A 72,089-nucleotide genomic window follows, 5' to 3' on the forward strand; every position below is an offset into this window, starting at 1 on the left:
AAATACAAACTAAATATTTTCACTATGTTGCTAAACAATTCATTAAAATCATTATCAATACTTCATTTGTTTAGTTCAAAGCAATTTGAACATTTAAAACAATGCAAATGACCTCTTTTCGTGCTGTCGTTGAAAATTCGACGACATGACATATGGTGCGATTAGCAATAAAGAGGGATCAGCAAAAAAAAAAAAAAAAAAGCATAATAACTACGCGCTTAACGATCTCATAGTTGTTGTTCAAAGAGTGTAATGATTTTCTTCAATTTCGCTTCAGCAATACAAAATTCTAAGCGTTCAATAAAAAAAAAACCATAATAATGTACATAAAATAAATAATAACGATAAAAGCAATAAAAGGTGAAACGCGAAGTATAATAACTGGTGAAATTGATTCAGCTTCGTTTGACGGTAAGACAAAAAATAAACATCTTTTCCTTTAACATGAACTTGCTTAAAGTTTGTAGTAAATTGGTCAATAATCGTTATGAAAGTAATTTATGAGGCCGTTACTTGAAAATGAGGTTCATAATTTAAGTTTTAAGATGGAATGGTTTAGTAGAATATCTTAAATCTTTATTCTTGGTACTAGGAATACTAAAAACCACAGCAGCTCAAAGAATTAGTAGTCAGCTGAAAGACAAAGTACGTAAAATGTTAAAAAGAGTTTTAGTTGAGGAGGGTTGGGTTAAAAATTCAAAGGCAAAAATTAAGAGTTGTTGGCAGACAACTTCACAGGAGTTATTTTCCAATTATAGAAAACTAATACATAGGAAAAGAGAAAATGGTCAGCTTTGCGCGAATTTCATTTAGTCTGCTTAACATGCCGATTGGTAGAAAAAATTGCAACCCGAGAAATATTGGGCCAACGTCCGTCTTGAAGCACAGTTTCATGAGTAAGCAATGTAAAGAAATTCCAAAAGTTTGCATTTGGACACTTGATGTATTTCATAGGAAGATTTTTTCGTAATTTAGATCGTAATAAAACCAATGTAGCTTCTTTTATTTTCAATTACTCAGTGAGTAAAACATGATTGGAATAAGGAAATGGCCATTCTGATTCAAAAAAGTGTGTAAATGTAATCAATAAAATAATAACTCTAAATAATTGCTTACCACTCTAATCTTTATTGTACTTGTCGTACACTCTGCTAGGCATTTTGTCAGATGCTTTATTTTCTTTTCTTTTTTTTTCTACTTTTGTATAACAAGGTCACCATGTACCAGGTTATACCACTCTTTTTCCTTTGATTTTTAAGCACCGCATCATTATTTATCTATCGACAGTATTCTGTATCATATTGTACGTATATGCTACCGTGAAAGACCAAAATTAGAGAATAGAGACAATCACCTGTTATTTTCATATATATTAAGTCTTTCTCCGATGTCTTTCCTATGGGAATGTTGATATTCACCGGCGAATGTCGATATTAACCATGTTTCGGTCTTTTACTGTAACATATTGTCACTTCAGAGCTTCCATAAGATATCCTACTGTTGCTCTGAGTCGACGATTGATAAACATTTTTCGAATAACAAATATTAATAGTAAAAAAGGCGATTCCGCACCCTGTTTGTTTCGCTCGCCAACCCCAGTTCGCCTTCGGTGGCGGTTCCGTCCCTTGCTGCCAGTTACTTGGCGATATTTCGCAAAATTTGGTGACCAAATCGCATAAATGTGGCCAAGTTTGAAGCCACCGGTATGATATTTCAGGATTTTAATGGTATAGTTTTCCATTTGTATATTCTGCTCGTTAAGGTTTAAAGGAGTGAGAAAGGGTGGAATGGCTTCTTCCGAATATCCAGTATGCAACGTTACAAGTATTCGCCTGGGAGACATTGAGAGTGCGGTGGAGACCGAGTTACAGGCACACACAGACAGACGCGTACATATTTTAATTATATAGATAGCTTAGTAACAGAAATAAATGAAAGAATACATTTTTTATATTAAAAAACAATATTTTTTAAATATGCTCTTGGCCATCGCTTTAACTTTTAAATAATATTGACAAGATTCAGTTGTTACGTGGCGAAAAAAAGTTTAAAAAATGCCACGAAACGAGTTTAGTATTGTGTGAAATGTAAACATAAATAAGCTCAGTTTCTTTGCAGTTATAACAATATGAAGTAGGACATCTCATTTCCATTTCAACGATAAAACGGTCAATGCGGGCTGTTTGAAGATGAAGAATGATTAGGTTAATTAATCATTAAGTCGCAACGGAGAAATATTGCGGAAACAAAAGGTTACTAAGCACAATTAAATGACTTAAACATGAACTCTTTTACAGTTAAAATTACTGTAACCGCGTAAAAAGTAGCTATAGATTATGAGCGCTGAATAATTTCACTGCAAACTATTTTGTTAAATTCGAAATTTTTAGAACATCTTTACTAATTATAAAGCTGAAAGTCTGTCTGGATCTCTATCTGTCTGTCTCTGGATGTCTGAATCTCTGTGGAGTCGCATAGAGCCTAGACCGATCGGCCGATTTTCATGAAATTTGGCACAAAGTTACTTTGTAGCATGGAGGTGTGCAACCTTGAAGCGATTTCTCGAAAATTCGATTTTGTTCTTTTTCTATTCCAATTTTAAGAAAATTTTACCGAGCAAATTATCACAACGTAGAAGATTAAATTACGAAATTATCATAACGTGAATCCGTAACATTGGTGAGTAAATTAACGTAGCAAATTGGAGAGAAATTCGTCATCCATTATTTGTAAATATACAGGCGAACCAAATGACCTTTTAATCTTCAACTATGGGCAAAGCCGTGCGGGTACCACTAGTTAAAAATAAAATATATTCTTGAGGCTACATAGGCAGCTTTTCTGGGTTAAAAGCTGACAATGAAAATTAAGAGAAAGAAAAATAAATTTTAAATGTTCCTTTCTGTCATTCTCGAATAGTCATTGATGGGCATTGTCGATTAGTCATCATATATTGATACTTTCAGTATGTGCTACAGTCATAAATGTGACATCATTATCGATAAAACGTCCATCAATGATTAATCGATAGAAGTTCACAGGATTTTCTTCCCCAGATTTGATCTAAAATCATTGGTTTTGGCGTACAGTAATTATTTATCAAAGAAAACAAGCATGTGATAAAATTTCATTAAGTGACGTGGTGTCGATGAAATGTCGCTAGCAAAAAATTCTAGTTTTCACTATTAAATTTATCCATTTTACTATTATTGAATAAGTACTCAACTCTAAACTATAAGCTCAACATATTAAATTTATCCTGTCAAATATTCACAAAAATATGGTTTTGAGAACATTTTCTGTAAAAATGTAATGTTGAGGTATGTTAGGATAAAGAACGGCAATGGTAGAACGCAAAACATTTGCTTTGGATTCGATTTGAATAATACGAAATTGTAAACAGAGAGACGCCATTGTACATGATTGAAAATTCAAGTGGCAAATTTCCAAGAAGACAATTGCGGCTTGAAGATAATGAGTTTTTATTCATGAATGGGGGGGGGGGTTATATTGTAATAACGAATAAAGTGCTGAATTTGAATTATTATCGAATTCACTCATATTTTAAGCTTAGAAAAGAAGTCGCCAAATTAGTTCACACAGTATAATACTCGTATTATGATTTATGGTATCTCACCACGTTTGGACAAGATTTTTAAAAAAATATAACAAAACACTTTTTCTTTGGTGGTTTTATGAAAAGGGACATAAAATTAGGTAGAAAAAATAATATATATAGCAAACTACAATATACTTTATAGCAATGGGACACTTTTAGGCTATTTTAGCCCGAAAATTGATAAATATGAAATAGGCTGGCATAACCACAATTATGCATATAGAAACTGACAATTTTTTTTTTTGTAGATTCATAATTATACACTCTAGGGCCAGAGCTAGAATTTTAGTTATAGTCATTACTATTTTTTAGATATGCATATAAATGCACTCTACATATGAAAATACTGGTGATTTTGTGAGTGTTACAGCAGTTAAATCAATACAAAACTGGTATTTTAGTTACTACAGTTGGAAGTAACAATAAGGCAGAATGCCTTTGTTATTCCTCAAGTCCTAAGATTTTTCTTTTTCTTTCTGTTTTTTTTTTTTTTTTGATAATTTCAAAAAAATTTTTAAATTCACTGAAAATCCAAAAGAAAAAAGTAGGGCTCGACCAATGGCATTTTTTGGCCGATGGGCCGATGCCGATTGTTGGCCGATTGTTCAAAGATGGCCGATGGCCGATTGTTTTCCTACAAATGGCCGATTGCCGATGGCCGATGTCCGATGCCGTTGGCCGATGGCAAAAAAAGAAAAAAATCAAACAGAAATAAATTAATAAGATTATCAGGGATTTAAAGGATCGTTTATTCATTTCACTTTACTTCCTTTCTACGAATAAGAAATGGTATAATCGCAAAAAAAAAAAAAAAAAAAAAAAAAAAAAAAAACCAGATTTCATTTTCGAAACATAAATGCTAAAATATTTGTTCTATTAACTTTCAAATGATTCCTTTAAGCAAATTTTTCATTTGTCTTTAAAATTAATCATATGCTTTGTAATTTTATTTCGTGCATAAGTTGTAAATATTCATGAAATTAGTCAAAATTCGACCTTTTGGCCTTTTTTGATATGGGTAATTTTTTTATGCTCCCAGTTTTAAATTTTTTGCCAATAGTGTACTTTGTACAGATTTTTACTGGGAATGCGTTTATAGCTTATTATATTAACAGCCCAGAATTCACCGTGAATTCCACCCCTTCCTTATAATCGGAGAGCTAGTGGCACATTTTGAGAAGGTACTTTAGGCAAGTTAAAAATAAGAAAATTGTTACTGGGAATGCGTTTATAGCTTATTATATTAACAGCCCAGAATTCACCGTGAATTCCACCCCTTCCTTATAATCGGACAGCTGGTGGCACATTTTGAGAAGGTACTTTAGGCAAGTTAAAAATAAGAAAATTGTTACTGAATAAAAATATAATAAGAAAATTGTCATAATAGGAATATTTTTGTACTTATTTAAAATTTATGAATAGAAAAGTTTGCATTTTTCATAAAAGCTATAATAGTGAAATACATTTTGCTGAAAAAAGAAATAGCCATGAAAAGAGCGAGGTTCTTGAAACGCAGCTACAATAAAAAAAAACTCAATATTTACACCAAGTTAATAACCGAAATAAATATACTACTTGATCTGATGTTTGCTAACATAATATTGAACAATTTGATTGTTTAATCTTTTATGAAGCTTTACAAACAAATTCAAATTAAATTTTTAAATTTAGCAATAATTTTGTGAAATTTTAAAAAAAATGCATAATAGAAAATCCTTGAAACTTTTCTATAAAAAACGAAAATAACTTATTCATTGATTTTAAATAAATACATAAAAATCGTTACTTACAACAGAAAAAAAATCGATCGCTATTATTGATGCAAAAAATAAGGCGCATTGCGAAATATAGGTGAAACAAGTATGAGAAATACGCAAATGACATTTCTTGACCAAAATAAATAATCGCAATAAATATTTAAGAAATGCTTGAAACGACGAGGGAGGGTTTGGGAGGGGGGGTCACCCTCTGATTTTGGAGTACCTCACACTTCGGCCCTAACTTCGGCCTCATTTTTTTAGTACAGAACCACTACCACCAACGCCTCGGAAGAGTTTCTGAATCTACTTCAGCACTTGCGAAGAAAAAATTCAAAAGTCCCTTTGATTTTCTAATTATGTCACCATTCAAAAAGGCATTAATCAATTTCTTTCATTAATGCTCTAAATTCTTTCTAAACAATAGATAAAGTTTGAAAAGAAAATCTAATTTTATGAATGGTGTTAATTTAAGGAACTCAGAAGTACAACTAGAGTTTAATTTCAGAAATTGAGGTAGTGGGAGGAGGGGCACGCAAGTAGTCTCGGAAATTCAAAAAATAGTCGTAAAAAATCGAGTTCAAAATAATCATAAAAATAGAGCAGAAAAAATCTTTTTAAACTTGCACCCGAGTTTGTTTTGACGTGCAGTGGCGGATTTAAAATATGGCAAATGTTGCAATTGCACGAGAGGTCCCATAACTATAGGGACACCGTAGGAGTTACAAAAATGCTTATGATAAATGTTTTACAACTTTTGTGATAGAGAAATGGGGCCCCAAAATGTATTTCGACGGGCCCCAAACTTGTAACTCCGCCGAAGCGATACAGAAAAGAATGCATTACTGTGATTCATATTACAAATATTGAAAAATTAAAAATTACCGTCGGTTCAACGGAATCTAACAAAATGACACAAAAACCAAATCGCCATCTCATATTTATTTCAATGGTTTCCAATGCGGCAATGTATCACCAAATGATCGTCAGTCTGAGACACTATATTAGTTTTACATTGAAATAAGTAATTAGTAGTTACAAAAAATGACTAAACCGGCTTTTCAGAACACCCGATCGAAAACAAAAAGGGAAGTGCACAACTGGAACGTACGCACACCCCACATGCGAAAACTTTACCTTCTACAGCTTACCATCTTTGAGTTATGACTTATGAGAGCTACAGTCGAACCCGCTTAATGGAATATCGTATAATAGAATACCCCGCTTAATGTAATAAATTTACAATGTACTACACCGTTGAGATGTGTTATTTTTATCCCGGATAATGGAATATACCGCTTATTATAATAATTTTTCCTGGCAAATTGCCTATTCTATTAAGTGGACTCGACTGTATATACGTACATCAAACTTCAAGAAACAACGCAATAATTAACTTGTTTGGTACCTGAATGTAGTATTAAAAACTCTTTCAGGGGTAACTAAAATAGAAATTCATACTGAAATTTAAGTAAACAATTTTAAACTCCCAAAAACTCCCAAAAATCAAAAACTCCCTTTACTTTGTATTAAAAAGTAAAATAGCAAAGGTCCTTTTTAAAAAAAAAAAAACATCGGCCTATTCCATCGGCTTTTTGATGTATTTTAAGGCCGATGGGCCGATGTTTCCTGCAAGTTAGCATCGGCCGCCGATGCCGATGGCTAAATTGTTGAACCATCGGCGCCGATGCATCGGCCAGGCCGATGCATCGGTCGAGTCCTAGAAAAAAGTTTAATAACCAAGTGCTTTTAAAGCTGTTATGATACTATATAACCTGAATAAACTACGCATGAATAATTAGGAGTACTCTGTTAAATCACGGATGTTATGCATACAACATGTTTAATCAATCAAATTGAAAGATTTCCTTCCTTAGATTTTGAGAGCGGAATACATATTTTATTCGGCTAACATTTTAGCGATTTACAACAAATTGTTTACTTATACGTTGAATATAACTCATCATACTTTTATCCCTAAAAAGAAAGCACTAGCATAAATCACAATAGATGTTGTGATTCTCGTTCGAAAATTATTTATTTTAGTTATTTCCGTCGGGAATCACGAGGTTAGATAGCTTTAATGAGGATTTTCTTATTTTATAATTTCAAAAGTGCTTTTGAATGCACTGAAAATCGAGAAAAGAAAACACTTATAATCAAGTCATTTTTACTTCATAATGAAGATCTATAATCTGAATAATCCACACGTGAATAATCTGGAGTGCACTGTTAAATCACCGAAATATTACGTATACCCTAGTTTACTTAATCAAATTGAAAATTTTCCTTTCAATTCTTCCTTAGATTTTGCGAGCATTATAAATATTTTAAATGGCTAACATTTTTGAGGTTCACTACAAATTGCTTTACGCATGTTTCTGACAGAAGATACGTTTTCTCAAACTTTCAAATAAATTTGTGAGTGAACGCTAAAAATTCACATAAAGCACTTATAATCAAGTGAGTTTAAAGCTATGATGAAAATCTATAATCTGAATAATCCACTCATGCATGGATGATTTAGGAGTGCACTGTCAAAGCCCTTTACTCCACCAAATTGAAAAATTTATTTTCAGTTCTTCCATAGATTTCGCGAGCAGAATAAATACTTTAAATGGCTAACATTTTTGAGGTTTACAACAAATTGTTTTATGTATGTTTCTGATAGAAGATATGTTTTATCAAACTTCCAAACTAGTTTCTGGTTTGGAAAATTTATTCGCCGCAGGCTGTTTCCGTTCTTCACAGTGAAGGACATTAAATAACAGAGAATCGTGTAGGAAAAGAAATTTGTATCTTTCACCTTTTCAATATCATGTCATTGCAGCATGTGCTACGAACGATTCTTGAAATGCCATGGATTTCTGAGGCGTGTGTTTTCTTTATAAAGAACACATATCTAGGTTTCTCACGATGGCATAAGATAACACTTGGTTGTTTTTTATACATTACTAGGTTATGCATAATCGTAAAGAAAAGGGTACTTTTTCGTTATAGGTTCTTCACGGCGCATTTTTAATATTGGCGATTATTTTTCATTTTATTTATTACTGTCACCTCGATTGGTCAAAGTTGCATAGAAATTACTTATTTGATAAAAACCATACATTATGTTTTATTTTTAATGGGTTTTAAAACGAAACATCGCAAAATAATCAGCCAAATAAAAACAAGCTCTTAAATAACATGAAAAATCCCATTAAAGTAATTCGCCAAATCATCTTCAAACGCTTCATTAACGTTTAAACTAATCAGCTATATAAATATATCAAGTCACTGAAAGTTCTGTTGAAAAATTTAAAACAAGGGGAGAAAACACGATGACTATGCAAACGTAATTTTTTAATTTTCGTCAATTTGTGGAATAAAAGACAAGTCACCAAGCCAAGAGACGTATCTAAAACGGAAAAGCACCACGAAATGGTTTTACAGTTTATTTTTTATCTCGCAATATAATGGGAAATAAAATTGTGCAATTGAATTAATCAAATAAATAAAAATATGAAATTAAATTCAAAATAGTTCATAAAAATATTCGTCATGATGTTCTTAAAGTGCTTTCATGGTGATACAAATAAATCGAAATTGTAAAAGGTTTTCTAAGTGAAAATTAAAAAATCCAACATTAACGTGAATTTGTAAAGAAACTTTCATACACTGACCAGAAGTTATAGTATACCTCTTTTCCCTTTTATTTAGAGTAAGTTAGCTATAATCTTTATACCATTATCAATATGTAAACCAAAAAATAAAAACTCTATTGCAGAATGCTGTAAAGGAATTTTCATAATTTCTCCAAACTTATTAAATGAGGAAAAAATGTTTATTTCAAATTTAATCGTCACTCTACATTGGCTTATGCGTCGCAAGGGACGTTTTAAAGTCATAAAACATCCCATAAAGTTATTCTTAAATACGTTATTGTTTTCGCATTTTTATAATTAAGCTTAATGTTTACTTGAGTTTGCCCAAAGTTAATTATAAGCACTCTAAAACTATAAAATGAATGCACAGCTAATGGAATATCGAAATTGGTGAATATTTTACTGTTTTTTTTTTCTCTTTAAAACAGGTATAGGTATTGTTTTAAGTCTAAAGTCTAAGACCGAGGTTAATAACTTATTAACCTCGGAGTATTTTATGTATTTATTTATCAATTATAATAATAATAATTATTATTATTATTATTATTTTGAAATTTTTTAAATGATAATTTGAAAAATCGTTACGAGTTATACATTTCATAGTTATTTTGAAAGAAAGTTCATATCATGTATTTTAACTTACCTAATAAATGAGTAAAACGCAATTTAAACGTACCTAATATACGTAAGGAATACACATTTCATAACATCGTGGGAGAATTATTAATGCAAGATTTCAACTTTGCTGGTTTGCCGTCTTATTTTTCCAGATGCATAGAATTTTAAGCATTGAAGCATTGAATAACAATTTTCTGTTTTGAATAGCATTGTGCAGAAAATGTAATAAAAAACTTTACGCAATTATATATATATATATATATATATATATATATATATATATATATATATATATATATATATATATATATATATATATATATATAATTTCTGTCGTAGTGAAAAGAGTTCCGAAGTTCTGAAAGAAAAGATTCAAATACTGCATGAAAGCATATCACCAACCAGCGGTGGAACCAGAGTTAACCCTCAGACTCTTGGTTAAGCTTGATTGCCAACTTTAGAACTCTAGTATGTTAATATATTTTTAAAGGCTACAATATACCCCCGAAGAAAAAAATTGTGGTTGCGTTCTTGTAATTAATAAATATATAATAATAGTAAACGCATTGCTTGCATTCATGTGCAAAAAAAAATTGTGTACAGTCCACGTTGCTCTACGTTTGACAACTACACGACCGTTTTTCTATCTTTAATTTTTACCTTTACCTTATAACTAGGGTTGCTCAGTATTCAAGGATGAAGAGTTGAAATATGTTTTTTCCTTTTATTTCTAATCTGAAGAAAGAATGTATCCCCTGCTCAAGTTAGCAAAGTGCCATCAGAATAGCATTTAAAATTTCCTTAAGCTAAATTTGAAATCAGTAAGCCGTTGTTCATCAATATAATTTAAAAAGTATAAGCAATTGATAAATGTTTCAATTTTGAAATTTGCATACAAAACAAAGCCATTTGGATTTTGTAAACGTATAGTAATTGTAAAGGTGTCCAATTGCACTGTTTATGATCAGTAACTTTGTCCAAATAAACTGCATTACGAGTTTGAAAATAAATTTAGTTCATAAAGCACCGGTTCAACACTGCTTTCACATATTTAAAGTTAAAAGAATGTTAAAATAAGGTTAAAGATATTGATGGGTAAAAAATAACTAATTTCATTAATATTTTAAAGAGTTTTAAATGGAAGACGATTTGAGAAAAAAATCCTGCTTTCGTATATTTAATGATTTTCAAATTTTGATGCTACTATGCAGGCTAAAGGGTGGGGGAGTGGAGACCATTCAAGTTTCTTATAAAACAAAATCAGATTCATAAGTTTATGTTAGGGAAATTCTTGACATCTTTTTTTCACATTTTATAAATGTATAGAGTCAACTATCAACAACTCGAAGTCGCAAGGGACCGCATACAGTCTTCGAGTATGGGCAGTTCTAGTAATGGGAAGACCCAACAGCCTTCTCAAAAGTTTGGAACCCAATGGAAACGAAATAAAAGCCTATTCGAGTTTTAAAACTTTGAATTATTGAGATTTGACTGTATATTTTGGATAAAGCAGAGTCATTTATTTTTTCTAGATTTTTTATTCTTAGTGATACATTCAAAAAAGCATGTTTTGATACCCCCACTTTATCTCATAGGGTGAAATGGTGAAGTTCAAAAATTAGTGTATGTTTCTACAAAATTATTTTAATATATTTTTTTTAATAATAATACAGTTCAATATATATATATCTTGATCATATTTAAATATCTAAATGCAAACAAAAAAATGTTTTTTAATCAATGAAATAATGTCAACGGTTATACTCAAAGCTGGGAATTTCACGATCAATACTCATGTATTAAGTAAGTTACGTCATCAAATGTCACCTAGCTTGGTGAAATTATTAGATTTGTTGCCACATTTGACACCAGAAATAAGTCAACTAATAATGATGCCAACTTACCAACAGCTCATCAATTTCTGGCCAAGCCCATAAGACTAAATATATTTTATAAACATTGATAAATATTTTAAATAAAATGAGAAGTACAAAAATTAAGTTACATTTCTGACATGTTTTAAGTTGTACTAAAATTTTCTTTCGCTAAAATAATCGCCGTAAGAGCATTTTGTCTAGTCGTTAGTTTTAAATGATCCCTTGAAGTGCGTATAAATTATGATCCACCGTATTTTCACTGAATTTTTCTTTGGTCAGTGTATTATTTTTGTTCTTCCTTTTCGTTTTTTGATTGTATTTTACTGATGTTATCCACACCAGTAGTGCAATATTAAATTTATACTTGGGCTAGAATTGATCTGATATTTTTAGACGATTAAAGTCGGGTGTTCAAAAAGTGAACATAACGTATTAAAATGTAGCATTTAAGTGTATATACATAAATTCATGTTCCTTCATTGGTTGCTGCCATATAAATAGTATATAAAAAGCGAAAAAAAAAAACCTTCTGGGGAGGGGAGAGGGTTGACCCTTTCGCTGCTTCCATGATTTGTACTAACTTAAAAAATAATTTGCATTCAGTGAAACATTTTATGCTCTTGTAAATTTGATCCAAATTATCCAACCGATCTTCGGACATTAAAATAACATAATTAGTTTCAATTATCTTAGACAGCCCAACATGTTATTTGAAAGAAAAAACTTAAGACGTAGGTTTGTGCCTGGTTTTCACTTGCTCACGTATCTTGAACTCTTACCCGAAAGATAATTGATTGTAAGTCGCTAACCATTTTTCGCAATTGTACTCTTTGACGAGATATGGCATGAGATGGATATTTCTTTGTGAAATATCGATAAACTTTCCCGTTTGAAATCGATGACCATTGATTTTCTGATGCGTATGGGTTTTGTTATAACAGGGATAATTCATGACCCAATAGTCTATCTCATTTAGTAATATTAATCCACAAAAATACTTTTCAATAGTTGAACGTTTTTGTTTGGGAAGAATCTAGTCAATTTTTATTTTAGGTGTTCTTGTTTTCTTTGGTATATAGAAGATTCATATCTAAGAAAAATGGCACAGTATATCGAAAATATTTTAACATTTGTTAGCTAAAACAGGGGTGCCCACCAAGCGTAGTCTTTGCGTAGTCATTGAAGTGCTTAGGTGGTTGTTTCGAGAGACTATTTTTTTTCTTGGAAGCTTCTCGTTCTTGGGAGACTTTGTTATATTTCGAGGATGAACCATCGCTTTTGGGGATATGGGATTCCCTGGCTGAAAAATGAATGAAATTTGCAAGACAGTAATGTATTACTGATTCTCCTTCACGGCATGAAAATTGTTCTAACATTATTTCTACAAAATCTTATGTAAAATAACTTTATAAGATAAAGAAGAAAAAAATTCTAAATTACAAGTGAAAGCACTGTATAGCTTATGCTCTCCACGTGCAAATAAATGTGATAATTATGAATTAAGCAAATATTTATATAAATTATAAAGCGAGTAGAATTATTTCATCAATCCTATTTTTAATGCTCTAATATTTTATACACAGACAAATTTGTACTGATCCGCGTCCTTACTGGTGCACTAAAATTTAACATGACATATCGTCGTCTCAGAGCAACAGTAAGATATTTTAGTGTTATATGTGGGATTAGATGTCTTAGTGCTGCTTTGAGGTGAAGATATATTTTAAGTGTAAACATGTTTGCGCTCTATTTATACATATCTGACAAAAACTGAATGATGTAGTTAGTTAATTTCAACTTAATAATTTAAACATTAATTTGATCTCACACTCTAGAAAACTTTTCGAAAATGCAAAAAAAAAAGCACTAAAATGCGAAGAATCAAGCATGCTCAGTGGCTCGATTAACGATAACTGGCCACTTGTCTTATGGACTGCTGAGTTTTATTTCACAGAGATCCAGTCACTTTTTTGGTGGTCTCGGACCAGCGAACCATACATGGATTTCAAAAATATATTTTTCCCCCATTCATTGTTTTCTGTTTTTTATACGTATTTTGCTCCACGCAGTTCAAGCGCACGATGCTTACTGCATTTTTTTTTTTTTTAAGTAGCGGAGAGTAGGGAGGGATGGGAGACATATATATAAGAATAGGCCTGAAATAAACATTGTTGGTGACTTCCGACACTTCCAAAAAAAATGGAGTAATCATAGCATCATACTTGCTGCAGTAAGTTGCTTTAGCAGCAGGGTTTCATTAATTTTTGAAAGTAAAAAAAAAATTTCACGTCACCAGACGTAAATAACTACTTTGTTTTCAATCTCAATTATTAACGTTAACATATTGCTTTCAGTGTTTATACATCTAATATAACTTTTTAAAAGTCTAAAATATAGCATGCTTCTAATAATGAGCCATTACAAGTAAAAATAAGGATGGGACAGCATGGCTCAGGAAGGATGGGTAAAGCTAAGTAATTATGCTCCATTATCCCTCCTTTTTTTCCGTTGATAAAACAGACATTATTGAAAAATTTCCCCTGCAAAAAAAAAAGAAGGTTGGTGTAGCTAATCAATTCAGAGTAATGTTTCTTATTTGATGGAGACATAATTAAAGTATAATGTTAGATAAAACAGATTTATCAATATTCAATAATCTTATTGTCGAAGCGATGCCCAGTCTTAGTTAGTTTACTTCATATTTTTGAAAATTATGAGCATATTTTAAATTTTCAATTACATGTCCCATCTCGCCCTTATATAAGGGCGGAATGGGATATTTTTATTCACATTGTTTTTCTAAAACTAATACTGTAATAATTACCATCAATTTCATATACTTTATGCATGTTAAAATGTCTTAACTTTTTGTTCTGAAATTTAAATTGTTGTAACGGTAGAAAGTATATCGTAAGAAATATTGTTTCAGTTGTCCGATTCTTCTTTAATCTCTCCTTACCATATACTCATGTACACGTCTGAATTATTTTATGTTTATATCAAAATAGGTTCATATTTATCATACATAAAAATGGGTCATTTATTCTTCATTCCTAACCAGAAAACCACACGACAGTGTAATAATTATGACAATAATAATAAAAAGTCGAAATGAGTAGCAATCGAAAAAGCATAGTATAACTTAATTTTGAATCCATTAATTATTTGCCCGCTTGTCCCCGTTATCGAAATATAAAGTCATAAAATTCTCCAAAATTTTAAGAAAAGTCGCCAAATTTAGCGAGTTTCCGTGAGTAAAGGAAGACATCATTCACACGCCTTGCAGATGGATTTTCTGCCACATGCAGAAGGTGAAATCGGATGGTACTTTTAGTTTATCACAAGCCTTGTAATTTGGCTCTTTTCTTAAAATTTCGACACATTTTTAGACCTTATATCATGAAAACAGGGAAGGGGAAATAATTTTTACATCTAATAAAAAAAAAGTCTCATATTCTATTTTGATTGTCACACATTTAATTTTGTTTCTTTATTTCACTATTCGTGTGGTTCCATTGTAAGCAAGAAAGACAAATTTTTTAGTTATTTTTAACAATTATTATCAAATCATTATTTTGTATTTCGTAAATAATTACTTCTTCATCCTGGCAACTACTATATATTTCTGTTATTCTTTCTTATTTAGTTAAGTATAATATTTTTATTAACATATCATACGTTTTGTAAATGATTTGAAAAGTATGTCTGTTGTCATATCAAGATTACGATGTATTTAGAAAGAGGCTGTATTACTGATTGTAATTACCAAAAATTGTAACGATATTGTAATTTTCAGTAACATTTACTTTAAATATAACATATCTTTAAAGTAAATACTTTGAAGGAAAAACTATCAAATCATTTAAAAATCACCCTGCAGTTATTGTTATTATTACGGTCGAACTCGTTTGTAACGAGCCCTGATTTAACGAGAACCTGTATTTAACGAGGAAAACAGAAATACTTGATTGGTATAATGTTAAATCTATGGGAGCATAACTCGCATTTAGCAAGCAAACCCCGATTAAAGCGAGCAATATTTTTACGATTCATAAAATTTCTAATGACTTCCAGCTCAGCTATTATCCTTTTTTGGTAAGTTCTCTTTAACTATCCAAAGTCAACCACAGTTAGTAATGAATCATAAATCCTGAGAACAAGCTTTTTTGAAAAAATTTTTGGAGTAAATTAACATTAAATATATATATAAACTTCTGCCTTAGCCCTGGCTACAGGGCGGTAACTTACTGAAATCAGTAAATATTGGTTTGATGAATTTAAATCAACAATTATTTTTTTCCATGGACTTATGTTATGTGAAGCTTGTTAAATTTCTTAAAATCTATTTTCAAAGCAATGATCATACTTGGAAAACAAATAAAATGTAATTAGTTAGAATGAAATTATCAAGCTACTTTGTAATTTTATCGCTACTAATTGTATCATACCAGTATAAAAATAGTAATTCTAAATATAATAACGTTTTTTTTATTCAGCTTTATTTGTGATTGTAATTAATTTGATCAAGATTTATTTATTAATAACGAAAAAGAAAACAAAAGAAATATCAAGAAAAAACTGTCTAGAAATTCCTTTTAAGTTTGTGTTTGATTTTTATGTGTACCTTTTCATTATTCATAGTTGTTTATTTTTTAATTAATATAGTTCTGATGTGAAATGGCATAAATTTTAATCCAAAAAAGTTTAATGCTAAGCTCGCGTTTCAGTTCTTTGCAAATGGATGCATGGGGTGCCTTTGTGCAAAACGTAGGCAACAAACCTGTGAAAAAAATCATATGCATTTAAGACACAATTGAGAGAAAAAAAATACGTGTAATAAGTAATGTTTTGGCACATTGATGCATTATTTTTATTTATGTTTCCTTGTGCATTCGTAATTCTTTTTGTAATTCAGCATTTTATTTTTATTTATTTTTTTTAAATTAAATTTTTTCTTTTTTCATTAACATTGATTTGTGCTTGTTAGTCGTAAAAATATGAGCAATATTGTTTCCCACAAAATACCATTACATCGTACGCTTTACAACTTGTTTTTGCAACTAAAAAATGAATTCATCTACTAATTCGTAGAGCATTTAATTTGTTGTCACTGGAAAGTAATGATAAATTTACATTAAATTTATCATAAATTCATCGATAATGAATTTGTTTTAGGTCCAGCAGCCGTGAGCTCAAATTAAAATCTATTTTCCTGAAGGCATTAAAAAATGTCTACAATAAAAGTGTACTGCATTCTTTCGTTAGTATCTGGAAAAGAATTCGATAAAACTTGAAAAAAAATCTGATATTTTTCGATTTTATTATACTTAATTTTGTGAAGTTTTAGTGTTTGAACAGATCTAACTTCTGTAACAAATTTTTAAAATTCAATTTTCTCATAAAATTAATCTATTTGAAAGTAATTACAGCAAAACTGTTTTACATTTATAAACTTAACACTTAAAAAAAATATAATTACTTTCCCTTAATCAGCAATAAATAAATAATAAAAAATAAAGAAATAATAATAATAAATAAATACAACATATTTACACAATTTATATGTTTTGACTAACTGAAAAATATAAGTTTTGATTGTATTCCAGCGTTTTGATTTTTGTTACGAAAACAGATTCTCTGTCGTCATATCCGGTATATTATGCTTCAAAAAAAGTCACGCACATACAGGGTGTTCCGTTTTAACCTGCAAAAAGCTTTATTTTCGCAACCGTTAGTCCTAGATTTATGCTTCCAGTTGCAAAAATGTTCAAAATCAGATGCAGAGTTAAGATATTGAAAGTTTGAAGTGAAAATAAAAATAAGTCAAAAAATACAACATTTAACTTTTTATACGGGCCTGAGTTCCCCTAACTAATATTTAGAGAAATGATCTCCATTTAAAACTATTACTGATACAAAAAACTTGACTTGTTAACCGCTATATTTTCCCCCAAAAGGTGTTATTGACGGAGGGTGAAAAGTGGTCTAAGTTCCAAAACGCTGTGTTTCATATCTCGGTGAATATTGATCGTACTAATTTCAAACTTTTTTTGTTGTAATTATTTTTCAATGGAGATTATTTCCCTAAACATAAGTGAGGGGACCTGGGGCCAGTAAAAAAGTAAATTTTGTATTTTTTGATTTTTTATTTTCATTTCACCTGCATCTGATTTTGAACATTCTTACAATTGGAAGTATACATCTAAGACTAACAGTTGCAAAAATAAAGGTCTTGCAGTTTAAAACGGAACACCCTGTGTATAAATAGTTGTACGAACTGCTAATTATCAAAAACTGTAATATTATTTTCCCAATTATTTTAAATAGTTACTCCAAAGATAAAATACATTTATCAAAGAATATATTATAGGTTAATAAAATTTCTTAACCACCTTGCGGTTTCAAATATTATCCTTTTTTGTTTCTTTCGATATGTATTTGTTAAATTTCAAACATAAAAATATCTCGTCTATTTAACGAGTACACCCAGGAACAATCTAACCGTAAAGTGATTAAAAATAGTTATCGTTAATAATTTTCCAAAACCCTGAAAATATTTAAACAGTTTTTACGTATAAGAAATTGTCTTCCTTTCAAACAGACTAATAATAATCAGAAGAAATTTGAGGGTGCACCAAAAAAGGCCACTATTATCTTCAACATTGGATTGCTTTTGTCATCGGATGTGAGTGAATTTAAAGTTACTAAGTAAATTAGTTTACAAAATAGAAAAAGCAACAGAAAACTTTTGATCGTTGTGTCTTCGGTAAACCCTCAAAATACGTGCTGGCATGTAGAAAAACAAAATACTTTAATAACATTTCTGTTAGTATGTCTTTCTTTCTTTCTTCTTTTGTTGAAAAAATATTTTGCGAACCAGTACAAAGGAGTTCCAATTATCCGAACTCCCAATATCCGAATCTTTTCCAGAATTTAAACAAAAAAAAAAAAAAAAAAGAAGAAGAAGACGGAAACGCGTATTGCGATTCGCAAATTAATGATTCTGTTTGCGTGCTATTCCCTCCGCGAAGCTAATCAGTTTATTTTGACCGCGTTATTCAGCAAGTAATGACTTTCATTAAAGTAGGCTCGTACGTACATGCTGCACTAATGTACAACACTTATAAATACGTTTAACATGTAAAAGTGTTGCCTTTCCATTTGGTTAATTAAGACTCATTTTTAGATTTTTCTTCCATTTTCAACCTTAAAACAGTATTTATTACAATAGAATTTTTTTTTTTTTTGGAAAGTCCAACTATCCGAATTTTGAATTATCCGAATGGGGTACGGTCACAATTGATACGGATAGTAGGAGTTCTATAGTATACGCAAATACAGTTTTAAACTATATATTACGAAGCTTCAAAATAATGTGTATAGCACTGGGAAGGAATTAAAAAAAAACATTCGGCTCAAATTTTATGCATTACATGAAAATTAAGAAATAATCCTTAAAAAATAGCCCTTTAGTAGTATTTGTGTTTATAATAAGGAACTAACAATACATAATGTCCCTGTTTATCAGAAAATCTACAATTTTAACATTTACTTTAAACAACCAGAAGACCTTAATCTTGGCTAGGCACTAAAATTCGGTTTTCCAATCCCGAAATCCCGATCCCGACTGCCGCATGATATTTAATGGGCTTAATCACGTGGGATTAAAAGCACAATCCCGCAAGTTTTTGCATGCAAACGTTTTCCAACCTTTGGCCCTCATAAAACAACTATTTTCACTAGCATCATCTGAAGTTTGAATCACCTTCCTCGTATTTCTGCAAGTAGAGCAAGAAAAGCTTTGTATCATATGATGAGCGGTGGATTTACCATTAAGGAACACTATAAAAATAGAGTATATTTTTCTGAGGGTGAATTGGTGTTCTCATTCGAGGTTTCAGATTTCATTCGTTCAGTCTTTGAGAAACTGCGTAAAAATTATAAAAAATTTCGAAAACAATCTGTAAAATTTGAAATTCAGAAAATTACGCTTTAGAAAAAATGAAGAAAATAACACAATAAAGAAATGAGTCACAACACGCGTTTTCATCAAGCGCATTAATTTTTGAGCAAAAATCTTTTTCCTTCCCATACGAGCGATGCTTTGTTAAAATGCATTTGACTTTTTTAAGAGCACGCTTTTGCGTACCAAACGATGATTGTTAATTGGGATCTGACTATGTAGTGCTCTACAACTGATGTTCGGAATTCGAGAAAACTACTAATTCAAGCAACAAAAGCAGTCCATCCCGAAAAAGCACAATCTTTTCTGTTTGACATTAAAATTTATTTTTTAGAAGAATAAAGCCAATCCCGCGGGATTGGCTCCTTGCAATCCCGAAATCACGTAGGACTGAATTCGGCGCGGAATCGGAAACCCTTGCTACAATGTTGAAAGTGCACTTACTCTTAAATTCTGACTCAATTCAATACACACACACGCATATATATATATATATATATATATATATATATATATATATATATATATATATATATATATATATATATATATATATATATATATATATATATATATATATATATATATATATATACATGTGTGTGTGTGTGTTGTATGTTTCTTCTAGTTCTAAAATTTTATAAAAACTTAAAATCAGTGTTTTAAATGAATTCGAATTTCACTCTTAGCTATTTTCTAATCATTTTAAAGAAAATAAAAATAAATCACAAAATAGTATTGATAAACACAGCACGGGAAAAAATATTGGAAAAAAAATATAATAAACCCGTATTGAGAACAGACAAATCCCCCCTCTCCCCCTTCTTTTTTTTAAACTAAAATGTACTTTCACAATCCGTTTTCTATTTTTTAAACGCTTGTTTTCGTTTTCTCTTTTGGTTTTTATCAGGCGTCCTTTTATTCGCAGTGTATTTTTTTCTTTGATTCTCCCTGGCCTTCTGCTATTCTTGTTGCTAAAGCTAACATTTTTTCCCTCTACATGTCACATAATAGTAAACATTTCCTTTATATTCGTTTCCATGCTTGTTTTTTCTAAGTTACACCTTTTAAATTGTTACAAAATACTGTCATTCCATTTTGATAAACATTATGCTACAAATCATTTTTATTACAATACTTTTAAATAAGCACAAGTTTGCTATCATAATTGTACATTATGTTAAATTCAAAGCGTCGGAATAAAAAATGTGCAGAAAATATTTCGAATCTTTATTCAACAAAATATTTTTCTTCTTCGTCTAAAAAAAAAAAAAAAAATCAAATTCCCTCCAATTTAAAATGCTGATTAAAAAGTATAAGAACATTCATTTTTTAACTATCGGCATCTTCAGCGTGCCAATTTGCAACAGAACAAGATTAATGATTTCCCCAAAGGCATGTCAAAAAATAACCAATCCAACAACGATTTTCTTCAACTTATACCAGTTATCTTCGCTCAGGGGAAAGTGCTATTTTTAAAGTGCTGATCTCAGTTAGTAAATGGAACATCAAAATCCGAAGCGAAAAGAAAATAATTGGCAGAGTAAAATAAAAGGGAAGAACAATTGTTTCTTTTTGCAAATGATTTATAATAAAGGTTAGTTTTTCACTTTAAAAAACCGCTTTTCTGTAAACTGGGTAATAAATATATATGACGTGTATCGTGAGGCTTAATTTCCTTCATTTTTGTAAACTCATTCAAAACGAATGAACCTATATAAAAGGAAAAAAAAAATATTGAGATTTAAAAAGAAAACGCAAAAAAAAAAAAAAAAAAATGTAATAATAATAATAACAATAATAATAAAAGAAGGAGAAAAAATCGTGTTTTCGTCCTTTAAGCATCATTATTGAACATTCATGTTGCCATAGTTTAAGCCATAAATTATATATTTTTCATATTATTGAGGGTATGTTCGAATAGATTAATCGGTTTCACCAGTTGGTTCATAGATGACGTCACGGTGAGATAGGATATTTTAGTCGACCTGTAGCTCTATTTGTCTGGTTAGTCAGCGATTAACCTGTTACTCCATTCGAACATACCCCGAGACTGTAGAATCTTTATACTGTCAAAAAATATTGTTTAAAAAAATATACTTAAATAAGAGAATAATAATATAAAAAAAACCTGATAAATGTATGCTCTACGTCAGAGCTTAAGGGGATAATTCAAGCTTAATACCTTTGTATAATGTCCATGTAATTTAAGTACCTGTTAGGTTAGTGAGGTATTAAGTACTCTTCAATGACCTTTTTAAGCGTAAAAATTTTCAACTTAATGAATTCAGTTAACTTATTGCGCAGCAAGTATGCGCTAAATTACTTTTTATAATTAAGTTAGAAAAATATAAGTTTTTTCTGTACTCTGTTATTCTTGGTTTGCTGACAGTTCTACAATCAATTCATTTTATTGGGACTACAGAATCTGAATACTAGCAAGAAAAAAGTTATTGTTTGAGAAATATGCTTCAAAAAAAAGTTTTTTTTTTTTTTAATTCATAAATTTATGTTCAACATCACAACTTAAGAGGTTAATTCAAGCTTAATACCTTCGTTTAATGTTCAGGTGATTTCAGTTCCCGTTAGGTTTGTGAAGCATTATATTTTCTTATTCAATTAAATTTTGAAGCGCACAAATTCCCAATTTAATGAATTCATTTTTTTTTTTTTTTTTTTTTGCGTATCAAGCATGAGTTAACTTACTTCTCATAATGGGATCGTTTCCAAAATTTCAAAAGTATTTTTTTCTGAAAGAGCATGCTTAAAAACATAGGATCTGACCATTTTTAAATAATTTGTTTAAGTTTAATATTTTTAAAAAATTACTTAAATCGGTGCGCTTTTATTTTTTAAGCTTCTCCCGATGACATCACAAATGATGAAATGATATTTCGTGTTGCCCATTCACACAGCAAAATATTTAATTCGCATCTTTACTCACGTGTATTGGCAACGATATGGTTGATAGCAAGCGTAGAGCGCAATTTTAATTCGCTTCTTGATTATCATAACGTGGAAACGCGATAGAAAGATGCGCCAAAGATCATCGTTTGTGACGTCATAAAGACCACACCTTGTTTGAAAAATCGGACATTTAAAAAAATTAATTAAAAAATAACTGTGGGGGAAAATGAAAGTATTTTCTGGGTCTATGTTTTTTTTTTTTTTTTGCTCATTCTATCCATTTCAATGACTAAAAGTAGTACTTTTGACTGAAGGAAACAACCCCATTGTGTTAGAAAATTAAAAATTTCTTCTATTCAGTCTTTTTCTTGTTTTGCTGGGAATCCTTTCAAGTTCTTCTTTAACTCTAAATTATCCATTAGGACAAAAATGAAAAATTAGATTTTATTTTTTTTAACCAGGATATAAAATCGATCCCGTCCTAGGAGAATGTAATTCATAACATTCAGAACAGTCAGCATTTTCATAACTTTTAACAAAGCATTTTTTTAATACGACTTTTGACAAGTTTCCAATAAAAATTAATCTAAAGAATCAAGCACTGAAACATTTTTCAAATTAATCTGCAACAAAACTTATTAACCTGCTATGTAAATATTCAGAATAATTTACAATCGGTGTTTTTTTTTTCTCGTTGATATTTTTTCTTTTTAAGTTAGTAAAAAACTTGCGCAGTTTTTTTCTGCGTTCAGTGTTGACAGTTTTTGGGCATTAGATGCAAAATAAGTAATTCGCAATCACTGTTCCGTGCAAAAACGACATTTTTTCCCTAGACATTCTTCCAACTTTAAACGCATTTCATGTATAAGATAAAACTTAGAGTTACACGCGTAATATTTTTATACATATGCTGTGTTCTTCAATCATAACTTTAACTGTATTACCAGGGGTGCCCAAGAGGGGGGGGGGAGGGGATTATGGCGCAAGTTGGCGCCATTAAAATTTTTGGTGGGGGGGATTTTTTAAATGTTTTTAATTTATTATTTATCTAAATTCATTTATTGATTTATTTTTAATTTAAATAATTTATTTTATTTTATTCTGTTTATATATTTTATTTCATTCATTTATTTAGTTTGCGTGTGTGTGTGTCATTGGCGTAGCACAGAACTTTTCAAATAAAATAATACTAATAATAATAAAAATAAATAACTAAAAATATTTTAATAACGTAAAATAAATAAATAAAAAAAATTTTTAAAGTAAATAAAAAAGAGAGCTAAAAATAAAAAAGGAAAAGAGTGTCGAGAAAAATTTTGGGGGGAATTTGCGCCATTGACCTTGAGGGAGGGTCCTATGTATTACAGTTTCAACAGTCGAAAAACAGAAGTAAGGTTAAAGTTCAACTGTTAAAACAAATAAAATGTGAAAGCTACTAGATGACAGGTGGAGTTGGCAATTAATACGCTAAAACAGGAAGACTCAGCTAGCGCCATAGTAAACTTTTGGGGGACAACTGATATCCTCAAAGGAATGATAATTGTAAGTCAATATGAAATGAAAATACAGTACACCTGTGTAAGTTGACCACTTGCGGTGCACTACTTTAATGGTCAACTTAAATAGGTGGTCAACTTACAGAGGTTGATTTATATGATAAGGGCTAATTCCGTGCCTGGAAAAAGCGGTCAACTTAGACAGGTGGTCAACTTACAAGGGTGGTCAACTTCACAGGTTTTACTGTACTTGGAAAAAGAAATTGCTAGTTCGAGAAAGTTCTCTTCTTTTTTTTTTTCAAGATAATCCACCAAATGTATAAAGCTAATTTTAAGGGAATAATTAGTGAAGCTCTACACCATGAAATGACGAAACAAGTGGCGCAAAGTGATGCTTGTCGGCTCAACGCCGAAAAAAGCGCGTCATCAGACAAGAAGCGGCTCAAAAACTATGCTTTTCGGTTCAGTTGCATATTCACTTAGTATTGACCTACTATTGCAAAGAAATCACGCAATATTCTTAACACTGTCGTAGACCAAAAAATGTAAGCTAAAGGTTAAATAAATTTTAGAAAACTGAAGTACTTAAGAAAACTGAAGTAAAGATTTGGAATTATTGAAACAAAAGAGCAGAACAACCCTTGCTACCCTGCATCACAAGTTCCTTTGTGACCCGCAATTATAGAAACCAGCACTCAAGGCAATGATAAAGACACATGATTTCTCAAACGCTTTTGCAATTAATAAATGCATATATATTTGTTTTAAAGATTGTACTACTAGTTGAGACAATTTATTCTCATGATACATTCCAAATTTTCAGTTCTTGTTGTTAAAACTCGGAAGTTAAGGGCTAAAATTCATCGTTTTTTAAACACATAAGTTGATCGACTATTCTCAACTTCATTAAACTCATCCTATACATATTTATTTTTCTGAATGCACTCAAAAAAAAAAAATGAATTGTTAAAAAACTGCTGAGAAAAAAAATAGAAGCATTCCAAAACTGAAACAAAAAGTTACACTTAGTTACTTTTTGTAAGTTCAGTTACTTCAAGTTAAGTTACATTTTGCAACTCTACCTCCTAGAAATTTAAAATAAAGTGAAGGGTCGAAAATGTTTCCAGAAGGTGTATAATGCTTACTAACTTACTTTTTATTAATAACAACACACTGTATTTCGATAGAATATATCTGTTATATCTTCCATGTAAAGAAAAGGAGTTAAGCCTGAAATTGAAATTTTCACAGTCTTAAAAGTAAATTTACTTCACGAAAAACTGATTAAGAAAAACAAATATTCAATTGGCATATAAAAATCTATTACATTTTGTCCAAATTGAATATTTAATAATTCGTGAATTTGGAATGAAAACTCAGCAATGAATTATCGGGAGCGAAATCAAAAGGATTTAAACTTAACAGAACATTATTATGACTATTACGCTAAGAACGGTGAAGAATAAAAAATTTAAAAAAATTAAAAAAAACTTTATAACTAAGCAGTGAGCACGGTCGCGAAAAAACATGACAAATCCTGAAAAGCGTAAAGGTGCAGCTTGCTTTACGGCGCTACCGTTAAGTGTGAATTAAATTGCAAGATTACGAGGATAGTACGTTTTGTTTTTACAATTTCCTCTTTCATTATTTATGAATTCAACAATACAGCATGAACTATTTTGTTTTTCAGTTTTACAATATAAATTTTGAAAGTATTAGACTCGTGATTTTAAAACTAACTTAAAGTTCTCAAAAGCAAATCTCATGTAAATTTTTAACTAAAATACCAATTAGTTCTTATCGCACATAAACGCGAAAAATCTTCTATCATTTAAACATATTTATTATAAAAATAAAGCATCCTATTCGATGCGACTCCAAGCGCAGGAGTATTCGTAAAAATATATTTCCTATTTTATTTACAGACTGTAAAACAAAAATTGTACATAACGCAAATAAAAAAAAAAGAAAAAATAAATAAATAAAATGAATTTAAAAAATAAAATGCTGTATGAAGATCATCCGAATAAAAAAACATGAATAGTTTCAGAACATAAACACATTAAAAGAAAGAAAAAAAGGCTTTAAAAAATGTTGGGGCATAGCATAAAATCGAATAATTCAGTGTTACCACACGCCAAAAAGAAATGTTGTTTGGGAGTTGAAATTACAGCAATTATTTTAAAATATTAAACTATTAAAATCTCTTAAGAAATGTAATTCTATTTCAACGATTAAAGGGTAATTTACTAAAATTACTGCTGTTTTAAAGCTGCAAAATTACTATCTTTTGACATACAGTATAACAGCATTAAGGAGACATTAATAAAATAACCATCAAAGAGTAATGCCCACAAAACTAAACAATTAAGATCCCCATTGAATAAACATAATTATAATCTTTTCTTTTAGTCAGGTTCCCAAATAAAACAAACATTAAATTAGTTTTTACGTTCATGTGTCCAAAGATTTTGTTTCCGGGTTCTTAAATTCAAAGAATCGGGGGGAGGAGGGAATGTCCGTCAACTGTATGGAGGGGTGAGGGAGAAAGAAAAGTGAAAATTTTTCTTTTTTCCCCAATAAGCAGTTATTACTTTGAAACATCAAAACTTTTTCAAACTTAATTTTAAAAAATGTTACGATGTATTTTTGAAAAACATATAAATATATAATAAATATACCACATTTTAATTTACTTCCAAAATTAATTCCTAATAAGTGAAAAAAAAAAATCGACTATTTTGGTAAGTCAAATAATAAACACTTCGGAAGCATTAAAATGATTACAAATTCCGAAATACCAAAATATAATATTCCGAATAACAGAGAATTCAAAAGGACTAAATTTAAACATGTACAATGTACATATTTACAAAAAAAAAAGTGATGTTTTCAATAAAACGCGATAAATTTGTCCAATAAATGTTACACAAATAAGAAAATGAGAAGTAAAACTTATATAAAGTTATGTGTAATAACTAACTGAAGTTAAATGTATAGACAAACATATAAACTTTTAAATGTCGTTTTCATATCTAATATTTTTTTAACAATATTAATGATGATTTATGAAATAACTCTCTAAAAAATCTTTGATTTTGAGAGAAAAATATTCAAAGTTTCAATATCTGCGCTGAAAAAGAAATTTCACTTACCTTTTGTAGAACCAGAAAAGGAAACTTATTCACCATTGACGCTAAATGGATCAAAATATATAAAATGCGAAAAACAATAAAAACACCAATAGATTTTTAAAGCTTGTTCTTTACTTCAAGCACATTTACCGCCTAGAAAAGCAAATTTACAGCGAACATATGAGCGCAATCCACCGAATAAGCGAACGAAAAAGTTATGAAACTAATCGATATGTTATCCTCGAAAATGATAAACAATGAACGAATACAAGCGCACGCCGAAAGAAGTTGTTCACGTTTTGAAAGGCAAGCGCCTTAAAAGTTTGTCATTTTCCCTCCGCAAAATATCATTTTCTTGAGACAACTTTTCAATCTCTTCCCTGAAGACTCGAATTTTTTCAAGTTCTGCCTCAACATTTAGACCATTTGGCCTGAGTTCACAATGATTTGGTTTGTTCATTCTTGCTTCCTGAAGCGATTTTTCCAAAGTTTCAACTTTATCTTCCATGTTCACCAACTCTTGAACCAACTCGATTTTTGACATATTGTTCAGATGTTCCGCATGAATGTCCTCGTATGTCTGTACAAATTGCTGTTGCAAAAACTCTTCTTCATCTTCAGGGGAACTATAGTAGTCATCAGATGAATCAAGACTGTTGCTGTTCTCTCTATGTCTGTGGCCATTCGAAATATGTTCATAGTCGGGCTCTTGAACATCATGGTCCTCCATCAAGAACTGGGTAGTGTTATAAGGGGCAAGAGTCAATCCATAAGAAGTCATCTCCTCCCGAATTCTGTAAGCCCTTTTGGAATCCCTCTCTTCTAATTCTCTTCTTTCATCCCAAGTAAGTTTGCTGTAGGGTTTCCACTTCCTTTTCCTTCGATTTTTGTTTTTTCGTTTCCGAACTTCAGAAGAATTGTCAGATTGACGAACTTCGTCTGAATTAAGTTTGGAAACATTATTCGAATTTCCCGCTTTTTTATTTTTTTCGCGCACAGAAATTTTGCGAGGAGTTTGAGGTTGACAAACAGAGCCCGCACTGTCAATTTTCGCTGAGCCGTTCGCTACAGCGCATTTCACAAGTTTCTCTGGGGGGAGAATTACGTCCACCCGACTCATCGCGGCAGCTAGGTCGAAACGCGACCACCGTAAAAATCCAGCTTACGATGTGCGTTTGAATATTTCGCACTCGAACCGCCTAGAACGACTACTGGAGAAAGGGGGAACTGGTCACTATGTATATCAACGAACACTTTCGGGGAAGAGTGCGCTACGAAATATAGTGCAGCATTTCATTAATTCATTTTACGGAAATCCTTCAATATTTCATCATAGAGGTTAAACTAGTCTTCTATAACGTACATATTGAACGAAAATCTTTGACATATATCACTCTTCAATTTTTTTAAAGAATATTTTTAACTGCGGAGTAATACACTTTTTTAGAAACCCGTACTTCTGAAAAAAATCATCAAGTTCGGAAGCATCTACACATGCTGCCATCTGCAGGGATTTTGATACACTGTGTACCACGTATGACAGTGTTTTTAAATGTAAACATCGAAAGATATAACAATTTAACGAGGGATTCCAAGGTATTTTTTAGCAGTCAGGAAACTTTTTCTAAACACAAAATGTTACACTGAAATGTTAAAGTAATCAATCTTCATGCTATCTTTGTGTTCAATTTAATTATACTGTTGAAGCATGTTTATTACTAAACTCATCATTATTTTTTGGAAAAAAAAAAAAAAAAAAAATCGAAAGAAAACAAAACCAAAGCAAAGTAAAGGTAAAAAAAGAACTATGAGTATAATCCGTATAAAGGAACCATGTGCGCCGGCCGAAGTGTATAAAGGGTTGCGCTTGCGGCCCCTGGTTTTAAAAATTAAATTTTATTCATTAATAGGAATAAATTATACTTTTATTTATTTTAATTATTATTTAATATTTTTAAATAATTATTAATATTGAACAAAAAAAGTTTAACGCATTTGAAACGAAGGACAAACTACAAAATACTTGAAAAACTGCGAGATAAATCCTAAAATAAATCAATCTCATATTTATGTCCTTGAATGCTGGCAGGGGGTGCACGGGGTGTGCTTTAACCCCTCTCTTCAGGCTTAATTTTTTAAAAGTATTTTTTATATAATTTTTTACATTTTTAAATATTTATTATTGTTATTATTATTATTATTATTATTGTTATTATTATTATTATTTTTATTGTTATTATTAAAAAATTTTTAGCATTAAATAAATATAATTAAATTTCTTTTAAACAAAGGACAATCAAAAGGTTACTTCACAAAAGATATTAATCTCATGTTTCTGCCCATGAGTGCCGCCCGGGAGTGAAGGGCTACACTTTCATCTCGTAGCTTTTAAAAATAAAATTTAATTAATTAAAATAGGACAAACTGCAATGTACTTAAAAACTATAAAATACATCAGGAAAAATATTAATCTCATATTTATTACGCCCATAGGAAGAGCAATAGTTCTATCATCTCAAGTGACAACCCCCCCCCCCTAAAAAAATGGAGCTATAGAAAATTTGCAATGGAAAAACAGTGGTTTTGTTTTAGCATGACATGGTTTCCTTTTCATTTTCATAAGCGTAAAAACATCTTTTTTTCTTTTAGCTTAAGCGTTTTTAGTCCTGACATCGTATACCCCTTAAATGCTTTTCAATGCAGGAGCGGATACACTATGAGTGTCATGGAGGTCATTACCCCCCCCCCCCCCTCCACTAAACAGTCGACACTCTTGTTCATGCACATCGTGTTCAAACAGTTTAAGAACAAAATGTAAATAACTGCAGCAATCTTTTTAATTAGATAAAAATTTAAAGTGAACATTTGAAAAGCTACTTTCACTTTTTACGAAATTAATTAGTAATTTTTTCTTCCCCATTAATCCTGGCGGATTTGGTGTTTGTATTGACTCCCAAGCAGTTTCAGAAAGTTTTCCCACTCAAAACTGTTTTTTCGTTTATAAGGGAAGACAGGGAGGAGGGGTCATTCTTCAACCTACCCCCCCCCCCCCCAAATGGTAGTCTGTATCTGCCTCTTCCTCAATAGGAGGCGGCATGAATTACTTAGCCTAGGAGCAGGTCAATAAAAGACAGAACTATACTTAGTAAATCATTGTTTTGATCTTTATTTTAGACAAAACTGCTAATGTCACTCGTCCATGTGTTCCAGTTCAATCCCATTAGAATTGCTTACTTATCCAGCTTTGTACTATAAAAATGCCTGTGTAAAGAGCCGCTTGCGGCTCGTTTTCCCTTTTTGCCGACTTTGCGAATTTACGTCATTTTGCCGTCTAGCAGAATTTATGACTTAAAACGAACTGATGTGTGCATCACATGACTTGCTTTTACTCCAATTCAATGTCATTTCCCCATTACTGGCAATTTTAATGTGATTCAATAGTCTACTCTCTAAATATCACCAACAGTGACCAAATTGAAACAGATTTAAAAAGAAAAATGCCAAATTTTTTGCCAACTTGGCGACAAAACGAACAAAAGACCAAAAGACTGCCGTTATATCGCCAAGTGACCGCCAAATTATAACATTACTTGAGTTTACATCGAAATTAACAATGATTTCCCCGCAAAATGGAGCAAAAGACCCTTTTAGAAGCACCCGAATGCAACCAAAAGGGGAGGTGCACAACTAGACCATCGGTGCCCACTAGGAGTCTACGTACCAAATTTCAACTTTCTAGGTCATTCCGTTCTTGAGCTATGCGACATACATCCGCACATACGCACATCGGCACATACGCACATACATACATACGTACATACAGACGTCACGAGAAAATTCGTTGTAATTAACTCGGGAATCGTCATTATGGATATTTCGCGTGTCTATAGGTTCTTAGACACTTATCCACGTGTGGTCGAGTGGAAAAAAAACTCAATATTCATTCGGGGGTGAGTAAAATGGAAATTAGGGTCGATTTTTGAGTGAAATTTTTTTCGCGAATACAATACTTCCTTTTTTGTATAAGGAAATAAAAATTGTACTATAAATTATTTCAAATCATTAGCAAATTTGCCGCTCAGCGATTATGTCCAGCTAAGATTTTTTTTCCTCTTGCCAAATTAAAATTTTTTAACTAAAGAATTTTCGTATGATTTATTTATCTTTTACTAGTTTCATATTTGAAAGAAAAACATTTCCTGCATTTCTAAAATTTCTTTGAATAAGTCTATTTTTCTTACCAGCAGCAATACATTAAATTCGCAGCCCTAATGAAAAGGTGCCTGCCAATACAAAGCCCCGGTTTGCAACTCCCTCCAGACAAGACCACCCATCGGTCATATGGATAGCGAATGATTCAAACGTGTCGGAACTTGTTGACAAAAAAGTAGGAATGCGTCGTTCATGTACGAACGAGTTCGAATGACTGACTCCTCAAAATGGACGGTGGAATAACGGTCATTTTGTCCCGCAAGTGACGCCTCCCCATACATGTCATTAAAAATAATATCTTAAAACGTTAATGAACATTTTATTTCTGCTTTACAAATTTCAAACTTATGTGTGATATCTTAAGCAAAAAATTTCGTCATTAACCTTCAAAATTATTACTTTTTAATTTTAATGAAATATATAAACCGTTACGTGTGTGACAAGCGGTTGACTTTTTCGTGGAATGCCCCAATATGATCTCCTAAAAAATAAATTGCCGTTCTTTTGTATGATGATATTTATTTAAAAGTTCACCCCCCCCCCTCATTTCTCTTTCTCTCTCATTTTATTTCTTGATACATTATACACATTCGAAATCTTTTTTTGTTTTGTTTTCACTTGTGATCATAATACTACATTTGGACATACGAAATTTCAATTTAGACTGCACTCTTCCACGTAAGTTCATGTTTTGTTCAAAATTTATATTACTATTTACTAGCATAGAAAATGTTTCAGAAGACGGTTTTTTTTTTTTTTTTTGCTATTTTTCTTATTTCTCGACAGTTTTATTTATTTAATTTGCTTATTTAAATTTGTGTACCAAGCTGAAATCAAACTGCGGCTTTTCGAATGGAAAACAGATATCTTAGCACTCTAGAAATATCTTACAAAATGAACTATAATTGTTTTATGTATCTAAATCTAAATAAAATATTTTTGAATTGAATTTTCTTATATTGGCTGATTTTAGTTGATTTTCCTTGAAAGAATAATATTAATCATGGAAGGAAACTTTTTCAATGTACGTGAGTAACACTCGTAGAGAGATCTCCCGCAAACGTTTTAATTGAGCGATGAAGTTCAAATGCAAGATTAAAATAAACGGGTAAAAAATGAACGATCCTGTAATGAGCTGATCATTAAAATGAACGACATTGCCCATCTCTACTAAAAAGATGACTAAAACTACTATTTTGAGGTGATGCAAAAGTTGCTATGGCGACAATTTTAGCCAAAATATGGACCAAAATATATATATTGCAGTCAATTGCAATAAAACGGCGACAAAAAAAAAAAAAAAAAGTGACTAATATTAAAACAAAACTCCCCCCCCCCCCACGGTAAAAAAATTGTAAAAAAAAAATTTAAAATTCGCTTTCATCCTCTGCTTTCTGAATAAATAACGGGAGCGCTTTAGGGCCATTCCGCGGTCAGTTTGTCCCATACGTGACGCCTCATATAATATGTCAGTAAAAGTAATACTTTAAAATATTAATGAACAATTTTTTTTTTCTGCTTAACAAACTACAAATTTATGTGTGATATCTGAAGCAAAGAATTTTGTCATTACCTTTTAAAATTATTACTTTTAAATGAAATATATGAACCGTCACGTGCGGGACAAGCGGTTGACTTTTTCGTGGATTAGCCCTTTACAGTCTTTCTTTTTTTTTTTTTTTTTTTTTGAAAGTAAGCGTTTTAAAAGCTAGAAAAATCAAATGTATTAAAGATTTTCACAATCGTAAATGAGTGATGTTTATACTTTTGCTTGATAAATTTCGTTTTTGCAATCACTATTTTTGTAAAGCGTTCGTTTTTTGCGAACGACATTTTTGCAAAAAGTTCATTTCCGCCACTACACTGTGTGTTAACTGCTGTTTGCTTTCTTAATGAATGTCAGCAAAATTTTGCTCTTTAATTTCTAATAGCCTAATTTCATTCTTTTTTTTTCTTTTGTTTGACAGCCAGAGCAATCTTTCAAGCGATTGGAAATACCGTGAACGCGGCGCGGCGGTTGTTTTATGCAGTCAGTCTTTCACTGTTGTCTCTAACAGGCAGGTATTGTGAAATTATTCCAGAATCTTCTGTTAGAGCTTGTTGAAAACTCGTTGTAACTAACTCGGGAATCGTCAAAATGGATACTTCGCGTGTCTATACGTTCTTATCCACGTGTGGTCGAGTCGAGAAAAAAACTTAACATTCATCTTAACTATAACTTGTCATCTTAACTATAAGATAAGTGACCAGAAGACCCACAAATTTTATTCCTAATATTCTTCAGCGCTGCTGTTCATCTAGGGAGGAAGAGGTCATGGCGCAGACTGCGCCATGGAAAAATTTATGGCTACTGTTTTGAGGGTTAATTTTCTCTTTTTTGGGAGGAGCTCTCGCTCTTTGGAGGGGGGGGGGGTCATCATGGTATTTGGGGAGGGGGGGGGGGGGTACCTTGCTATTAGAGGGGATTGGCTTTCATGTTCTCAAGTGCCTTTAACACTATGTTGTTTTATGCAAGTTCAGTGCGGATTTCTTTCTTCCTTTCTTTCTTTCTTTATTTATTTTTACACTTTAAAGGTACTGAATTTGTATTTCTTGTTATGTTGTATCTGACGATTTTTCGTTTCTGTAGATTTAGTGCGAACTCTAAAATGGAATTCCCGAATATTAAACTATTTTCAAAAGTGCCTTATTAGTCCCCAAAAGTTGCTCCGATATTCAAGACGGGGAAGGGGGAGGGGCACACTTTTTGAATTTTCATTTTCGTTCGTTTAACGTTGTATTGGGTACTTGAACTAGTTTGCTTGAGAAATCATTATATGGTAAAATCTAATGTGACGGTTCTTCCTAATGGTACCTATACGTCTTTTTATGTATGCATCCGAAATCTATGGCGAGAGTTGATGCTCAGCGGAGTGATCAGAAGCAGTGATTTGAGCTGCAATTGTATAGATTTTAGGTGTTTGCATGGTTTATAGTTTCAAAATTTCTTTACAGTGCTACAGTAATCAAGTTGAGCAGTTCTTATACGTTAAAAATTATAACTTTATAAGGTAATACATTTTTTGCGTAACGAAAATTTCATGCTTCTTGAGAATTTGTCCGATTTTTAGCACACATGATGAATGTAAGTTCGAAGAAAATCTAGTCGGTGAAGCATGCGATATGTGGTAGGTAAAGATACACAATGTGGGACACCCCATAATTGGAGATATTTATCTTTTCAATTGGTTCTAACTTTATATATATATATATATATATATATATATATATATATATATATATATATATATATATATATATATATATATATATATATATATATATATATATATATATATATATATATATCTTCTGTACGTGTGTGTGTCACCGAACTCCTCCTAAACAGCTGGTTCGATTTTGACGAAATTTTTTGTTATAAAATATAAAAAATAGTTAACATAAATTAATTTGTTTTTGTTGGATGACTCTGATAAAAAATATCTTTGCACTTTCATGTCGAAAATAAATTATATTAAAATTAATAAAATGAGCATATATTTAATGTGCTTACAAAATACACATTTTTATAGTTAAATAAAAATTGAAATATATTTAATGTTTATATCAAATATGTTTTAATCTAAGTATATATTTGTTATTACTTGACTTATTTAATGCCAATATAATAAAAAATACATTTATAACACAATAAAATCAAGGTAATTTCAATATTGCAATACATCGAATGCCAGGTTATGCCATCCAGAGTTTGTAGTTTCGTCCCTGCCATGGACTCCTCAGTCCGGAATAGACAATAACCGAGCTGGAAGCAGATGTCACCTCATTAAAGCTGAGAGTACCAACAAACTGGTAGCTAAAGTAAATTTGGCACGCCAACGAGTGTCCGCAGCAATGGTATGGTTCAACTCGCGATTGGCAAAGCTGGGATATTAAGGCCGGCATCTTACCCGTACTGCTTAATAATTCCAGTATTGTTTATGCAGTAGGAAGTCCCCAATTCGGACCTACAGAAGTCTCAAATACCACTAAATAAAGTTCCCTTTAAATAAATTTACGATTGCTGCAAAAGTGAGTTCTGTGCCCGAATGCAAATAAATGGTTGCTAAAAAGCAAATACTTGCTGTCTAGTGATATTTTTTGGTGTCCCATAACAGGAACCACCCTGTATAAATACACCTTTTCGCGATTTTTGGATAAAATAAATTCACAGGTAAAATTTTTGGGTCAAGCTTTTCTACTCAAATGATTTTAATCCCAGATTACTAAATATCGTGTTGCGCTCAATATTATTATTTTATTCCTAATAATGTTAGTTGCAGGGGAAAAAGCGAAAGTTGCCCTATATTCAGTGCTTTTACCCTATTAACTTTATTGATTTGCATTAAACTTTGGCAGTTCGTTGCTTTCAGAAACTTGATTTTGCGTAGTGATTTTCATGGCAGTCTACCATATAAAGTCGGGTAGTCTGACCGAATCAGTAGTAGGCAGACTACTGGTAGCAATATGCTAGGCTCTGTGATTTTTATTGAATTGATTATTACGGGATGACAATAGTTAAGAAAACTTACATTATATAGGCTACGAATTACGCATTGAAAGAAAAACTGCTGTGGAATTGTTTTTCTAAAAGAAGAGTCAACAATGACGCGAAGAGTGGGGAGACGAAAACGGAACTTGAAAATCTAATTGCAATGTATTTAATCGTTTAAATTGTGGGGGAAATGAGCTCCTTCAAAAAATGAACATCGCAGTGCGCACCGAAATTGGAACAAGGCGAAATTGGAACTCGAAAAGGCAACAGGGCGCTACGCACGTTCAACCAAAAAATACCAGAGAAGGCTCTTTAGTAGCGCTTCCTGTTTCTGGTTAGCACTGGGCTAGTAGCATCGGATCAACTATACCGACTTGCAACTGACGCCGAAACAGAAAGGTTACACTACCTAAATGTTTTGTCTGAACGAGTTGATCGCAGAAATGAGTTTGCAGAGCTAAAATACAACACATTCTTATTAAAAGAAAAATGAAAAATAATAATAATAATATCCCCCCTCCTCTCATCCCTTTTCAGACACAAACTTTTGATTGTAAGGCCATACTAATTTCTTAAACGGTACTTTTTTTCTTATTTTCATAAAGTCAGACAGTTTGAAAATCCGAACTACCTAAGATAACAATTAGTTCAGATTTCGATGTTCCACTGTAGTATCGATCAAGATCTATCATATTATGAAAAAAAATCATGGGTCTGCTAGTTTTAATGCTGAACGCCTCAATTCATATGAGACAAAACTTTATAAACTTGCTTATTTTCGAAAAAAAAAAATACGAGCTGTTCGTTCACTGGGGTGTGTTCATTCCCTACCCTATAACAAAGGTGCGATTGATTGCTCATAACCCAACCCAAATTGGGTTGCGGTTTGAAACCCCTCAAGATTCATGAGGCGACTCTGATCATTTTCGTTTTAGTGCAAGGAGAAACCAGTTCTCTTTTTTTTTTTTCTTTTTTGCGTTCCCCCTTACTGCTAGGGAAACAACTGATGCGTCGAGTGTCGGAACGAAAAAAAATAAACATCAAGAAAGAGAGGGGAAATGTATCTCTTGCTAACCTCGTGGCTTACAAGAGGGCTAAGGTTTTGTAATGTATTGAAGTTTACGGGAGCAATTTAAACCAAATAATTTATAATTAATCAAAAACGGCGGTAGGTTATTAGAGTCATGTTTTTCATGCTAACCTATTTGATGTTTTGACGTCAAAAACGGAACGGATGTAAGAATTAAATAAATACATTAGTGCTGAAAAGTAAAATGATATGAGAAACGTATAAAAACACAAAATATCAGGAAAACTGCAGACACGTGTTTCGTTGTTACAAGGAACCTCTTTTAGTTTAATATTCTATTAATAAAACGGATATAGTAATTTTAGGCAGCGTTTATCCATGCCCCGTGGGCCACCGAGAGTCAATGTGGTCAGTTTGGTCGCCGGGTCCCCACTCCCTCATAAAAGTTTTAAAAATTATGCTACTTCAATTTCAAGTAGAGAGTAGTAGGAAAAAGCCGTCGGGGGGGGGGGGGGGCTTATTCCTACTACTGTCGAGTCTTCCGAAGGGTTGATCCCCAGGTTTCCGACTAGGCTGACATGGCCTCTCGTCGGCCTTTTCTGCTACTTTATATTCGCCTACCTATGTATATGTTTAGTCTTGCCCATTTTTCAACTTGCCTCCATAATACATAGTTGTATACGTCAGAAATAAGGCTTTGTTTTTCCAAAACAAATAATTATTATTTTTTTAAGTTGAGTGTCTATGTATAACATTACTACGTATTAGTTTTTTGGAGCGAGTACTTTTCAGCTCTGGTTGACAAACTAAAACTATTGCTTCTAACAAAACCATTTCAATTTTTGAAAGTTGCGAAAATTGTCTGGCGTTGTTTGACAGCTAAAGCTTTTAAGGTAAATTCACAGTTAACTTTTGCTACTCGCTTGATTTGATTTTGCTACTGGACAAATTATTTTTTTTCCCTACATTTCAAATTTTAATGATTCGCGCCGGAAAGGATTAAAAGTATCATTCGTTCCCTTTTGGTTTTTAATTACTTTTAAGTGCAGTCAAAACGAACACTACTCATTACCAATTTTTGGATACTCAACCTTCGCTTTAGAGGTATTAACAGCGGAATAACGTTTTTTTTTTTAATACATTTTCTATTTGCTTTCATCATTCAAGTTTGACTTAAAATGCTTAGATTTGCAAACTAATGTAATCGGAAAGGAATGATGCTCTTTTTTTTTTTTTTTTTTTTCAAAATAAATTTCGAAACTCAAGTGCCAAAATAGAGTATTACTAATAGTTCTTGGTGAGAATATTTTAAAGCTCTTTTTGACGAAATAAAGTTATTGTTTCCAACAAAAAAGACATAAATTCGATGGTTTTTACCATTTCAATTTTCGAAAGTGGTGCAAATTTTTTCTTCAGAGCTATATGCGATACCGTTGGACCACAAGTCAGATCAAGATGAATGCCATACATAAATATTGAGTCTATACACTTTCAAAGTTGTTCTGTTTTTCATCAATACTATTAATTTTGATATTTGCACTTCATCCGCAAATTTGTTTTGCACCTTTCTAACTCAAAATTCTTAGAAAACTTAAATAATAGCTAGAATATTAGGTATTTCAGTGTTTTTTCTTACGTTTCCTTAAATAAAACTGTAAAAGTGGCTCTAAACGTAAAGTTCTTCTAGAACAAGTAAAATTTTCAAAACAGTGAAAATGGGTCAGTATCATTCAATAAATAAATATATACGCTAACTAAGTCAAAGGTTATCTAAAAGTTAGTTTTATTAATTTTCATTATTATTTAATCTTTTTGAAATTCTTTTGAATCCTCAGACCTCAGAACTAATAAAAACTGAATTATTTTTAAAACCCCGACTCGAATGATTCATAACTAAGATCACTCTTGATCAAGTAACCTTTCAAAAAATATGTAAACAAATAAAATGAACTAAATCAAGTTCGGTTCACCCGTTTAGAAGCTACGATGCCGCAAACAAACAAACACGCACATTAAACTTAAAACTCTTTTTAACGCCGGAAGTTAAAACGTTCTGTACTGTAATCTGACATTTTCGTGTGTAAAACTTTTTATAACTTCTAAACTAATTATCAAACCAACATTTTTATTGAAGTTGAGTGAAAAATACGCATGAAACGAAGTCCAACTTATCTAGATAGCTTAGTCAAAAATATCCTTTTTTAACCCCTTATTCCCCTTAAAGAAGGGAACGTTACAGCCAAACGATACGAGTTAGGAAGATTTGACAGGCCCTGTCAAAAGAAAAAACAAAATATCTTGGCATTAGTTCTTCCAAAGTAACACTTTTTTCTTTTCTTTTCTCCCCCCCCCCTTTTTTTACTTGATGTCCAAACAAAAAAGAAAAAAAAAAGAAAAAAAAATCGGAACTTCAAAAGTTAACTTACGATTAAAATTATTACAGTAAATTATTAATAAATGCTACATTTGCTTGTATAAAACAAAAATGCATAAAGTTTTCTTATCTAACACTTTTATTTCAGAACAATATAAACTAAAAATGTTTTATCATATACTTGATTGCGTTAAAATAATTTTAATGCAAAAATAATTGCTTGTGGCAATGTAAGATATCGATTTTTCCTATTCACTTTATGACTGACTCCCTCATTGCTTTTTTTCCTTCTTGGAATGAAGAAGTCTACGGGGAAAAAATCCATTAAAACTGTCAAACTTTCTTTATTTTATTTTTTTTTTGGCATAGAGAATGCCAATGAAATACTAAGATTAATCCATTAAACTATAAATTGATGCTGCATTTATTTGTGCATAAATGAAAATGTATAGCTCAATCATCTTAAAATATTTTTTTTTCAAATGCAAAACCATAAAACTACATTGCCAGTTACTTATTGTAGTTAAATATTTTTATCCAACAATAAAACCTTGGGACAAAGCAAGACAATAGGAAACGCAAAATATTCCAGTTGCATTTTCCGAAATATTCATTGACCGAAATGTTTTCTTGAAATCTGACACTACACAATAATTGCGAAAATTTTACTTCTGTGCATCCAGATGCTTGTCCTTAACCGGATAACGACGACAGCAAAGCTAACAAATTGTTGTTTTCAGTTTTGGCGCAAGGCCAAAACAGTCCATTAAAAGTTGTTTACTTTCTGTAGTCATGCTTAGTGATTTCTTTAAAAGTAATAATAATGTTATTTCAGTAGTTAATTTTTTACATTCTAATTTTTTACAACTGCACAAAATATTTCCCCTCAAATATAAATCGAATTTCAATTAACTTCATTAGTAAATTTGAAGTAATTAAAAAAGGGAAAATGTTTTGTTTCAAATCTTTATTTAGATCAATTAAAAGCACGGCTATTCGATTATTCGTTTATTTATTTATTTGTTCACTGGACCTTAAAAAATGCATTATTGAATTCTTATTAAAATAATGATAAGACGGGGATATATAAATTAAAAAAAAAAAAAAACATGGAGTTTAATTATTAGTTGCTAGAATTTTAATGTAGAAACTTCAATGTCGAAAATATTGTTAGTTTATTAAAATGCTAGGAATGTAGCTTATGCGTTGCAGAAGAAAAGATATATTTATAAACTAAAAATATCATAGTATTTATTGCTTAAGAATATTTTTACATTAGAAAAAAAAAAGGTTATATAACCGAAATCAAAACTATTTATTTTACGAGATGAATCTCGTTTACGGGCTGCCCACAAATGAAGTCATGTTTTAAGGGGGAATCGTGAAACTGTGACAGTTTGTGACAAGAGAGAGGGAGGAGGCAACAAGAAGTGTGACAACATGCAATTTTCATAAGAATATATTAATGAAGATTAGCGTGACAAAGGAGGGGGAGGAGGGGAGGTGAAGTGTGACATTTTTGAAGAGGGGAAACGGGGATTCCAAAATGTGAGAAAAGAGCTTGACATTATTTATGGACAGACACTTAAGCATGTATAAACTTCTGGAAGATGTAGATGACAAAACCAAAGTAAAATACATAGCAATATAAGGTTCCGGTCCATTAATTCAAATGCTCGTTCTGGGGGGGGGGGGCAAAGGGTATATACTCAAAGGTTAATACATCGAAAAAGTAACATAAACCGCTCCCACATCTTTGTAAATATATTAATTTCACAAAACCCTGGGAGGGGTGAGTGATTGCTCCATCCTGATCCCATTAAGTAACAAGCAGGGAAGGTTAGAAATAGAATCCTGCTAAGTTTTGCTAAGAAGGATGGAAATAGAGACAGCAGGTCTGTCTTTGTGCAAGCATGGGCGGATACAGAATATCATTTTAGGAAGCGGGAGCGGTGGTCATGGAAAAGATTGACCCCCCGCCCCGCCCGATCGAACCGACGGTTTTTGGCACAAAAAACTTCTTAAAATGCTCGGGTGTCAATAAAAAGCACGAAATCGGTCAATAATAGGGCTCCTAATAGGCATAAGCAACGAAAGAAGAAATTTCAAAAATTTACTCTCAAAAATAATTAATAAATTGAAAAGACAGCTGGAATCGTTTACATTTTATTAATACAGTGTTTGAATTCAATGTGGACGGATACTATTGTTGACGGTTTGGGGAAAGGGAGTCATGACCCCCATGATCATCCCCTTGTATCCGCCACTGTGTGCAAATATATAGTTTCTCGTCTCACGTTATAATTAACCCCTGTAGTTAAAATTAATGCTTATGAAACGCATTGTTATTGATGAACCAGTGACGGGTTTACCATGTCGCAATTGCGAGGGATCCCTCCGATATAAGGGCCCAGAAAAGGATTCAAAAAGGTACATGAAAAATATTTTTTGTACTTTTGTTGATATCTAAGGGCTCACGAAAAAGTATTGCGAAGGGCCTCCAAACCTATAAATCTGCCGTTGTTGAGTACGGCTTTGTAAATGGCGATTTTTTTTACAGAGTGTGATAAGTAGAGCCTTGCCAATGTTTACCTCTTTTTGGGATTTTTAAGGAAAGGTAATTGGCGCTGAGTTAAGTCGGGTTACTTTCGTAGTAGTTTGGAAAAATACGCTGAACTGAAACCCGCGCCAATAACACGTTCCTTTATCATCGAACACGACAGAAAGAAGTCAACATTGTCAAGGTCATAGCTCAACTTATCAGAGCCACTATACTGGTTTCACAACAACGCCATCTAGCGTACAGCGATTGCTTATAAAAATATAACGAAAATATGTTACCCAAAAGTAGCTATGCAATTCGAAAGCATCTATTAGTAACCTACTTCACTCGAAAGTCTCCTAACGTTTAAAGTCTATGCATGTATGCATTTAAAATCGTGAAAATTGGCCAAATTATCAATTTCTGTACTTGCTTATTATTTTTATTGCACCAAATAAATCCTCCGATCTTTTTGCTTACAAACGGTAGTAAGTTGCTGCAATGTCCGCAAATTGTTTTCGAGTTACTACCAAAATTTTCATTGATGAACTAGCTCTAAAAGTTTTCCTAACTAAAAAACTCCATTTTCCGTACCTGAACCAATTAAGCAAAGGACGATTTTCTGAATTATTTATTTATTGGAAATTTCATGATGAGTAACAGAAGCATTTCTTTGAAATATTTTTATTTCATTTTTCTTGTTTGGCAACGATATTTATCTGTAGGATTAACAGCTTGCTTTGTTTACTTTTAACACCGTGTTTGAAATTTTGTTTTTGCTTGTGTAATATTTTATTATTGGTTTTGCGATATTTTGTCAACGGTTTTTGAGCAAAAATGGCACTTTCGAGCCTACATGAGCTTTCAAACAAAAAGCTTTGATAATGAACAAATTTAGGTAGAACGAGGCAAAACGCCTTTTACGCAGCTTCATTGGAAAGAAGGCATTACGGTGGAAACGAGATTGAAAGAAAAAAAAAATGCCGGGCATTTGTTTGCTTTGAGTGTTATGTTGGACAACATTACTGATGTTAGAATAAGTAACGACTCACAGATAGTGTGCTCTTTTTACTGCACGATTTTATTCAGCCTAAATGAATTGTTTAAGCTACTGAAATGTCGTTGGTTATAAAAGACAATTTACGTACAGAGCATTTTTTTTTAGAAATAAGTGTTCCTAAGCTTCGTCAGTGCTCCACGTGAAAGTTCTAAAAAGCATCGTCAGTTTAATGGAATGAACAAACGACTAGTTCAGGCCATGGGACAGATTGATTGTGGCCATAATGAATAGCCATTTTGGGACTTACGAACATGTCGGCTCGATCAAATTGTGTTTCGTACAACAGGTGCATGCAAGCCTTGATCTGTGAAGGAACTTATTGATGGCATGGAAATGAAAAGACAAACTAAGAATTCATGAAAGTTGTTTTCGAACACTACCTCAAAAACAAACAAGAACGTTATTGCGAAGCATCAGAAAAGAAAATTAGAAATTGGAAACATGGCCAAGTCATATTCCGAGAAGTTTCGAAAACTGTGAGTAGAATTTATTTTCTTAATTTTGTCAAAATTTTATATCTGTGATGAATATGTTTTGCCACATATGTTGATGTGTTCAAACGCCAGTGATAACGTAACATTGAATTATCCTATCATGATATTGTTATCCCGTTATAAACTGAGTTACACAATGAATGTTACCCGCTCTAATCAGTCACCAATTTTAACTTAAGTTTTAAAGGAATTTATCGAAGGTATAATTGTGGAAAATATCATTGATATTTTTACCTATCTTTTATCAAGAATATTCTTTAAAAAAAAAATGAGAAATATACTTCGTCGTAATTGAAGACAGGCAACAAGGGACATATCACTAGAAATAATTCCAGCTAAAATTGTGTATCTGAAAAAGTTAAATTTTTGGGGATCATGTTCCAAAAATATGCGAATTATCTCAGTAAACTGAAATTCGGTTACACATTGTTGTTTTTTATTTTATTTTTTCCTCATTGAAAAGATTTTAAAAATTCACTAGTGAAATAGTGTGAATAAAGTGGATTTTTAAAGTGAAAAAAAAATATGTGCATATGTACGATTAATGTACGACTTAAGCAAATGCATTGCACGTATTGCACACTGTCAATCGAAATAGAAAATATGTTTGGTAAGATATCTAAAAATGCGATATAGGGACAATTATGCTCCATACGTTTATTGAAAATAATCTGAAGCTAAAATTTGACTTTCAATACACTGATACCTAATTAAACCAACAGACTTCGTAGAAATAAATACAAATATTTTTTATTTTTCGAAGCGTATTGCACTCGTAATTCTTACGAATATAACCATTACTTTAGAAGCATAACAATATTTATGCTTGATTGAATGAATAAGTTACTTGTCAGGGTTCTCATTTACGACGCGGCGGGAGGGGGGGGGGGAATAAGTAAAAAATGGAAACGTTATTTCGACCATTTCAGGACATTACGCTTTGCAGCTGAATGTGAAATGAAATGTTAGCAATTTTTTTTTCTTTCAAAAAAGAACTATTATAACCATGATTTTAGGGGCAGAGATATTTATACCTCACTGAATAAATAAGTTCATTATCAGGGCTCTAATTTCCGACGGGGGGGGGGAGGCAAATAACATATGACAACGCTATTTTTGCCATTTGAAGATCGTAAGCTTTGCAGCTGAACACGGAAATTTAGCAGGGTAAAAAAATTTAAAAAAAAAAAAAACAGTATTTTTGAAAGATAACTAACTTAAATGAAGAAGACTAACTTAAATTCTTCAGAAATTATTTCGGACTTCTTAGGAAATTAACTTGGAAAATAAATTCTCCGTAACGGTAATTAAAAGGTTATAAATATTTACCTACATTTCAAATTTTAACGGAGTAAAAAATGTTTTCGTTTTTTTTTACTAAAAAAAGCTTACTTTATGTTAGACTATAATTTTTAATGAAGACTTATATGCTAAAAACATAAATTCTCCTTCATGATAGGGTGATACGCATTTAACCATAAAAGCAATAAAAAATAAATTCTCCGTAACGGTAATTAAAAGGTTATAAATATTTACCTACATTTCAAATTTTAACGAAGTAAAAAATGTTTTCGTTTTTTTTTTTTACTAAAAAAAGCTTACTTTATGTTAGACTATAATTTTTAATGAAGACTTATATGCTAAAAACATAAATTCTCCTTCATGATAGGGTGATACGCATTTAACCATAAAAGCAATAAAAAATAAATTCTGAGTAACGGTAATTAAAAAGTTATAAATATTTACCTACATTTCAAATTTTAACGAAGTAAAAAATGTTTTCGTTTTTTTTTTTTACTAAAAAAAGCTTACTTTATGTTAGACTATAATTTTTAAGGAAGACTTATATGCTAAAAACATAAATTCTCCTTCATGATAGGGTGATACGCATTTAACCATAAAAGCAATAAAAAATAAATTCTCCGTAACGGTAATTAAAAGGTTATAAATATTTACCTACATTTCAAATTTTAACGAAGTAAAAAATGTTTTCGTTTTTTTTTTTTACTAAAAAAAGCTTACTTTATGTTAGACTATAATTTTTAATGAAGACTTATATGCTAAAAACATAAATTCTCCTTCATGATAGGGTGATACGCATTTAACCATAAAAGCAATAAAAAATAAATTCTGAGTAACGGTAATTAAAAAGTTATAAATATTTACCTACATTTCAAATTTTAACGAAGTAAAAAATGTTTTCGTTTTTTTTTTTTACTAAAAAAAGCTTACTTTATGTTAGACTATAATTTTTAAGGAAGACTTATATGCTAAAAACATAAATTCTCCTTCATGATAGGGTGATACGCATTTAACCATAAAAGCAATAAAAAATAAATTCTCCGTAACGGTAATTAAAAGGTTATAAATATTTACCTACATTTCAAATTTTAACGAAGTAAAAAATGTTTTCGTTTTTTTTTTTACTAAAAAAAGCTTACTTTATGTTAGACTATAATTTTTAATGAAGACTTATATGCTAAAAACATAAATTCTCCTTCATGATAGGGTGATACGCATTTAACCATAAAAGCAATAAAAAATAAATTCTGAGTAACGGTAATTAAAAAGTTATAAATATTTACCTACATTTCAAATTTTAACGAAGTAAAAAATGTTTTCGTTTTTTTTTTTTACTAAAAAAAGCTTACTTTATGTTAGACTATAATTTTTAAGGAAGACTTATATGCTAAAAACATAAATTCTCCTTCATGATAGGGTGATACGCATTTAACCATAAAAGCAATAAAAAATAAATTCTCCGTAACGGTAATTAAAAGGTTATAAATATTTACCTACATTTCAAATTTTACCGAAGTAAAAAATGTTTTCGTTTTTTTTTTTACTAAAAAAAGCTTACTTTATGTTAGACTATAATTTTTAATGAAGACTTATATGCTAAAAACATAAATTCTCCTTCATGATAGGGTGATACGCATTTAACCATAAAAGCAATAAAAAATAAATTCTGAGTAACGGTAATTAAAAAGTTATAAATATTTACCTACATTTCAAATTTTAACGAAGTAAAAAATGTTTTCGTTTTTTTTTTTTTTACTAAAAAAAGCTTACTTTATGTTAGACTATAATTTTTAAGGAAGACTTATATGCTAAAAACATAAATTCTCCTTCATGATAGGGTGATACGCATTTAACCATAAAAGCAATAAAAAATAAATTCTCCGTAACGGTAATTAAAAGGTTATAAATATTTACCTACATTTCAAATTTTAACGAAGTAAAAAATGTTTTCGTTTTTTTTTTTACTAAAAAAAGCTTACTTTATGTTAGACTATAATTTTTAATGAAGACTTATATGCTAAAAACATAAATTCTCCTTCATGATAGGGTGATACGCATTTAACCATAAAAGCAATAAAAAATAAATTCTGAGTAACGGTAATTAAAAAGTTATAAATATTTACCTACATTTCAAATTTTAACGAAGTAAAAAATGTTTTCGTTTTTTTTTTTTACTAAAAAAAGCTTACTTTATGTTAGACTATAATTTTTAAGGAAGACTTATATGCTAAAAACATAAATTCTCCTTCATGATAGGGTGATACGCATTTAACCATAAAAGCAATAAAAAATAAATTCTCCGTAACGGTAATTAAAAGGTTATAAATATTTACCTACATTTCAAATTTTAACGAAGTAAAAAATGTTTTCGTTTTTTTTTTTTACTAAAAAAAGCTTACTTTATGTTAGACTATAATTTTTAAGGAAGACTTATATGCTAAAAACATAAATTCTCCTTCATGATAGGGTGATACGCATTTAACCATAAAAGCAATAAAAAATAAATTCTCCGTAACGGTAATTAAAAGGTTATAAATATTTACCTACATTTCAAATTTTAACGAAGTAAAAAATGTTTTCGTTTTTTTTTTTTACTAAAAAAAGCTTACTTTATGTTAGACTATAATTTTTAATGAAGACTTATATGCTAAAAACATAAATTCTCCTTCATGATAGGGTGATACGCATTTAACCATAAAAGCAATAAAAAATAAATTCTGAGTAACGGTAATTAAAAAGTTATAAATATTTACCTACATTTCAAATTTTAACGAAGTAAAAAATGTTTTCGTTTTTTTTTTTTTTACTAAAAAAAGCTTACTTTATGTTAGACTATAATTTTTAAGGAAGACTTATATGCTAAAAACATAAATTCTCCTTCATGATAGGGTGATACGCATTTAACCATAAAAGCAATAAAAAATAAATTCTCCGTAACGGTAATTAAAAGGTTATAAATATTTACCTACATTTCAAATTTTAACGAAGTAAAAAATGTTTTCGTTTTTTTTTTTTACTAAAAAAAGCTTACTTTATGTTAGACTATAATTTTTAATGGAGACATATAAGCTAAAAACATTAATTCTCCTTCATGATAAGGTGATACGCATTTAACCATAAAAGCAATAAAAAGACGGAAATATCCCGCCCTTCATTATAGTTATGCTTTTTTATGAGCCTCACTCGTTCGGAAAATTGAAATCTTAGAAGATACGTTTTCAATAAAATGAAGATCTCGATTAATGGTCGAAGAATAATTCTTACATTACTAATGCAGCTCTGACAAAGGTTGATTGTAGATAATGGAGCTTTTTTATACGTTGCTGTCGGGGTAACATAAAAATGCAAAAAGAATTTACGTATAACTGAAATATAAAACCATGTTACACCAAACATTTGCGAAACTGCATTTTGTCGTTGTGGAGGTATGTGAAAACGATTGAAATATGATTGATTTGTTCTTAAATAAAGCAGAAATAGGCACATTTGATTTGACATTGCATATGAACATTTTTAGACTTATGTTAAAACTGTCGGAAGTTTTGAGTAACGCGTGATTTGCTGAAGGACAAGAAGTTTCGCAACTGTAATTGATTTGATTTTAACACATACGTACAATGAAGGAATAAGCGACTGTTTTCTGTTCAATTCTGAAGCTTAATAAAAGAAATAAAAAAAAAAAAAAAAAACAGCGGAAAAATGTTGAAATGATTGCAAAATTGTGATGGGTTGAAATTTAAAACGAATATAGTAAATTATTGCATAGTTTTCGGCATTCAAGATCGTCCCTCAGAAAATTTACAATGAAAGCGAGATTTTAAAAATATTAAATAAAGTGACATAATAGGTAAACCGTTTTAAATGCTTGAGTTAAACTTTAAGTATCTTTATATACTTAATAACCAAAACTGATCGAGTAACGCTCTGACGTCAACACCAATACAAATTATCGTCTGCTTTGAAATTGAAAAATTAAATTTTCAATTTTACAAGTATTTTTTTAATTGCACTAGTATAGATTTTTTTAAGGCTTTTTCTAATGAATAAAAGGCCGAATACGCTTCGTACATTTTTTGTGGCTAGGATAAAATGGATCTTCGTATTGGGTTCATTTTCCGTTTTTCAATGAAATTCTCTTCTCTACGGGAGTAGAAAGGGGGGAGGGGGATATAGAATTTCGTTTTGTTGTGGATTTAATGATGCTTTCAATTAAACTCATTACTACTCTGCGGCGGCGGGGGGGGGGGGGGTGTAAGTTAGGGGTTTTGGTTTTGTACTAAATGCGGTAATTTCCTTTTTTTTTTTTTTTTTTTCAATTTTCCGCAAAAAAGCCAATATTATACATAAGGTTTTTAAAAGGTGTATACGCATTTAAGTTATTTTACATAGGATGGGGAAGTGATATTTTCATTTATTCGAAGAATCTTCCAAAATTTTTAGTTAGGGCATCGCCATGTGGATACAGCTATTCTCTACAATAAAATGTCGTCTATTTCGCAATCATAATTATTTGATGGAAACTGAATACTTTTTATACGTTCAAAAAAAAATTCATAGGATTAGTTTTCATTTTTTTTTTTTTTTAACATTTATTTTTTAAAACATCGTCGACGCTTTCTTGCTAGTTTTACTATATTTAGTGACACACGATAGATTGGCAAAATTTTGATTCGTTGTTGTATTTTAGTTTTAAAATTATTTTTAGTCTACGCTTCTAAATATTTTTCTAAAATTTTCAGAATTTCTTTAATACACGCTGCTGTTGACGGGGAAAGATCGCGCCTGATGCTGTTGCGAATTAAAAATTTATCTCCATACTTGCTGATCGTATATTCTTCAAATTCATTTCTATTTTTAGCAAAAAGTAGTTATTTAAATCAGCTGTACATCACACGAGAGGTTCATTTATCGTAATCGGGATGATACACTTTAACAATATTTTCTTGCAATGTTGAGCAGAGAACAGGTTTATACTGATTAAGATTTCGAAAAGGAAACCCTTAGAAATTTAAAACGTTTGGTGAATTGCTAAATTCGTTGTTTCATGAGCAAAGTGGTTATTTAACTTTGAAAATAAAATTCTGTGCAAGTTTGAAACATTTCTCTCTCATATATATCTACTTTAGAGCCATTCTGAAACGAGTCCAAAAATTGTTATTTTCAAGTTATTATTGCATTGCATGTAGAATCCTATTCCGCACTAAGCCATAACAAAGTAATTCTGTAAAAAAAAAGGCTAATTGAATTTAAAGTTATAAAAAGAAAAGTAATTTGAATTCTGAAATTTTGAATTCAAATTATGTTTTTCGCAATCACGAACTGCGACAGGACCCTACTCATAGGAGTTTTTGTTTCTCGAAACGGCTCCTGTCCCCCCCCCCCCCAAGCCTGCCTCTCCTCCTGGTCGGTTACGTGTGCATAGTTGTGTGTGGTGCGTAGATCTGTGTGTATGCGTGTGAGTGTATGTGTGTGAAGTCGTGTGTGTGTATGTATGTGTGTGTGTGAGTGTGTGAGCGTGCGTGTGTGTAGGATATGGAAGCCTCCAACAAGGAGAAGCGGATAACTCGGGACCGGAGCAGCCGCGCCTGCAGAGGGCGGTGGTGCTGCTGCAGAGGCCCCTGGTCCAAGCCGAAAAAGGAACCACAACATCAAGGATGGTCAAGCGAGGACAATAAGCAATCGTGATTGCTCAAAAAAAAAAAAAACTTAATATTTATTTACCAATGCTTGAAGAGCACGAGTCTGACCTTCATATACAGTAAACAAAAGTTTTTATGCTCTCCTGCAAAGCAGTAAAAATGTGACTTACGTTAGTCTGTCTTTGAGGTACAGATATTTTTTTAGAATACGTCAAATTTGAAGGCCTATCTCTTTGATATAAAGGCAATTTGTCCCCGTCATACTATGATGGGTTATTTTCTAGTTTTATAACAGTTCATGGAGAAAATAATCGATTGTTCGTGTTGTTTCATGCACTTTTGCATTTCATATTTTGTTTTGGGAAGAGTATATATTAGGAAGAGATAGTAGAATTCACGCAAAGGAAATTGGCAATATTTTCTTTGTAGATAATGCACATTATGGTTATGACTAAAAGGTAGTAATTGGGGCTTACAGTAGAAAGCAATGTAATTTTTGATACAAAATGGTAATCAGATACTAATTACAATCATTTTAAAAAATTTCTAAAAAAATGTTCTGCACCAATGACGTTTAAAATTCTCAAGCTGAAGTAGGGACATGTAGGGCAAAGTGAAATGGTAAAATACTTTCAAACATTGCAGTGCCATCCATCTAGCAATATTTTAACTATGTTCTTAAACACATAGTTGATTCCAGTCAGAGTACAAGTTGTCCAAAAGATTAATGTTTAGATTATAATTATACTACTCATTTTGGATATTTGATACCCGTATTGTAAAATTTTGTGGTTTATCAAAATTACTTTTTGTAATTTAAAATTTATATTGATTTTGTAAATAACATTTTTACTATTAATTGAGATCTACCGATGAGCAGTGCGGTGCTTATTAAGTACGCAGTAATATTTAGTTAATATTAGGTATGATTTGATATAAAATGTTTAATGCAGTTTGTCAAGTGCACGCGGGGCAAAATGAAATGGTTCATTTCGTTTACTTAGTTAATTCATTAAATCACTTACGAATTCATTAATTAATCAATTAATGTACATTCCTTCATTTATGAATGAAGGATTAACTTCCTGTCATGTATCTGAGATTAAAGCACAGAGTATTTATAGTGATAACCTCAATTTAGAAGTGAAGTATAATATTGATCTTATTCAGCAGGATGAATTCATCTCACATTGTGAACAAAAAAGTAATTTTTCCCGTTTAATTATGGAGTACTCGCCAGTTCCCGTAAGAAAACCGAATGTTGTACATAACTCGCGCCTAAGTATAAAAGTATCTCGCCTGTAACATCTGGTATCATTCATAATAATATCCGATTATGTGAGCAAGCAATGCTTATATTAGACATGAATCTTTAGAAATCAAGACCGAATTTATTTTTTTAAAGGAAATTATAACCATAATAATAATTATGATAATGCTGATAATGATAATAGTGATAATAATGACAATAAAATAATCATGATAATATTGATAATAAAAATGATATTGCTAATCCTCATATATATATATATATATATATAGTAGCCAATGATCGAGTAACGCTCCTGACGTCATCAACAGTGAAACTCGCGCCACGGCATTTTAATTTCCTATGTTTCGGTAATGTTTAACATGCTGGGAAAGGCTTTATTAAAACAAGGCTGAGCTGGATCCCATAATTTAACTGTTTCACTGGTAAGACTGTGTCATTTCAGGGGAATGAAGAAGGGAAAAAGTGGTCAACAATGAACGCTATCCACTGGAGTTTAGGATTAATCCATTGGAGTTAGGGTTAAAATTTTAACTATCAAAATATCATCACCTATTCAATTGCTTCCTTCAAATGTAGAGGCAATTTTCTTGACGGGCGATTTTCTAGTAATAATAATAATAGTGATAATGATAATAATGTTAAACGTGATAATAATAATGATGATAATGATTAAAAATGATAATATTAATAATAGTAAGTAAAGAAAAATAAAAAATTATTTAGAAAGTATTATTTCAGCTTTTGTTCAATTTTGCTAAAGCTACAATTTGAAGCAAAGAGCATAAGACTTTTAGCAGTGATATCGTCCGAACTTATTTTTATACAATCAAATTTTCTGGGACTAATACCAACACGTAAAAGATGGAAATTTGTATGCTATCAAAATTATCAATACACGCCTGAATTCCAGATGGATTCCCCCAAATCTTCGGAGTTTATTGTTGAAAAGCTGTGGGTTTTATATATCTCGTTTCCCCCCCCCCCCCCTCTACGTTGTAGTCTTGAAACTTCGAAGATCAAAAACGGTGTGCCTCGACTTTACATTTTTGGGTGAGCGGAAATTCTCAATTTGCCGAATTTAAATCCAAATTTTCCGAATTATAAAATACTGGAATGCACACATAAGTACATGTAATGTAAAGGAACATTCTGGTATTTAAAAATTTAAATATTGCAATCATGTCATTAAATTTGCCGAATCTTCAAACAAAATTTGCCTAATGAGGATTTTTTTTGAGAGGTCACAGTGACCACCGTGATCTCCCATCCGGGCGTCTCGTAATTAACAGTCGCTCCGCCAAGACTACAACCACCGTGAAGTATCTTGGACGCCTTAGAATGTGAGATTTATTTTCTGTGTTATCATTTATTCACACATAAAATTTATTAGCAATTTATCAAGAGAGACGCTTTGAGGTAATACTGCTTCTTTGCTACCAGCTACAGTACAGGCGTCCGTCGTAAAACACGGTTAATTCGTTTCGTGTAGTATTGAAACCATGTTATACGAGAATTTTTTGAAAATAACTTTTTAAATTATTTTTTACACTAATTAATCCTGTATAAAGTAAAAATCATGTCAATATGTATCGTGTTATATCGAAACCGTGTTATACGAGACTTAGAAATAATGTGAATCAAGGGATGTGCACCGTGTTATATCGAAACCAAGTTTTATAAAGACCAAGTAAAAACTTATTAGAGTTATCAAACATTAACAGAATGTATTAAGCAGAAATAAAATTCCATCATTTTAAAATATATAACTTTCGTGATACATCAAAACCGTGTAGTTCTCAATTCAAGTTTCGTACCGTGTAATATCGAAACAGTTTTTAATATTCGCAAATTTGGTACCGTGTAATATTAAAACCATGTTATAGAAATACCATGTTATACGAGGGACTCCTGTTTACAGTACATTCAGTGCACTCAACTTGAAACGGGTTGATGCCAGAAGGTTTTCTGAGGGACAACTTCAAGAAAAGTTTAACTATCAAGACAGAAAAGCCTATCAATTACAATTCCATTGAAAATCGACGGATTTTCAATTTGCCCATTTGATTCATTTTGTAATAATTCTAGTATATGTTTTGCTTAATAGCGAGCAAGAATTTGTTTTACACAACAAACTTTACTAGGTATTAAAGTACTGTTATAAAGATTGATCCTTATAGTATCTTTATAATTTACTTAGAACAACATTTAAAATAAGCCGTCACAAAATTAACGTAAAACCTTCTAGATCTAACAAAATATTGTTACTATACTATTAATCGAATGAGAACCTTTTAACGTAGACAGGTTGTAGTCTCCGTTGATTGGTCTACTTTTTCTGAGGACTCCTGCCAATTAGCTGAACTATTCCGGCTGAGAATCTCTGGTTTAAAATTTTCAAATAAAGAATAAGAAAACAAATTTTCTCGCAAAAATTTAATTGTATTTCTCGGAAGTAAAACCTTCCGAAGAATAGTTATGACTCATTTTTGGAAATTAATTTTGGAAGTTATTAAACTATTCTTTCTTTCACTAAACGTGGAATAAAAAATAATTAGATAAATTTAATTCTCAGAGAGCAAACATAAATCTGAGCACACTTTCCTTTGTGTGGAAAATTATTTGAGAAAAAGTATTGGTTTCAATGCAAATGCTTTATAGTCGCAATAAATTGAAGTCACAAAACATTCTAAACAAACATCAGCAACTAGCTATAAAAATATAAAAGATTAGAGAAGTAGAGGAATGAAGATATCAAGCGTGTGGAAATGAAGTTTTAAACACATCCCTCTCCTTAAATCAGTGGAATTATAATTGTGTCATTATCCTTTCCGTGTTTAATGTCATGATTTTTTTTTTATAATTACAGTAAACTTTCGATTATCCGCGGAATAGGGAGGCACGGTAGCCGCGGATAAGCAAAAACCACGGATAATCCGAACAATAAGTAAAAAACGATATGTATACCAGGGTTGTTTGGTTTAAACCACGTTGGTTTAAACCATGGTTTTAAACATGGTTTAAACCAATTGTTTTTTTTTTAAACCATGCGGTTTTTTAAAAAGTTTGTTTAAAAAAAAAAGCCAACAAAAAAAAAAAAAATCCATTTTACAGGTTTACATTGATTTTCACACACATATTGAAAAATGTAAAATTCCATTTATGCTAAGTTGCAGAGATAAATACTAAAATTGCAAAGTTGCTTCTTCAAAATGTATTACAAGCTTTAATCGAAAAAAAATATTAATATATTTTTTATTTCATATATGTGCCATAAAGCAGATTTCAGTCAACTTCCATCATTATGCTTAATTGGCATGATTAGTTAAGATTTACTAAGGAATGAATCTTTTATTGTAGATGCAATCCATTATATTGCTCACTCCTGTTGCAGGGGTGTGACATTTTTGCCCATTTCTTTGCACTTTCCTGGAATTTTAACTTTGACTTATAAGGTAATCAACAGTTTAACTTAATTGTTTGCACCTAAAAATTAAGATTTGTTCTGCAGGTGAACAAAAATAATATTTTTTGAATCAAATTAAAAAAAAAAAGTTTATACTTCATATTATGATACATAATAGTTCCTTATATTATAATGTAGGAAGATTAAAAGATAAATTTTTAAATTCCCAGAACAAAATGCAAATGTATGTGTAAAAATTGATTGAGAAATATATAAATCTTCACATATAAACTACACTCTCCATTGGTTTTTTTTTTTTTTTTTTTTTTTTGATTCTGTGTGCTCAAAGGATTTTGATTGGCTTTACACCTATGCTGCTTTATGACTACTGGGTGCAGATAATTCTTAGTTTTTTTCCCCCCTTTTGTTCATTGGAATTGGGATTTTGGTATCAGTATTTTGTATCATAAAGGGTCTATATATACATGCATACTAATATGTTAATCAAGTCAAACATTTCAATCAATATTTCGCCGCAGAAAGCTATTTTAATTATTTAATTTAGTTACAAGATTTTGTTCTAATCTCTTTAATTAATCAAGAAATTAGGTATAATGTGACTATTGAATAACTGTTAATTACATGGAACCTTGATTACCTTCCGAAAATTAATTGTTTTTCTCGCAAATAGTATTTAAACCAAAAAAACCCGGTTTAAACCAAAAAACCCGTTTTTTTTTTGTTTTTTTTTTTGTTTTTTTTGAAAAAAACCGGTTTTTTTACCAACCCTGATGTATACAATAGCTAAAAATATTAATAACTCTCACATCTATTTAAATTATAACTAAAAACGTTGCTACATTGCATTTACTAACACTGAATACAAAAAATATATGTAAAATCTAAAAGTGAACAATAACACAATTTAAGTTTTTAAAAAAATAGTGAAAAGACCTGCGGATAATCCGATCACCGAAAATCGGGAGTTTACTGTATAATGAAAAAGAATTTAATGTTCTAAGTTATATATATATATATATATATATATTATATCTATATATATATAAACTGCTATTATCTTAATGAAGAATAGGAAAAGGATAAAATAAAAGTTTTGCTTATGCTGGAATTTGAGTTTCTACCTAATCCTTTCGCTACTGTAATCCTAAAAATTTTCAGTCACCAGCGCTAGAGTACTTTTGCTCTAGTTTCAAAAACTTCTAAGTAAATAGCCGGTTCCTGTAATATTATTCACTGCTTTTCCGTGCCGAAGAAAAAAAAAAAGAAAAGCCGTTATTTGTGACGTGGAAAGAGACTACGCCCCGTTTAAAATGAAGCGCTTTTTAAAACATCTCTAATTTAAAACACTTTTTCTTTCTGGGGTATTTTTTTATGCTTCTGCACGCGTTACAATGTTTTCTAGTCCAGTTTGTAATTAAAGGAAACCACCTCATTTGACGAAGAGTCTGTATCGCTCCCGAGCTAACGTTTAGCGCTTATTTTACACGCAATTGTTAATACATACACACACACACACACACACACACACACATATATATATATATATATATATATATATATATATATATATATATATATATATATATATATATGGGTCATTCTTCAAAAAGTGTAACTTTTCTGTCACACGCCTTTTATTGAAAAAACTTTAAGGAACGATTTATTTAAGAATAATTTTTAATTTCATTAAAACTATACCTATTTAAACCTGCCAACAATTTTTTAATAATAATTTTTATTTTAGTATATTTTTGGTACACAGCATGTGAATTCTTACCTCCGTGACATGTCACACACCTGGTGTGACTGTTTATGTTGATTAATAACTTGCTTAATTAAAAGTATATATTTATTTATTTAGTATTCCTTTCACAAGGTGTCTCAAATACTAATTGTTTAAGTATATTTAATTTTTCAATATTGTATTTTAGTTCGTTTTTTTTAGGATAAGTAGTCATGTCAGACAAAAAATGCTCACCTCCGTTACCCAAAATTAAAATGTCATTCCTCATTAACACGTCGCAGTAATGATATCAAATTTTATTTTCCATGATACAAGGGAACCCCCTTGTTTATTTTCAGCCATAGTTGAAGTTGTGAGATTTTGTCGAAAAACAAGCAGATATAGATTTTGTTGTAAAAACTAAGTGTGTGTATATATATATATATATATGTGTGTGTGTGTGTGTGTGTGTGTGTAGTTTTGTCAAAATATTCGAATTGAATAGAACTCAAGTTTGAAAATTTTTGGGAAATGTAACATGTATGATTACTTACCCAATACATTAGAACCCCGATTCAACGCAGTGATTGGGATCTAAATTTAGGTTCATAAAATGGCTTTACAAAATAACAGTACATAAAAAAATTATTAACTATATTATTATAATTATAAGCATATTTGTATTAAATGTACGAATTTACATTTGTACATTTAATACGACAATATACACTCAAACCTGTTTTTATGCGGTATTTTTTTTTTTTTTTTTTTTTGTGTACATGAAAATTTTAATCAAATTGGGACTCAATTGACTAATTTATCTTCAAAACGAGTGCTTAAAAGGTAATTTTGAGCGAAATTTTTATTTGATTTTTTTCACTCTGTCCCTATCAACCGCACGAATACAGGTTTGAGTGTATAGTAAACTAATATTTATTTTGAAGCTCAGTGGATTAGTGTTAGCGCTTCGTACTTCCACGCCGCATATTCGGGATTGATTCGATTTCCCAGACTGGGCACGATCGAATCCCTCTTTTGTCCATTCAGAGGGTGAATAAAACAAGTACCAAGGGTGCTTGGGAACTAAACACTGGGGGTTCCGCGTTTGGTTGACCAATTTGACCGGAGCAACTACCTTTGCACCTTAGATCCACAGGTTCCGAAAACTTAGATTGGGTATAGCAGGCCTTGGCCTCCATGGGTTGTTACGCCACTGAGTTCGGTTTCAAACTTTATGGTACTGCTCGTTAAGTCAACTGCATTTTTTTTCTTTCAGCTTTAAACACAATACGTAATTAAAAAAAATATTTAACAAATCAATACTTTACTTTCGCATTCTATCGTTTTAAATTTAATGGCTTCTTAAAAAATATAATAACTTAGTGTTGTAAAATTTGTTGGCGAATTTGAGGAGTATAAAAAAAAGGATGTTGAAATGCATGGACGATTTGTAAAAGCAGCAGAAATGGCTTCCACTAGTTCCCAAAGTGATTTTGTTTACTTACTAAACAAATAAATAAGTAAAAATTCAGTTCACCAAAATTCAGTTGGAGGTGATTTCGGATAAAATACAATAGTTTCGTGCAATAGTCGTTCGACTGTATTAGAAGAATAGCGCTCAATCTCAAATTTAATTTATATGTATTTTTACTTACTATGTTTTACCATTCTAAACATGTGGTGCCGCGTCTAATATCAGAGTGAAACAAAATGTGTCGATTGAGAAACGTTTCAAGGGACGAAAACTCTCAATTATGGATACAATTTTGTATTCAAACGCATTCATTGATTTTCTATTGTCACCATTGACGGACATCAATTTAGATGTCCGAAATTAGAAGCACCGGTTTCCGTTTGTTATCGCTACGTTTTCGATGACAATTGTTTTATCTTGCGTCGTTTAGTACCTAAGAGTCACGCAACACAATTTAATGCGAAGAATTAAATGACATTGAACCTATTAATGAAAAACAAATGCTTAAAAGATATCGATTGACTTGATGTCGAAGCCATCGGTTGGTGCTATCTCCGCGCAATATTGGCAAAAAACATGCAGTAGTGGACCTCTAAGTTAATGGTGATTTTTGTTTGTTTGTGCAAAGTTACAAATGTCATTTTTGTTTATCATTGGAGCTTAATAAAATAAGCTATGGACAAAATTAAATATTTAATACGCATTGACAGATTTTATGTCTTAAAATTATTGAACAATACTTCGATATCACACCGTCTGTTTTTAATTTCTTAAAAAGAAATTGCCTCTGTCAAGCTTGATCTAAAGTATATATAAACAACTATTCCTTATAATATTGTTATCTATTATATTATTCACTATATTTATTTTCAGTCTACTGAAAAGCGTCTTTTGGGAAGCCCCTTGTTGTTTAAATTAATTTTGTTAGTCGTAAATAATGAATTTAACAAAAACGGTTAATTTTTTTAGAAAAGCACATGAGGCAGTGCAAAGAGATGTAAGTGGCAAAATTAAAAATTTGGAGATAACCAATACAAATGGTAGGTGAACCTCTCCTCTGTCTTGGGGAAAGAGATAGTACTAGTAGCCTTGGTAGATGCTGCTGTACAGCATGATTTAGAAAAAAAAAAATTCACTGAAAGCTTACCTCATAATTTATTTTAAACGCGTTTTACTCAAAACTTGAAAATGTCCACTTACATCTCTTTGCTTCTCACTGCCTCATATGCAAACAAATTATCGTGAGACTTTTTTAACATACTTTCTGTTTTCTCAATCGAGTGGCATTTCAAAAACAAACATGAGCAATATTGTATTACATATTCATTTTAAAAAGCTCGTTTTTCGTACTATTTTCGTGAAAAAAAGAATAAATAATAATAATAAATAGCACTGGGGAACAACGATTTGGTAGTATGAGACCTGTAACTTGTTTTTAGCTAAGTGTTATCCATAAATGATCGCAAGTTTTAGACTGTTCACATCCAGTTTTAAAGCAACATAGGAATCAAAGCTACTAAGTAACAAAACGTAGCATATTTTTTTTAGAAACATAGGACACACGCGCAATAAATAAATAAATACACAAACAAAGTAAGCAACAATAATTAAATTCCGCCTTTGCAATATAAAAAATCCTTTCTGTGTTACTGTTGAATATGGAAATATTAAACAATATTTATTGATCCATTCACTTTATTTGCCGTGACCAAGAAAAGGATCAAAACTTGTCGAATATAATAATTTTCTTATTTTTATCTTAAAAGGATTGGGTCACTCAACAGGTTATAACTGTTGTTTTGATTAGGAGTTCATGAATTTGTGAGTTTGTGATAGTGGGGAGAGGGGGGGGCAGTAACAAGAAGTGACATCACGTATTTTTTAATAGAATATGTTTATGGAAAAACAGCGTGACATGTGATAAGGGGAGTGGGAGGGGTAAAGTAAAATGTGACGCTTTGCGACAATGTAGGGGGGAGGGAGGTCAAAAATGTTGAAGAAAAGTGTGGCATCATTTATGGACAGCCCCTAAAGAGAAAGAACTCAACGTGATAGAAGAAAACTAACTACAGTTTTGAAATCAGCAGGCTTATTTTACTCAAAACAGCTCAAAAAATCGAACTCTGCAGAAATTGTGTTACAAATTGCTCCTCGGTGTTGTGGATAGAATTTTCTCGATAATTCGAAGCCCCGAGAAACAGGCTAGAAACTTCGATTTATTGGTAGCTCAAGTCATGGGTAATTTCCCGGCAATCTCAAGAGTTTTAACCGGCGGAAAATTTCGAGATGTAGGGATACTTGGTTTTAAGAGTTCTCGCGAGTTGACTGCATTTATTACCGTAAGAGATCAAAATTGGAATGTGTCGATTTTCACCGGTGATTCACCGATGTCTTCGCAATGTGAATGTTGACATTTACCTGGCTTGGGGTCTGTCACAGTAAAATATAAAAATAGCTTTAATGAAGGTAAAATTTTATTAACGATCTTTTTTTTTTTTGATACGCACACGCGTTTCAAGTTTATATTCTCTCCCTAAAAAGGGCTTCTATGATGTTGTATTCCGAAGAGCAAATCGTAGAAATTGATTATCTCTGTTAAGGCTTTTTATTCCTATATTCTGTTTTCTTCGCTATTTATCCCTTATTTTTCAACTCACTGTCTAATTTTCCTGTAAAAATAATTTATTTCATTTTTACTTTTTATGCATCAAACTTTCTTGACGCTAGAGTCAATTACGAAACCGTTGCAACATTTTTTTTTGCCAATCATTCATTGGTCGGTAAAAAGCTTATGTTAAATATTCCAAGGACTTTGTGTTAAAATAACAGAGGAAAACATTTTCTACAGTCAATACAGCCACCGTACAAATTTGCAATCTCACAACTTTTGAGGGCGGGAGTGGGAAAAGAATTTAAAAATATCAGAAGTGATTGTTATTAAAGGTAATTTTTTCTAGATTTTTATATAATTCGTAACATTTTATAGGATAGGCGATACATGGTAACGGAGAAAAAGTTAAGGTAAAAGATAAAAAAGACTAGGTCAATTATATGAGTTGGCTCCGATCTGACGTCGTAAAACAGAGACAACCCAACCCTACGCACACGGATCACATGGCGAAGCTCACTCGTGTAGCCCCGTTGTGTTGTTCGTCAATTACAAAACGAAAACCACAATGTTACAAATTTGTAGCCAAATGTTCAGAAACTGGTCTCTGGAAAGCAGATGCAAACTTCGCATTAGTTACAAAAGCACCAAATATGACCATGACAACAATTCTCAGCACGTCGACTCCCCTTTTCCACTTTTTCCTTTGATATCTAGATGATATTTTGTTTTTACATATTTTTATATGTTTTCGTTCTCTAGAATCAAAGTTTCATGGACCTGTTTTCTTTTATATCATCTAGGCTTTTATAATTATTTTAAAATTTACTTAAAAGAATTGATGATTATTACGATTTTACGGGTATAATGTCTTTATTTTATTGGCAACAAAGTTGTTCTTATTTTAAAGGGTTTTGTAACTGCAACTAAGCATATTTGAAAATATTTCAGAAGGAGATTTTGTAACGGCGGTCGACGTTATTTTAAAACTGCTATCCTTATTGTATTCGGGTTTTTTAGACACTCATGTCCTTATTCGAGTACAGAGCTGCTGGAATTGTTTCTTTCTAAAATGTAGGGTAGCGGGCACTGTTGTCTCATGCAAATTATAATTTTTAGAGACTGCTGCTCTTAATCTGTGTATTTTTCACTGAATCGTTATTTAGGAACTGTTGTCTTTCAACTGATGGAGATTTTTAGGGACTTGTTTTCACTCTAATCGGGATGCTTATGAACTATATTCGAATGGAAGTGTAAAAATTCTGCTGAAGCTTTCGGGAACTGTTGTCTTTAATATCAATTTTAGCTATATTTCTCCTTTTTTATTAGGAGGGACTGATGTTACATTAATTCCTTCGGCAAGGAGCGATGTAGTAATCGAAATTACCCACTCAGAACCGTGCAAAATGTGATACGATTGATTTTTTTTTAATAGAAATGTTGAGTTTTTTATGTTGACCCTTTTCGAATTGAAATTTTTAAGGATAGAGCTTGACACACACACCAGGCAGGAATATTTAAGGACTGTTGTCATTACTCAGAGGTAAATATTACTCCAAATATTTCCTTTTTTATCAGCGCGTGAGTGTGTAGCATGTGCCACATGATATTAGGTGTTTCTTTTCTTTTCCCCCGGGAAATGACGGAATTTAAGAGCTAGTCCGTGCGACACTGGGCATTTAGAGACTGTTGTACTTATTCTAATGGCAAATTTTATGTTCTTCTTTTCCTCTTCCACATAGTACGGTGTATTTAACATGCGTAAGCTGACACCACTTTTAAAAGCAAAGTTGTCAGTAAAATGCCTTGAGACAATCGAAACAAAAGAAAAAAATAATAATAGGGAAATTATAAGAAAGAAAAAATCTCAGTAGCGCGCATCCAATTTTGTGCAAATTTCATGAAGATCAATTCACTGCTACTGATCACTCAAAGTTTCAGATCCATGGCTTCAGGAAATCTCAATTGCTAATTAAGAGGGACAAAATATTTAATCGGGGATATTTTAAAAAAGTGATTTTTTTTTTAGCTTTTGTTGGCCTAAAGAAAACAGATTTCGATATAGTAAGAAGTAAATTTAAAAAGTCTTTGAAGAAAGTACGCACGGAAATTCCGAGTGAATTAAGAAAAAAAAAATAGTATCTTGTGAATCTTAAATACGTTCTTGTAGTTTTCTACAGCAAATTGCAAAAGAAGAAAAAAGAAAGACCTGTAATGATAACATAAGTGAAGCTGGTGCATAAATAATAGATCTGCATGAAACTTGGGTTGCGAAGTTTGTTCTGAAACAAAAATAACAGCTCTGCGTAACTCAATATAAGTTAGAATGAAATTAAGCCTAGCAAAAGGGCACTTGTTTACCTAAGTTGAATGATGGTTTTTGATTGTTTCCTATGTGTTTTGAGAGGCAGTCATATATTCCAAATTCTATAGACCGTAAATTTAAAAAATGGACACTGATAACTCATAGTTTTGAGATTTCATGGCTTCACGATATCTCAAAACGTGATGAAAAAAACCCCAAAATCATCTTCGACTGTCTCAAGAAAAGTGATTTCTTGACAATATAGAAACAACTTTTTAAAACGCTATTAATGGAAATAACCAACGATAAGTGGTGTTATACAAATGGAATATTCCGAAATTTATGGAATTAAGTAGAATTTCTATTGTTTTCTACGGGAATTCGTACAGTTAAATTTAGAATAAATGAAGAATTTTACTGAAAATAACATAAAATCGGAGCAGAAATGTCTTTTAAATATAAAAGAATACAAAGCTAGCTAGCAATCTCATGTTAGACGAACTACTGCGTTAGACGTGGAACTTGGGATAGGTAGCTTGTTCTTGGCTGGGCATAGAAAGTAGAACTCTGTATAATTCAGGTTTAGTCAGAATCAAATTAATTTGCTGAATATTCATTTGTTTACCTGTATAAAATATGATGTTTGTTGATTCTGTACGGTATAAATTGTAATGATGTTGGTTTTTTTTTTTTTCTTTTCACTTTTTTTGGTAGGCAGTCATATATTCCAAATTATATAGACCAAAAAGGATTAAATTGGAAACTAATTACTCAGTGTTGACATTTACTGGCTTCATGAAATCTCAACAACGTAATGAAAATATTCCAAAATCATTGTTAGGCCCTCCTACTAAAAATGTTACGATTGTGAACCTATGACTGTCTCAAGAAGAGTGATTTCTTGACAATAGAGAAACAACTTTTCAAAAATGCTACCGAGGGAAATAACGAAAGTTGTTTGATGTTATATAAATGGCTTATTCCGAAATTTATGAAATTATGTAGAATTTCTATTGTTTTCCTCAGAAATTCCTAGAGTTAATATTTGAATAAATGAAGAATTTTACTAAAAATAACAAGAAATCGGTGCAGAAATAACTTAAAAAAAATAAATAAAAGAACATAAATAAAAGAACACAAATCTTGCCTAGCAATCTCATGTGAGACGTACTACTGCGTTAGACGTGGAACTTGAGATAGGCAGCTTGTTCTTGCACAGAAAGTAAAACTCTATAATTCAGATTTAGTTAGAATCAAATTGATTTGCTAATTATTCATTTGTTTACCCGTATAAGTTATGATGTTCTTGATTTTGTTCCCACTTTTGGATAGGCAGTCATATATTCCAAATTCTTAAGGCTTAAAATTATTATGTTGCTTATTGATTACTCATAGTGTTGACGTTTCATTACTTCATGAAATCTCAACAACGTAATAAGAAAATTTCAAAATCATTGCAAGAGCATCCTCTTAAAATTATGACCTTTGTCAACCTATGACTGTCTAAAGAAAAGTGATTTCTTAGTAGTATAGAAATAACATTTTAAAAGTGCTTCCAATTGAAACAAATGAACGAAGATCAAGGTAAATGAAGGAAACAATAAAATTGTTCCAAATTCTTTATTATGCGATGGAGAATTTCTATTGCATTTTTTGTAGAACCTCGTTGAATTATCATGTAAACTATTAAAGGCGTTTAACTAAAAATATAATTAAAACTGGTACATACCATGCCTAGCTACCCCTTGTAAGACATACTACCAACTTAGAATAAATAGCATGTTCTTGATCAGAAAGTTGAAATCTGCATGTCTCAGATTTAGTTGGAATCAATTTATGTTTCTGAAAGTTTGTTTGTTTAACGGTATAAGTTGTAATGATGTTGGTTTTTTCTCCTCACTTTTTTTGGTAGGCAGTCATGTATTCCAAATTATATAGACCACAAATTATTAAATTGGAAACTAATTACTCAGTGTTGACATTTCATGGCTTCATGAAATCTCAACAACGTAATGAAAAAATTCCAAAATCATTGTTAGGCCCTTCTACTAAAAATAAGACGATTGTCAACCAATGACTGTCTCAAGAAGAGTGATTTCTTGACAATATAGAAACAACTTTTCAAAAAATTTACTAAGGGAAATAACGAAAGAGGTTTGTTCTTATATAAATGGATTATTCCGAAATTTATGAAATTACGTAGAATTTCTATTGATTTCTTCAGAAATTCGTAGAGTTCAATTTTGAATAAATGAAGAATTTTACTAAAAATAACAATAAATTGATGCAGAAAAAACTTTTGAATAAAAGAACACAAAGCTTGCCTAGCAATCTCATGTGAGACGATCTACTGCGTTAGACGTGGAACTTGAGATAGGTAGCTTGTTCTAGCACAGAAAGTAAAACTCTGTATAATTTATATTTTATTATACAAATTATATAGAGCACAAATTATTAAACTGGAAACTAATTACTCAGTGTTGACATTTCATGGCTTCATGAAATCTCAACAACGTAATGAAAAAAATCAAAAATTATTGTTAGGCCCTCCTACTCAAAATGTGACGATTGTCAACCAGTGAGTGTCTCAAGAAGAGTGATTTCTTGACAATATAGAAACAACTTTTCGAAAATGCTACTAAGGAAAATAACGAAAGATGTTTGTTGTTATATAAATGGATTTTTCCGAAATTTATGAAATTATGTAGAATTTCTATTGTTTTCTTTAGAAATTCGTAGAGTTCAATTTTGAATAAATGAAGAATTTTACTAAAAATAACAATAAATTGATGCAGAAGTAACTTTTGAATAAAAGAACACAAAGCTTGCCTAGCAATCTCATGTGAGACGTACTACTGCGTTAGACGTGGAACTTGAGATAGGTAGCTTGTTCTTGCACAGAAAGTAAAACTCTGTATAATTCAGATTTAGTTAGAATCAAAATAATTTGCTAATTATTCATTTGTTTACCTGTATAAGTTATGATGTTCTTGATTTTGTTCCCTTTTTTGGACAGGCAGTCATTTGTTCCAAATTCTTAAGGCTTAAAATTATTAAGTTGCTTATTGATTACTCATAGTGTTGAGGTTTCATTACTTCAAGAAATCTCAACAACGTATTAAGAAAATTTCAAAATTATTGCATGAGCTTCCTCTTAAAATTATGACCTTTGTCAACCTATGACTGTCTAAAGAAAAGTGATTTCTTGGTAGTATAGAAATAACATTTAAAAGTGCTTCCAATTGAAACAAATGAACGAACATCAAAGTAAATGAAGGAAACAATAAAATTGTTCCAAATTCTTTATTATTCGATGGAGAATTTCTATTGCATTTTTTGTAGAAACTCGTTGAATTATCACGTAAACAATTAAAGGCATTTATCTAAAAATATAATTAAAACTGGTACATACCTTTGCATGAAAGAACATAAAACTTGCCTAGCTACCCATTGCAAGGCATACTACCAACTTAGAATAGGTAGCATGTTCTTGATCAGAAAGTTGAAATCTGCATGTCTCAGATTTAGTTGGAATCAATTTATGTTTCTGAAAGTTTGTTTGTTTAACGGTATAAGTTGTAATGATGTTGGTTTTTTCTCCTCACTTTTTTTTTGGTAGGAAGTCATGTATTCCAAATTACATAGACCACAAATTATTAAATCAGAAACTAATTATTTAGTGTTGACATTTCATGGCTTCATGAAATCTCAACAACGTAATGAAAAAATTCCAAAATCATTGTTAGGCCCTCCTACTAAAAATGTGACGATTGTCAACCTATGACTGTCTCAAGAAGAGTGATTTCTTGACAATATAGAAACAACTTTTCAAAAATGCTACTAAGGCAAATAACGAAAGATGTTTGTTGTTATATAAATGGATTATTCCGAAATTTATGAATTTACGTAGAATTTCTATTGTTTTCTTCAGAAATTCGTAGAGTTCAATTTTGAATAAATGAAGAATTTTACTAAAAATAACAATAAATTGATGCAGAAATAACTTTTGAATAAAAGAACACAAAGCTTGCCTAGCAATCTCATGTGAGACGTACTACTGCATTAGACGTGGAACTTGAGATAGGTAGCTTGTTCTTGCACAGAAAGTAAAACTCTGTATAATTCAGATTTAGTTAGAATGAAATTAATTTGTCAATTATTCATTTGTTTACCTGTATAAGTTATGATGTTTTTGATTTTGTTCCCACTTTTGGATAGGCAGTCATTTATTCCAAATTCCCTAGGCTTAAAATTATTAAGTTGTTTATTGATTACTCATAGTGTTGAGGTTTCATCACTTCATGAAATCTCAACAACATAGTAAGAAAATTTCAAAATTATTGCAAGAGCTTCCTCTTAAAATTATGACCTTTGTCAACCTATGACTGTCTAAAGAAAAGTGATTTCTTTGTAGTATAGAAATAACTTTTTACAAGTGCTTCCAAGGGAAACAAATGAAGGAGGGTCTGCGTAAATGAATGAAACAAAAAATTATTTCCAAATTCTTTAATATTCGATGGAGAATTTCTATTGCAGTTTTTGTAGAAACTCGTTGAATTATCATGTAAACAATTAAAGGCGTTTACTAAAAATATAATTAAAACTGGTACATACCTTTGCATGAAAGAACATAAAACTTGCCTAGCTACCCCTTGTAAGACATACTTTTAACATAGAATAGGTAGCATGTTCTTGATCAGAAAGTTGAAATCTGCATGTCTCAGATTTAGTTGGAATCAATTTATGTTTCTGAAAGTTTGTTTGTTTAACGGTATTAGTTGTAATGATGTTGGTTTTTTCTCCTCACTTTTTTTGGTAGGCCGTCATGTATTCCAAATTATATAGACCACAAATTATTAAATTGGAAACTAATTACTCAGTGTTGACATTTCATGGCTTCATGAAATCTCAACATCGTAATGAAAAAAACCCAAAATTATTGTTAGGCCCTCCTACTAAAAACTGTGCTAACACTAGTGTAAAATCACTACTTTGTCGATTGTCAACCTATGACTGTCTCAAGAAGAGTGATTTCTTGACAATATAGAAACAACTTTTAGGCATCTGAAACTTCGTTTGTTTAACAGTGTAAGTTGTAATGATGTTTTTTTTTATTTCCCCCCCCCCTTTTTTGGTTGGCAGTCATATATTTCAAATTTTATAGATCACAAATTATTAAATTGGACACTAATTACTAATAAAGTTGATATTTCGTGGCTTAATGAAATCTCAACTACTCAATAAAAAATACCCAAAATCATTGTTTGGCCTTACTATTCAAAATTTGACTATTGTCAACATAGGATTGTATGAAGAAAAGTGATTTCTTGACACTTGTTGAAACAACTTTTTAAAATTCTTTTAAGGGAAATAACCAACGATGTTTGTTGTTATATAAATGGATTATTCCGAAATTTATGAAATTATGTAGAATTTCTATTGTTTTCTTCAGAAATGCGTAGAGTTAATAGAACTCTGTACAATTCAGATTTAGTTAGAATCGAATTAATTCTTTGAATACTCACTTGTTTACCTGCATAAATTTTAATTATGGTTCTTGATTTTTTCCCCTTTTTTAGGTAGGCAGTCATTTATTCCAAATTCAATAGACTGAACATATTTAAATTTGTCATTGATTACTTATAGTGTTCAGATTTCATAGCTAAATAAAATCTCAGCAACATAATAAAAAAGTTATAAAATTATTGCTAGGCTTTCCTCTTAACAGTATGACCATTGTTAGCCCATGTCTGTCTCAAGCAAAGTTATTTCTTTATTCCATAGTAATCTTTTTTTTAAATAATATTAAGGGAAAGAATTAACGCAAATCCGTGTGAGGCGTACTACTGCGGCAGACGTGTAAAAATAAATGTGGTTTCGAATGACGCATGGTCAACAATCATGGCTAAGTAATAAGGAAGAAAACATTGTGATTCAAGTTTGACATCAGAATAATAATTCAGTCACAGAAAATCACACCTGGCATTGCATGAGCAGAACATTCCTTGAATAAGGAAATCAGTTCCTAAACTAAGGCACCACTCCCTCTAAAGAGTGGAATCCCTGTCTCGCTGGGCTCGGCACTGTGGAGGCTTTCTCGATTGCTGCATTGCTCCCTGGCTTAGAAGGAACAATTTTCCCATGCTCCATCCTAAATGAAAGTAAATATATAATATAAATTGCCTTAATAAACGTTAGTGTAACGTCGTTAGTCTAAGGGCAATAGTATTAAATTTGCCTTTAGACTAAAGAAGGCAATCCTATATAACGTGAACAGAATCTCACCGAACCAAATCCTAGTTTAAACTAATTTCCTAAAAATCCTCTTCAGAGTAAGAGCCGCATCACTTAAAATTACCCATCAGATGAAGGACTACAGTTCCTAAATAATGACGACAGTGCCGTTAAGAATAGCCATTCGAGTAAGTCGAATAGTTTCTAAAAACTCTCATTTTAACGAGGACAGTAGCTTCCCAAATTCTATATCGTGAAAAGAAAAATATTTCCTTAAGTTTCCAGTGTTTAAAAGCCCCCGATACAGTATGGGTAAATTATGAAATTATATCGACCGTCCTTCAAAAATCTCTATGCGGAATAGGTCTCAAAATGCTAATCAGAATGGCATAAAATTACCTTTTGAAATAATAACGATATTCCCCATTGTTGCCCTTAAAATAAGGACATCAGGCCAAAAACTCATATTCCCCCTTTAATTCTTAAAAATAACAACAACAATGTCTGCAAAAAACGATTAGCTTCATAAGTATATTTGCACACAAAGATTTGTTCATTTTATTTATCAAGTATTCAAGATTTTTGTTTTCACTTTTTACTCGCTTCGTGATTGGTTTATACCGAGGCACAAGATTTATTGCCATCGCTTGAAAAAAGAATTCCAGAAAGCGCGTTTCTAGTAAAAAAAAATCTTCGGTGTTTAGATTCATTTATTTTATATTTATTTTACTTTTGTACATCTTTTGGAATAATTTTTTAAACTCTTAGATACGGTACTTATGAATGATTACTCTTTAAATCATATGCATTTCAAAAATTTCTTAAAGCAGAAGATTTCAGAATATAATTTGCGTTGGTCTTCTTTAAAAAAAAATTATATATATTTAAATATAACAATTTTAATAGTATTTTTTACTTAGTATCATAATTATTCACATTGCACACTGCATAGATAATTTATTTTTTGTTGATTGCTCCTTTATAATATGGTATAAATTTTTAAGTTATACTATTCATCAGTGTTTTTTTTTTTTTAGTATGGTATTGAGTTTGAATGAAAAATCAAAAAATATTGAAGTTTATGTAAATATATTACTTTTAAAAACAAGGAGTAATTAATTATGATATTTAATAAAGAAATGAAAAAAAAAAGTTCAAGAAAAAAAATTTCGAAAAATGTTTTCATACCTAGCTGCAATCTTTGATTTAATTTTAAATCCATTTCAAATTATTTTTTATTTTTCTGTCATTTAGTTAGACTAAATAGACTGCAATGTGTTTCGTTGAGAGATGTTCTACAGGTCACCCGACGTCCATTTGTTTCGCAAGTTGTTCCATGGTTGTTGCGTTGTATTTGCCACTCTGAGATACACCGAAATATCTGGGTGTATTTTAGTATTGACCATCTTCACATCAGAAAGCTGATTTAGCCTTTTATTCCTTTGCTAAGGATCCGTGAATAAACAGCGTTACTGGTCTCTAAATATCGATTGATTTAAGTCCCGTAAATCTGCTATCGATTGCTAAAGAAGATATGAACTCAACGGTCATAATAAGTTTCACACAATTCTATCAACCAGTTTAAAAGCATTATTAGATAACACTTGAGAGTAAATATGCATAACTTTATATCCTATATTTAAGAACCAAATTTTTTTTTTAAATGTAGTTCCACGTAGGATTTTTTTTTAAGGTTAACGAGCTCTTGACGAAATTAGAAAAACAAAAAACGATCTGCTACTGACCAGAGACGGACAAAAATTATAAAACCTATAAAGCAAGGGGGAAAAAATCACCAGACGATTTTTTTTCAGTGTTTATTGCCAATATGAGTGTAACATATTTTCTAAAAAATTCCAGCTCGGAACGAACTAGTCTCAAAGCTAGTTTTCAGTCGCCTTGGATTTGTCAGACCGTGCTGATCACGCTAATGAGTCTTAAGAATAATTTAGAATAATTTACTATGATAAAACTTTTGCTTTCTTTTTTAGTTGAATATAGATATATGTAAACTAGCACGACAGACTTAATTTTGAAAAATTCTAATATCATGAATGACAATCGGGTGGATTCTATAAACAGATACAATTAGTATGTCCTTTAAGTAAATTCATGACCTTACAAATCTTCGTTCAGTGCAAATGATTTTTTTCATGTAGTGACTAAAATTATACTGTTGTCGAGTTTCAAGTAATTAAAGGGCGAAAAACTGGATCCATGTGAAACATATCAGGTACACCCCGAACTTAATTTTTTTAGAGTGCGGCAATTCTCAGCTTGCCGAATAGAACTCCCAATTCCGGTGAATGGAACTCCATATTTTGCCGGATGAAGCTCCAAATTTCACCGAATGATGACAATTTTGCTAAATAGAACACCAAATTTTGCCGAATGATAATTTTGCTAAATCGTCGGACAAAATTTACCGAATAACGAACCTTTTGGGAGATCACAGTGACCTCCCGTGTCCTCTTATCCCTTTTCATACCATGCAAATTTGTATTAAAAACAGCAGTCTTTTATTCCTCATAGCTTCTTTCCCTTGTATTAAGAAACATATTTCTTCTAAATCCGAAACACGTCTATGCAATTGTTTCTTAAAATGAGACAAAAAATGTTGCATTCGCTTAGATTTTTAGTTATGCATTGTAGTAGTGAATAATGTTAGATAAGGAATTCCGAAAATACAATAAAATGTAGAAATTATTTTAATTTCAAGAAAGTTTAATTTGTTAAGATTTCTGCTGGTTTGCTGTAGTTTTGAAATTTTGTGCTTCATTTGCACTTTTAACTCTTGAAGAGTTGGAGAGGGGGAATGGGGGTCATAACAACTCAAATTTGTT

General features: G+C 31.1%; 1 protein-coding gene across 1 annotated transcript; it reads right to left on the reverse strand.

Moving 5' to 3' along the window:
• Positions 1 to 27,136: 27,136 nt before the first annotated feature.
• On the reverse strand, positions 27,137 to 28,217 carry LOC129231576 (protein HEXIM1-like). Its single transcript, XM_054865934.1, has one exon. The coding sequence runs from the start codon at positions 28,136 to 28,138 to the stop codon at positions 27,311 to 27,313; it is 828 nt and encodes a 275-aa protein (XP_054721909.1). The 5' UTR covers positions 28,139 to 28,217; the 3' UTR covers positions 27,137 to 27,310.
• Between the last annotated feature and the right edge of the window lie 43,872 nt (positions 28,218 to 72,089).

The sequence above is a fragment of the Uloborus diversus genome, chromosome 10 (assembly GCF_026930045.1).
Source record: "Uloborus diversus isolate 005 chromosome 10, Udiv.v.3.1, whole genome shotgun sequence".
NCBI classification, from domain to species: domain Eukaryota; kingdom Metazoa; phylum Arthropoda; class Arachnida; order Araneae; family Uloboridae; genus Uloborus; species Uloborus diversus.

Coding starts and splice junctions, on each gene's coding strand:
- LOC129231576 (XM_054865934.1), bottom strand. CDS start 28,138: ATGAGTCGGGTGGACGTAATTCTCCCCCCAGAGAAACTTGTGAAATGC.